The following is a 58,333-nucleotide window of genomic DNA, read 5'->3' as shown; positions in this document are numbered from 1 at the left end:
TCGGCTTGACATCTTTCATAATGTCTTATTTTCGGAGAACCGGTGGCTGCACGTCGGATCTAATTCAACACTTCTTCATCCTTTAACAGGTTGTGACAACCGTTCATTGTCCAATCTCCAAAAAATAAAGGAACGATGTAAATAAAAGTTTGATACAATCCTCCACAGTCAGCGTCATAGAAATCTACTCCTTAACACCTGCAGACGCATCTGCACGTTTAGATCATCACCACCGTTCAACTTCTGAAGTTAAAACGCTTTGCTTTGTACGTTGTTGCTCCTCTCCGCTAGATGGCGGCGTTGACACAGACATGGAGGCCAGAGCATCTGTGGGCGGCGAGAGAGGTCTGCGTCACTGCCTCGTGTTGTTCATCGAAGCCCACTGTGATTCTGTCAGGTATGAAAACCACACGAGGGTTCTGCACTAGAACTGTTGACCTGCTGCAGGTGGAGGTTTAACCCGATCAAGGGAATGAAAGGGACACGCGAGGGTCTGAGGAGCGAGAGCGTTGTCCCAAAAATCTCGTCTCCTCTTATATGATGATACAAAAAATACATTTTGTTTGAATTGATTTGCACTTATATGCCATTTGTACCTGCAGTAATGCTTAAACCTCACGGCTCATTCGTAGCTGAGAGATACATTATTCCCACACTCTTTGTCAGAAAACTTACCACAGAAAAACAGATTGAAGATAATTCAATACTCTCATATCATTGTAAATTCTAACTACTCACGACTGTGAACAATCAAAAACACTTCAGGTTGAATTAATTCAAGCAGTCATTTATAAGGCGAAGAACAAAATGAACAAGCACCTCTTTGTACAGCAAACAACTCACTGAACACTGTATGAGACGAATATCACTTTTTCCCAATGAGCTGTGCTTCCGCTGCAAATTCGACGGTGCCAGAAGCCACAATTCACTCGTCTAAAAAGAAATAAATCAAAGCATCCTGCCGCCCTTCTGGTTGTGAGATCCAAACGGGGATGGAGAGATACACAACGAGGGGTTAATACTCGGGAGTCAAAGCACCGAGTCCATTCGCCTCTGATCGTGGACGCCTCACAGGGGCATTAACCCGTTTACGCTGGAGTCACCGGCAGAAGGAAACCATTTATTCATATTTTCCGACCAATATGTTTCACACGAGCCATTCACTCTGTTTCCCTGGTAACCCTCAAGGTTTCAATAATACCCGGAACAATCATTACCATCCCATAAGCTCCTTGCTCAGGTGAAGAAAACGAAATTCTACATTGTCCCCACTCCCTTCATCCCTCCTAGTACCTCCGAGTGTCGCCCTGACCCTCTGACCACGAACCTCCACCCAAAACCAGTCCTCAGAGGTTGTAACTGACCTGCACATTGTTGCCATGCAGGGAGTTGCTTTCATTTATAAATCAAAATGAATAATGAGAGCAGTTAGGGACAGAAGTTGGTGCTGGTGCCAGTTAGATGGAGAGACACATGCGGCAGGTTATAAATGGGCTGTAAAAGCTCTTAATGGATGCGTCAAGTTGTTTTTCAGAAAACAGGTCGAGCAAAGAAAAAACATCCCGGAAAGCGAGAAAAAAATAGCTTGAGTTTGTATGTGTGAGGATTGTCTATTTTTCCACATGATCCAGACCTTTGCTCCCATTAGCCAAAAGATGCAAACGGAAACACGCAGTGCAGCTAAAATAAAAATGCCCACGGGCGCCACAGGCGGGTTGTTTTTTCGCTGCTCCCGCAGTAGAGCAGGGGATAATGCGAAGGATTAGTGCGAGCGGCCGATGCCGGTCGGGCCCTTTTTCTCTGAGAGAGACACAGGCGAGGATGCTGCCTCTCAGTGGCCCTCGCCAATTACGCCGTCCGCTCCGGCGGGGCCCGGGGGCTAATGAAGAGGCCGGAGCACGGTGGGGGGGGGGGGGGGGTGGAGGCGGGCGGCCCGGGATCGATCCCCAGCCGGGTGAGGCCCGCAGGTGGGGGCGCCGACACGGGGAAGCATCTCGAGGCCTCTCGAGCCCACACAGGTCGCCCTGGGGGAGAGATGCGGCTGCATCCTTTTTCACTCCGACAAACTTTGCGGAATACGCAGGATATCAGAATATGGAAATGACTGGCAACAACCAGTGTGTCCTTTTGTTTGTTCCATTTGGATTTGTTCATGACAAAAAGTGGACATACTCACATTATCCTGTATTTGACCCAAACCCCCCCCCCCCCCAGAAATACTGCATTTCTAAACACAATCGTTCTTTTTTTCTAAGCCCCACGCTCACATTATATTCTGATCAGGCCCACTGCCGCTCATTCTCTGATAAGGTCAGGACCCGTCGCCTCCCCCTCAATGTCTCCGCACCTCCCCGGTGATCAGCATGCTGATGGAGCTAATTGCCATTTCTTGTTTTGGATTAGCATTCAAAGGTAAGCGTTAGCCAGCAGGGGCTGACGGCTGTTACGCGTAATGCTAACTTCAGGTCAGACGTTCCAAGTGTGTCCGTTGCCGCTGACTCCGGCGGCCCGTTTCAACCGGCTGTTCTCATGATGCACAAATTACCTGTAGAAAACACCTGTCGCCATGGCGATTACAGGACTGTTGGGCCGCACCGGCCCGCGTTTAAATATCTCCTCGACCATCGGAGAGCGGTTGGAGTCTGGGTGCCGTTCGTGGTCCCCGGAGGACGAAGCCCGATGGCTTTGCTGAGGTCCAGATCGTGACTTTGGTCCCACAAGGTCAACATTTTAATTTTGTCCAACACCAGTCGCTCTCCGCTTTGCATTTGGTCTCTTCATACAATCATTCTTCATGTGTTTTAGCCCTGAAATAAAAGCAAAATATTAAACACACAGCTCAACATTTTATCGGCACCATCTTAAATAGAAAATGAATTACATCTGAGGAACCAGGAGTTTTTCAAAAGATATTCTCCAGGTAGTTGGAGAGTCATTGATAGTCACAGAGAGCCATGTGAGATATTTCCAGAAAGGCTGTGAAGATGAGGCCTAATTGCTTTTCTTTGAACCTGATTCACGGACGTGGGCTCTTACAGGTGTCCTCATCATCAGGGAATAGTGCCGCCTGTGATACAAATACTTCACGGTGCAGCGTGAGTCACGGTACGATATATATATTATACCTGCGGCGCGTCGAGAGGTTGTGCCGCGAGCTCCGCGTAGCCTCAGAGGGATCCCCGAGTTCATGAGATAAACAAGAACGATTAACCAAAGCAGCCACATCAATACGCGCGGAAGCTACTGAGCAACATGCCAAAGTTTCCCTTTAAAAGCTTTGGAAAGCAATTGTAGAATTAGTTCCTTTGTGCTTCACGCATGTTTGAATGATATTGTCAGTGTCACTGCTGGCCGACACGGTTTTAAATGGGCTTTTAACCCCTAAGTGCGAAGCAGGAACAAAAGATGCTGGTGTGGGTTGCAACCAGCAGCGGCATGCATTATTGATCCCAGATAATTCAATCAGAGAGATTGTGGAAGACCAGAACTGATCTACGTGGCATCGGACCAATATAATGAACTTGTGGGTCAATGCAATTAGTCGAGAGTCGAATCCTAATGGTCATCAAAGTGTGGTCCAATTCTCACTGTGCGGATTATTTCATGGATGGAGATTAGTAGAATAAAAGGGCATGAAAAAGACAGATCAATGAATATATACAGGAAGAGTACAAAATATGCCCTTAAAAAACTATTTTTTTTATTAGGATCAGAGATTAATTAGGGACGCAGAAACCTGCCATCTGGCAGCTCAGATTCACATTCTAGAGTTTAACGAAGGTTTGTTTTCCCACAACTAATCCGACAACAAGTCAGTGTGTTCTCCTCATTACGCGATATAAAACCACAGACCTCCATAGACTTTAAAATGTGCTCAATCACTCAATGACGTGGGTGTAATCTGCAAGCCCGGTCCACGGATTAAGTACAAATAAGGATTTCTAGAATGTAAATTGGCATAAATTTGCTGAAAAGTTGAGTTTAACACTCTCTATCACGCATCGGAAATACCTGTCAGAACAAGCTGATTTTATCTGCAAGCTCATTTTCAAATATCAAATGGGAGCCGAAGAAATTATAAATACATGGTGCACACATTACTCTGCCATCACGCAACACTGTGTGTGGGCGGGGGGGGGGGCGGGGGGGCATCTTCTCAAGGAGCATCTTTGGGCTCAATCAGAGCTCAGAAGACATAGAAGCTTATGTCTCAGGTGAACTATTACTTACAAAACAAGTCGCCGCTGAGTCATCGTCCTCTACCTCTTGTTCTTCATTTTCAATTAGCAATCAGCAATTAAACACGCGCAGCCGACGGGAGCAGAAGGCCTCTCTGAGGTCTCCAAGCTGCTTCATCTCCATCAAGCGCCAGGACTTCACTACTTCTACAACGCACGACAATGAGATGCAAGTGTGCCTTTATGGTTTTTGAAAATATGAAACCTTCATTACATTGATGTATAAACAGTATTACGCCATTATGTAACGGGGTGGAGCTGGCGCCCGGCCGCAGCTTCTGCACGTTCGCTCTCGGTCTCAATGAGGAAAAAGCGCGACAGGACGTGAATATCTTCCCCGGGAATCTCGTTTGTTCGGATGCGTCCGGGCTCTGAATAAGTATGAAGAGTAAAAAAAAAAGCCTGTGCACATCGGGACGGTGGAGCTTCCTGGCTTTTGTCCTCATTTTTAGAACTCAATTACTTCAGAGACCCCGAGTGAGCAGTTCACACACACACACACACACACACACACACACGATTCTCGATGACAGCAGTCTAGGCCTGCTGGAGGAGAGGAGGGTCACGCGTGTGTCTTGCATGTTCAAAGGCCTGCAGGTCTCCACCGCGTCCTGCAGACCCCGTATCTGCAGAGTCAGCAGTAATGGCAGAATTCCCAGAGGACAGTTATGAAAGTCTCCCAAACTCTGTGGCATCGGGACAAACGGTGACGTGCTTGTTTTACATAAACGGCAAAAAAAGAAAAGGAAAGATGGGTTCACGAGTAGAGGCATCAAAAAGGTCGCTCCTCTCACGCATGAGGGAGGGTGAGAGGAAAGACGAGAGGGCCCCAAATTAGATTCCTTAGGCCCTTAATGGTGTGTGTGTGTGTGTGTGTGTGTGTGTGTGTGTGTGTGTGTGTGTGTGTGTGTTCGCATTACTTTAAATCAGTCGCGGTGGCTTCACTGCTCCGTTTGTCCGTTTGGCTGACCTTTGAACCAGGCGTTAATAATAATGATATATTTTATATCTACAGCACTTTATATGGTTAAAAGATAAATAAAATCAGTAACGAGCAAAGTAAAACAGTTAATTAACACCAAAGTGAGGATGCGTGTTTATTCTCCTCTCCGGGATGTTTCAGTAAAAACTAAAGTTGTCATCGTTGCATTTAATGCTCCATCTTTCTTTGCTCTCCTTGACTCCGTTATAAATGCCAAAGGAAGTCGTCCCTACAGACCAGAGTCACTGGTACGTGGAAGAGGTGGACGGGGGGTGCGGCAGGACGTTTGACTTTCATAAAATAATGACATATAACAGGAAGAAGAAGATCCGTGTTTGCGCTTATTTCGAAATCAGCACCTTTTTCAGGTGATTAAAGCGCACGCCTGACACGTTCTTTTCACACGAAATCCTGGGGACGTATTTGGTAGGTATAGTCTCACAGTACAGGTAATTGGGAGTATGATCCGTGACCTCCCTGTCACACACACACACACACACACACACACACACACACACACAGACGCACAAACAATGCTGTGCAACAAAATGAGCAATCTTGATTAATCCTTAAAAAGAGAAAACCCTGCAGAGAGCAGCAGCGAGTGGGGGGAGCCAGACGTGCACATCTGGACAGGCGGTCATTTGTAACTTGCATTTAACAAGGTTTTATGTCTTTTGCGAGGTGATTCCTTCTTTTCACTGCACATTCCTGCTTGTCATCGATGCATCTGCTGCTTATCCTTCTGCACACTTTCCAGTGCTTTTAATGAACAGCCGCTACGTTGCAAAGAGGAGGGAAGAGGAAATCGGCAGTTGGTGCATGTGAGAGTGGAGGAGGGTTGTTTGTGTGGAGGAGAAAGAAGGTGTGACTCCCCTCTCACTCGGCTCATTACAGATGGAGAGGACTCTGTGGAGTTCTGCTGCAAGTTCCTGCCGCCTCAGTGTTGAGTGTGCCTGATGCCCTCTCCTGTCTATTACAGCCCGCAGACACACACACACACACACACACGCCGACGGAACAACAAGCCCTTGCTATCTTTGTTCTCCTAAACGCTCTCCTGCACAACTGGAGATGCAGCTCGGGCCTCTTCTCTTTCCCGCTGCAGTCAATGGAAAGCGAAGCGTGGGTGGCAACAGCAGTCGGCGCACGCTGTTAATTAATAGCTGCGCTATCGATGGAGACCCCCCCAATCACTGCTCGCGTATCGGGAAAGGGAGACGTTCTTCCAACTCCGCTGGAGGCTAACGAGATGTTGAAGAAGAAGATTCATAAGAGTGGGTTTGGAACAGTCCAATCTGATGTGAGGCCGTGCACGTGCACGAGTGCCCGTATAAAAACCCGCATCCAGCCTCCCTCCTTCCTACGCAGCGCGAGCCGCTTCTTAAACACCAATACAATCCGTAAGTGTAGCTACAAACAAAAACAAAACAAACCCTGAATCACATCGAGGTTTGTGTCCTGAGTCTTAAGTGTGTCAAGGGGCGTCGACTTCACCCAGAGGTCAAAGGTGTCTTTAGAGAACCCATCCGGGGGCCGGTGAGTCAGCACCACTGTCAGCCGCGTGGTTCCTCAGCTCCGTCAGCGTGGCAGGGCGGAGGAGCGGTGACAGGGCGTCTGACAGGAGGCACGGACGCAAGGAGGAGGAGGGGGAGGAGGAGGAGGGGGGGGGGGGGGCACACAACAGGACGCAGACTTTTCCTCTCTGATAGACCGGTAAACAACGGGGGGGCGCTGCAGGTCAGGGCGGGTCAGTTCCCCCCGCGGCGCTGCGGACCAGTCGAGATAGTTTGCACAGGTTTGGACCACGTGCACCAAAACAAATAGATTAACTGAGAACAGGAAAGAAGGGTCGTTTGTATATTTACATCGGGGTGAAAAAGTGACTAAAAGCTGGCAGAAAAGTTCTAACTTCTGTTTTAGTGATTTCTCTCTTGAGAAAAAAAATGACGGAGGCGGCAAAACACAGACGGAATATTAAACAGTCCTTTTGACGGATTCAGGATTTATCATTAATGTGACATTTGAACTTTTTCCCTCGCCGGTTATAACTGCATCATGCACGGACGGGGGAATAGGTCAGACGCACGTAAACAAGACACCACAGACACATCCGATTCAATCTGAGCCGAGACATTGATCAGGTATCTGTTTTGTGTGCGCGTGTGTGCGTGTGTGTGTCCTGTGGAGAACTGTTTGTTGCTGCTGGACGATCAGAAAGACGCCCACACTACAATCACCTCGCCATTTGGTTTTTCTTTGGTGGAATCAGCTCGCTTCATGTGCAGCGACAAAGGGCCTGAGTAGAAGCGATTTTGTCATTCAGTTGACTGACACGTGATGTCAGTCAACATCTGTCCCATCTGTCCTGCTTTTGTCAGACTTCCTCCCCTTTAACGTCCGTAGCGTAACGTAAACAGGCCCGTCTCGTTCAGTCCTGTGTGCCGCACAAAGACTTTTAATCAAGAGGAGCCATCTTTGAGGAATGCAGGTGCTTTATGTGCAGGTGATTGATTTGATATTGTTCAAATGCAGAAAGCAGCGAACCGTCCTCGTAGAGAAAAGGGTTACGGTCGTGTTCATATTTTTTCAAAATCAAGCTGAGCCGAAACAACGTCGTGGAACAACATCGTCCACTTCTGAGATACAGACCTGTTAGAACATCTCGGCTGATCTGACGTCAGGTCCTCGGTCTAAGTGCAGCTCATCGAGCTCACAAATAGCACCAACTCCCCCATCGATCCCCGCGGCGGACACAAATAGCTGCTTTCACGCTGCGCTTTCACGAACACACAATCAAGCAGTCCGGAGGGACTCACCCCCCCACCATCTTCTGACGAGACCCCAAGGTGGGACATGTAAACCTGTGTTCCATACGGGACAGAAAACACGTCTGCACGAGACCCTCCGGAGTCACCAAGGTCACCGCGGTGCACCCTGAAGGGAAACATGCGCGACCAAGGCCAAACTGATGGCAATTTAATCCAACGCTTGTTGGTAAATTTAACCACAAAACCACAAATTTAAACCTCCTCGATGTGCTGGAGGAAAGCAGGCGATAGTATCACAGCAGGAACCAATGGGGTCGGTGCTTATTGAGACGGGGCAGAAGCTGGAAGCTAAAATATGGACACCACTTATCCTTGGGCGTTGAAAGACGGGGAGTGGTGGCCCTTACTGCAAACCACACATCCTTCCATGGAAGACCATTAAATTATCCCATTTGTCTAATATCACATTTCAGGACAAATGCAACTAGCTCTAGCTCGCTAATGACAATAAAAAGCTAAAGGCTTTTTCAGTAAGTACATTTTTTTTTCTCTATCGCACATTGAAGCCACTCGGCAGGAAAACAACACTTGAAATGACTTTAAACTTTAAAAAGGCGACTCCGTCTGCAAAAGTTCAAACGCCGTCCTCGGGCGCCTCGGATCAGCTCCCCGACCTTTGCGACCTCTCCCAAAACATCGTGTCCCCAGCGGACAATTAGGTTGGCGGAAGGGATGACCCTGTCGGTGCTGCTCTTTCCTGTGAAACAACGGCCCCGGCGTCGTCGTCCCGACGGGACGCGGCCCGGATTCCGGACGAAGCGACAAAGGCAAAGGAGACGACAGCGAAGGCCGAACCCCCCAACGCAACCTCGTAAAGCAAAGACAAAGCGGCAGGACAATGGTCCCGAGCTGAAGGCCGGGGCTTTTTGTTTGGCCCTAACGTAATGAAAACAATGCGATTAGTACCGATACGGGCGCGTCTCCCTCGGCAGCGACAGCTGAAATGAAGATGGAGGCCTGAACGGACGAAGCAGACAGCACCGTCACCTGGGCGGTCTCCTGGGAAAAGGTCAACGGTGGGAATCCACCACCTGCTGCTGCGGTTACACATCTGAAGAGAAAAGGAGGACAGTAGAAATATTCTTGTATCTGCGTAGATACGAGTGAATAGGGTGGAGGTTTTTTTTCTCCACGCGAGGTAAGATGTCACATGAGAGAGCAGAGGTTATTTCTCAGGTCGTCCGGGGGCCTATTTTCGCTTCTCGGATTGGTTTCACGGGGGGGAAATCTTTTCTTGGCCCCCACTGTGATGCTCTCTGTCATTCTGTCCGACCTGAGACGAGGAGGCACCGTCTTGAACTACAGTCAGACAGACTGAGAGGCAGAGCGGGATTACGGGCGGGACTACCTTGTGATTGACAGATCGGTACCACGGAGTTGTTTGTATTTTTGTGGTTTCATGGTTTCACAGCTGGACCTGAAGGATGTGGCTGCATGGGGGCGGGAGCGGTTCATATTGCCATGGCAACCGGAGCAAGCCGCTGGCATGAATGTGGACAGATGACTAGCTAAGATTGTGCCAATTCATTTTAAGTTTTCTGAGATAGTTTGAATATGCAATTGAAGTCTAAAACACAAAAAGTAAAACAAGCCCCTACGGGTGTTTTTTTATATTCTTCCCGTTATACTGCGGTCTGAGAGCATGTGATTCACCTGCAGCGCGCAGACAGTTGCACTCTCCCACGTTTCCATAAGAATACATATTTAAAAGCCTCATTGTGCTTCCCAAGAGGCTTTTCCAGAATGTGTTGCAATAAAAACGAGAGACCACCCCGTGCAGGAGGGAAAACAGCATTTGCATGTTGTGGCATTTACATTGGGTGATGTATATATTTTTGACATCTCAGCTGCCCACCATCCCCCCGAGGAGTCTGCCATCCATCCTGGTTACCTGCACCAGATGGATGGTTTGCATAGGGCGACTTTCCACAGCAGCGCATCTGTATCCTGTTACATCCTCTCACACTCACACACGGGCGCTGAGGACCCCTAAACCCCCCATTAATAAGTGCCTAAAATCGGAGTTTAAATGTGCCGTACAGGGAGTGACTGAAGGAAAGCAGAGACAAACATCTTCTCTGCAAAGATATAATTTAACATATTCCGCCGTGGGAGGCTCACGCTACATTAGTATTTAACGTATGTATGGGATGAAGTTGATGAGGCGCGCTGACCCTTGGCTCTTCAGCCGCTAAACACAGCAGTAGCTGTTGCAGAAACTCACGGAGCGCATCTGAACTCTGCATAATACACCCAGTGGATTCATCACTCCGAGCAGGGCAGGGTGAAATAAGTTTTTCCTCCATCTGTTTTAAGAAAAAAGGGCTTTTGGGGGCTCCATTATTGGACAAATGGATGGATGAGATGGAGAATATTCTTTGCAGAACTCCCCCCCCCCCCCCCCCCCCCTTCCCTTGTAATATTCTCCTTTCATCACTCCTGAAGGACCGAAATACCTAAAAAGCTCACATGTGTCATTTCGTCCAGTCGTCAGGATGAAAGATCATTGCAATGTAGCAGAACGGGGGGGGGGGGGGGGGGGTCTCAGACACCCACCCGGCGTGGTGATGAAGTGAGTGGAAACACAGTAGTGCACTAATCATGGTCTCCGGCTGAAGAAACACACGGGCGCCTCTCTGGTTATTGGGAGAAAATGGGATTCTCTGAGCAACGGAATTGTCGGAATTATGCAAAGCGCACTCGCTCTCTTTCTCTCTTTCTGTGCGTTTGCGTCTGCGTGAGTGTTTATTGTGACTTGAAATGACGTTCCGAGCGGTGAAAAATAAGGACAGAACGCGTTAGTCGATATGGGAAATGAAAGAAACGCAGCTTTCGGAGTCTGAGTGTTGATTTCAGGGGCACATGTGTGCAAATGTGTGCACATGGGGCAAATGTGTCAATCAAAATCACAAGAAAGGACTTTTCTGATTCCAAAATGATGATACATTTTGCCCTAAATAGGCAAAATGTGAACATCCTACTACAAGATGAGCTTAACTTAAAAGACAGACGGACACTCTGTTGGTGCAGGATTATTGTCCCCACCACGATGGAGTCAGGTGTTTTCACACTGTACAAAGCTGCAGGGGGCTTCTGTGAACCCCCCCCCCCTCCCCCCGCGTGAGCCCCCTGAAGGACCCGATACACATACTGACAGTGAATATTTCCTCGTCTCTCATCCACCCCCACTGAGCACCAACACCTCAAAGCCTTAACGGGGGGCCACGGGGGTGCCTAAAACCACCGCAGCTCACCTCACTCCCTTTTGTTTACAACAAAACAAAAAGATCTTTTGAAAGGAAATGAATCATGAAAATGAAGCGATGATGCACAATCAGAACAAACGTCTCATATTCACCCCTCACGAATCTTTCTGAAATGACCATGCAGGACAATGCCTCACACACACACACACACACACGCACACACACACTCACACGCACCCTTCCAGAGCCCCCCTGTACGCTGTCACTCGCGCCCCGCCCCGGTGACCCCTGTCAGGCCCGTGTCCCTCCTAGGGGACGGGGTTACGACGGCGCCCTACGACCCATTTGTTTATTTATTTGTTTCCCGGCGTCGGGCTTCGCCGCGTCCGTCTCCTGCTCCCGCACGCCCCTCCGAGTGTCTCGTCTCCCTCTGGCGCCCTTTGCCCCCCGAGTGACAGCGAACACAGAAGGTGTTTGGTTTCCTCTCTCGGTGGATCTCGCTGAACTTTGTGAGCGAGCGGCACACGCTTCATCCCGAGCACTGAGATGAATGCCGGGGAATTATTGGGCAGTAAGCGGTGGGGGGGACGTGTCCCCATCGAGTCGCCACCACTCAGCTCTACAGAGGTCGTTTGAGCATCTTTCAGCTCATTTATTCAGGTTGAAAATAAGTACTTTCATTTCTTTGCTTTTGCTTTAAGTCGACTTGGTTTTGTTTTTTAGACTGATGCTCTAATTACTGCACTTCTTTGTAACGTTGGGGAATAAATCAACCACACTACGGCCACCAGAGGGATTCTGCTCACTGACTTTATATGATGATATGTGCGTTTCAGCTTCTGCACAGTTAAAAAAACACATTGACTTTGGGACAAAGGAACCGGAAGTGTAAAAATACCGACTCATTTCCAGGTGTTATGAGTCACTTCTGCAGCACTCGTTGCTCCTAAATGAACAAGCAGCACGACTGTGTTGAGCTTAAATGCAGGTTTTAATACCTAAAAGCCACCGCGCGGCAGAGACGACCCGACTGACACGTGTCAGTCTCTCGTCTGCAGCAGCTGCGTGACGCCGGTTACCGTGGTTACAAGAAAACTTTCACCAAACACGAGGAAGCTTCGCAGCCCCTTGAAGCGCTGCGTTTGAGAAACTTCTCCTGTACACGCTGAAGAAGTTCAACAATACTTTGAAAAAGAAAAAGAGATATAATTTGAACACCAGCGAGAGCAGAACGAGGGCGAAGGCTGACGAGTCTTTGTTTCCTCCTCACTACACTTAACCCGTCCTCTTCCTCAGCGCACGAGGTGCAGCATCCACACAGGGATGCCAATCGTTGACAGTGTGGGATGAGTGAGAGGGTCAACAGAGAGACGCAGACTTAATGGTGGTAAACTGCAGCGATCATCCCATCTGCATGTTTACATCTTATTCTCCCTCTGACTCAAGATTTCACTCAGCTGCATTGCGCAACTTTTTTTCTTTGTCGTTACACAATTGGCCGAGACAAACGCGACGGACGAAAGCAGAAGGATTTCCCGCACGGATCAGATATGTCTCAATGGTCACTTCCTGTTGTTGACCGAAGCAAAAAGGCCCAGAAAGGAATCCCACAGACAGAGACGGTGTTTGGCTCACAGGGAATTAGTCTTCGTCCTTCACACTACGGCTGAGTGTAACCTTCGGCCTGTCAACACGAGGTCACGGGGGGTCGCAATGACACCTCCATGCGTGCACTCACCTTTAAAAACAGCGTTTACAAAGAGCGTCTGAGGAGAAGCCAAAAGAAAAACCAAGCAACAACAGAGCCACACAGCCACGTCCGACAAAAGCCATGCAAACATAAAAATGAAAATACAATAAATGAATACAAATATCATTTGAGCATTTTATTTTTTCAAACATTGTCAATCAATTTGTTCCTGATGACTTGGACTCATTGTTTTATGTTTTAATTGTGGCTTTTAAATAATGATTTTTTGTAACACAGTTTAGTCAAAATCACCTATATATATATATATATATATATATATATATATATATATATATATATATATATATATATATATATATATATACACAACAGCACAAACTGCTTACATAAACAAATAAAATAGAAAAGATATATTAAATGTTTGCCACTGGCCCTAAAAATAAGACTTCCATGTACACAAGAAAAGCGTTGCATAAATAACAAAAGTACAAGTTCCCCTAGAATGAACCATGGCAATGTGTGTCTGCAAGCCAGCTAACATTAGCTTAGCCTGAATCATGGATTCTCGCAACATGCAATGAAAACAGGGTTTTTTTTGGCCATTTATCATCTGCAACGACTGTTGCTCCTCAGCGCACCGCAGCCAGGGCCTCATATGATGGAGAAATTATTAAAAATAACATCCATCTGAGGGTGAAGGCCGGATGGTCACGGCTAAGGATCCGGCAACGAGTGAGTGAGTGAGACAGTGGGGTTTAAATAGTGAGGGGGTAATTGGGGAATGGGGGGGCATGAGCGACAGGACGTACGAGAGCAGAACTGAACTTTTCACAATCTTTATTCATGGTCATTTTGTTTGAGTTATTAATTCAAATATTCATCAGAGTTATGAGACCATTGAGGCATTAATTGCCAGTAACTTCCCCCTTTTTTTTAATCATTCCCTCAACAGACTGAATTTGGAAATCAAATTATGTTTTTTATTGTAATGAATGATTAATAACTTTTGAAAAGTAACTTAAGGTATTTTTGAGCAACTGCACCCAATGGTGGTGCCCCGTCATAAACACCTGATGATTTATATTAATCATCTTTAATAATTATATTGGATATGTTCTGAAAAATGTGGATATAGCAAACAGCTGTTTGGGTAATCCATCATCAATTCGGTGTGAGCTCAGAGAAGAATCAAATATCAACATTCTGAAAAGCTGAATCAGGACCGTGTATTGCCAAAGGCGGTCGGTGCATGACGTTGGACATAAGACAATGAGACAATGGACAAAAAAAAACGCAGTGCACGAAAAGTGACATTTTCAATCTACAATTGAAATCTACAGTATCAAATAGAAGGCCATAAACTAGAGGAATATAATCCATCAACCGTGCACCTAAATACAGAATGGATCAGTACACTCGGGCGTCCAATCATATCGCCTCCTGCAGGATCACCGTTCGCCACGTGCATGTTGCGCACGACTCGGTGACATCACGGGGGGTCGAGGGGTCCTGAGAAGTGAGTCCCAGCGTCGGTGTGACGACAGTGGCCGCTGAGTATAAATGCCGACACGGGAACTTATCTGCTCATTCCTCCAGACTTGGTGCACAGGGGTCACCAGCAGCTGCCTGAAGTGAAGACTTCCTTCACAGACTCTGAGGAAGAGGAGGCTTCGGAGGCTTCTCCAGGTGAGTCCGGCGCACCTCAGAAACAAGCCTTCAAACAACGAAAAGACGTCTGTAAAAGAGCCTTAACGTGTCCAAATGTGATGGCAGTGTCTGTAACATTGCCCTCAAGTTGAACTAAATTTCATCAAAACTAATTGCGCGTCTGTTGTCTGATATTTTTCCGTCGACCATCGGCAGTTTCTTCATCAGAGGACCAACTAAATTACCATGAGGTCGACATGCCTGCTCGCCTTGGCTCTTCTCGTGGTCTGCAACTTCACTGTGTCTGGAGGACAGAGCATCCCCGCCGAGGATGAGACTGGCGGGAGGACCATCGACGACATCATTCTACAGAGAGCGGAGAGTCTCCTCCTACGGTCCATCCTCAAGAAGATACAGGACGAAGACGGCGGAGACGGTGCGTAAAATGCGTGTGTTGGATTCCTCGTGCAGGCGACGGGAGGTTTGATGTAGTTGGGATTAGTTTTACTTTGAAAATCAGGCTATTTTACTTAATTTTTGTATAAGTATAAAATAAAAGTACAAATTATTTTACACAACATTTGTTTTAAAACACCAAAATGGAAAATAATGGACGGGAGATGGACCGCCAGCTGAACTCGTTCGTGCGTAATTTACGCACGGCCCGTATGAAAACTAGTAGACATGGGGATACATATAGGATACATGGGGCTTCTTAAAGTAACCTAAATAAAGTTTTCCTTTCTCCAGAGGGATTTCCCCCTCAGGCAGAATGGATGACCAAACGACAGCATCCCGGTAAGAGGTACGGCGAGGACTTGGAGAAGCGGCAGCATCCGGGGCGCAGAGAAGCGGACGTGGATGAACCATACTTGGACGTTCAAAGGAGACAGCACCCGGGTAAACGCGAAGATGAAATGCGCCCGTTCACGGAGCTCCAGAAGCGGCAGCATCCGGGAAAGCGCTTCGCTGCGGGACGCGTTTCTGAAAACCCCGCGGTGCTCCTGGGGGAACTTTCAAAACGACAGCACCCGGGCAAGCGGTACCTGGTGGTGCAGACCAAGCGCCAGCACCCAGGTAAGCGCGACGGGGACGACGACGTGGACTGGGACGCGGACGGAGAAGGAGGAGAAGAGGACCTCGTGGAGATGGAAAAGCGCCAGCACCCCGGGAAACGGTTTTGGGATACCTCCAGTCCGGATTTAGGCACAAACAGTCCGTGCGACGTATTGGACCCTACGAGCTGCCGCAAAACCAGTCTGCTGCTCAACTTTTTAGACAACATCAACGAGAGCCATCATGCCGAGCAGAAGCGGCAACACCCGGGGAAAAGGTTTGCGCCCGAGGAGGACTTAGTGGAAGCAGAGTAGCCGAAACAGAAGTCCGCCGCTGTATTGTAAACCAATAAATGTGTAAATGAAGTGATCAAGTCGTTATTAAAAACAAAAAAGAGTTTACACCATCGAATCTGTTGTTGCACCGACAGTTACTGTGTCATCGTTGCAGAAAACAAAACAAAAAAAACGTGTATGCGCTGTTTGTTAAGTTGGGAGAGCTTGTGCGTAATTGTCCTGCGGACTGAGTATATCGCTGTAAATATGGAGTTCATCTCGATTTAATTTGAATTGATTCGCTATTATTCCGTTGATTATAGACTACTCGTGCTGAAATCGAGTCCCGGAATGAACGCATCGGTCCACTGGCTCTTTGTGGTGCTGCCTCTGTGAGGCGGCGCGCGCGTCCTTCGGTCCAGCGGGCGTCATGATCGAAATGAAAGGTACCCAACGCTGTAACGGCTTTCGTTTCATTTGTGTCTCGTTATTTTCTACTTATGTAAACTATAACGAATACCACCGCAAAATAAAATATATCTGGTTATTTTTCTACATATTATTGCATGTTTAAACTCATGTTAAAGCCTTTGCCTTAAAGTCAACCACCAATGTTGGACAATAAAAAAACGCATTGGTTAAAGTGTATGGTTTGCATCCGTTGCAGTACTTTGTGCAATATTAAAGCCTATTAAACTGTTTATTCAACCCAACAGGTCTAATTGGCGTGTAGTCCAACAATGATGGATGGATGATTAACGGATCCGATATCCGACACAGTGGGTCGGGTACCTCTTCTCCTCACTTTAATTGGGCTCATTCCAACAGAGAGGCTGCAAACAGGCCTGATCAATATGCAGAGTATTCATTCGGATTGAGACTTCGTGGTGGAGAAGCTCCACTGAGACACACACACACACACACACACACACAGCTTTCAGCTCCAGCAGGAATATGCTGCAGTGCATTTGAAAAAACACATTGTCTGCACCGGATGAGGAATTTGTCTCTTACACAAAATGATTGGAGACAACTTGAATTGCCTCAAGGAGAGAAATCGGGCATGTAGGCATATTTTAATTTTAATGTCTGTTTGTTGTTTTAACAAGTGCACAAACCCATTGTAAATGTGACAGTGACACACGCGCGCACGCACACACACACACATTTTGGGTTTGTGTCCCAGCTGCCCCATAGTATAAGATAGATTCAAATATCCCAATAACCAGATGCATATTCATGATATTTAATATAGTTTCTCAAAGGTTGGGATTCTGTAACAAAAAGAAGTCTATCAATATATTTTAATATATTTAAAAGGACAAGGTAAACACTCTCCTGCATTCAGCTTGAAGCAGCAGACCATCTGATGAGGTCATCTCAACATGTTCTCTGTTGATTACACAGAACAGTCTTCTCAGGTTGTCCTCACCTTTAGCTTTTTTGATTTGAATGAGTTTCATGATTCAATGCAGAGGTTTTCAATACAATAGAGAATGTCACAGAAAACGATTTTACACGTTAAAAGAAAAACGTTTTTTCTCTCCCTCCTCACAGCTCCATTCAATCATTTTCAGATTCATCTTTCTGACCTTAGAAATAAGTGAGAACATATTTCATGAAGATCTGGCGGCCTGTGAGGATTTAGTTGACATCCGGCGCTGCAGCTCACCATCTTGGGCTTAGCGGGGAGACAATCAATAGACGGAGACACTCATGAAACATTATTTGCATTCTTGTGACACAGCGCTTTGCCTGCAAAGGGCAAGAAAGGGAAGAAGTGGAAGGAACTTGTTAAAGAAGACTCATAGAGCACTGGGTGAAGGTCAGGAATATGTTGTCATGTCAATTGTGAGATGGGGGGGGCACATTATCATAAAATAAGTTTAAATTGAGGCCACGTCGATTTAAATGGAGGAGTGGAACAGAGGAGGAGCCCTCAGACGCTGAAGCAGAAGCAGAAATCTGTTAGAGAGACATCCGAAATGATGGTGAGAGCATTTGGGAAGGAGCGGGACAGTTAACACAGAGAGACAGAACCCAGGGACATTGGACAGGAGTAGGCCGGGGCTCCTTCATCCAGGGTCACGCAATTCAGCACTGCAGGTGGGATGAGAGGCCGTGGACTCTGGTGTTTACATCAGTGATGCTCGGGGCTCACACACGCGTTTTCCTCGTGCTGGATTTTTGATGTGAGGATGTCGACCACAAAAACTGGCCAAAAAACATACTTTGTTGCTGCTGTTAACATTCATTCTGGTGCAAATAAAAAAAATACTACACTACGGGAGAAACTACTGTTTTGTTTTGATAGGCATGTGTTTGTTTTATAGCAAATACGCTAAAACTGAATTCCATTGTGCATCCGTATAAGAATGCAAAACAATGAACAAATACCTGAATCCTGGTTATTGTCCTTTTTCTATTTTGACCTTTCTTTCGTTTCAGCCAACAAAAGCATGGAAGGCAGCTTTAATAATCGAAAAAAGATTCATATGCAGAAATTAAATTCTGCTCCACATTAGAAAAACAATACAAATAAAACACCCATTAATATTAATTAGAATCTCCACACCGATAAAATCATATCGTTTAAAAAAAAAAGAGAAACAAAGACAACAAAGAGGTTGCCTGTCCAGTTGGTTTGTGCGTTTCGTGTCGTTTGTCCCTCCTCTCGTCCCTTACCGACCGAATGCTAATCACGTGACCGGGCAGGGCTGCTGCTGCTGCTGCCAGAGAACTAACTGTCAACCACACTGTTATTGTTGGATCCATCTGTAAGTACACCGCCACCGTGTCGACCTTCACGTGGAAATGTTTTTTTTGGAAAGTTTTAGGCTATTTTCCTTCGTGTTTTTAACAACGAGGTCGGAGGAACTGGCCAGAAGAAACGCGCGAGCGGCTGTTAGCATCCTGCAGCTAGCGTCCCGTTTAGCCGACCTTACTTTAATATTTAACGTTCAACTTCGGATGGCTGGTTCACAAATATCACATTATGACAGCAATGAATTGCTCGTTGAAGGTACAAACGGTAAACAGCCGGGTTTTGTCTCCCTGTCTCAGTGGGTTTAAATCTCTGCTAGCTAACATCATCGGTACCTGCTAGAAGTCTTTTTTTAAAGGTTCTTCGATCGATATGAAATGTGTAATTGATTTGTGGGACTGTTGGCTGTGGCGTGTTAGTATAATTGAATGCAATGTATAGCTAAGTGAGACATAATAATAATAATATAATAATATATTTTCCTCCCAATCCTGTTTAATCTAGCGTGTCTGTCACGTGACACGTTTTCCTTCATACTTTTTTATTGGGTTTGCATTAACGACCAAACATTTCGTGATGCTTATTTATACCCTCAATCTGCTTTGATCTCCAGGTGTCCCTGGAGTGTTGATGGAGACGTCATTGGGGGGGTCGCACACCCCGTGACATGTGGCCCGAGGCAGGAATCTCCCACTTTGCATCTCCTGTCCCTGAACGCAGCACGCCGCCATGGCCTCCAGTTACCCCACCCCCTTTGAGGGCACGGGGGAAGTGAAGGAGGGCTTCCTGTGCCCGCTGTGCCTGAAGGACCTGCAGTCCTTCTACCAGCTCCAGGACCACTATGAGGAGGAGCACTCCGGGGACGACGGCCACGTGCGGGGGCAGCTCAAGAGTGAGTGGCGTTGGCCGAGCTCCGCCCACAGCGCTGTGAGGCCTAGAACTGGCGAGAGGAAGACTCGTGGTTGTGTCCTTATTCTGTGTGTGTGTGTGCGCGCAGGTTTGGTTCAGAAGGCGATGAAAGCCAAAGACAAGCTGCTGAAGCGGGATGGAGACGAGCGACCGGACACCGGCAGCTACGAGTCCTTCTACTACGGCGGAGTGGACCCCTACATGTGGGAGCCTCAGGAACTGGGTGAAACGAATCTCCGCGCTTTGTATTCACCGTTTGTCGCACCATTCGGACGCAGAGTGTTGCTGCGAATCAGCGATGACCCGTTTGAGCAGCACGCCACGCGCTGACCGCCGCGCCGCTTTCCTTCCTCTTTTGCGTTTCGTAGGAGCGACCAGAAGTCACCTGGACTTGTTTAAAAAGCACCGGGCCGCTCGGATAGATCACTACGTCATTGAGGTCAACAAGCTCATCATCAGACTGGAAAAGGTTCGCTCCCGGCAGAAACAAATGAAAACCCCGCTCGCACCGCAGATTTCCGCCTGTGAGTAACTTTGCCGAGAATTTTGTCTTTTCAGCTGACGTCGTTCGACAGGATCAACTCCGACGTCGCCAAAATCCGAGGTTTGTGTTTTCGTTACAACTCTTGACTCCTCTCAGCGTGTGTCAATGATCTTTTATACGAACATGTCCTCTTCCTCCTCCTTACAGCCATTGAGAAGTCGGTGGTGTCCTGGGTGAGCGACTCGGACGTCCCGTTCTGTCCCGACTGCGGGAACAAGTTCAACATCCGGAACCGGCGGCACCACTGTCGCCTGTGTGGCTCCATCATGTGCAGGAGGTGCATGGAGTTCGTCCCCATTCCTCTGGCTCGTACGTATGAACCGGCCGCGTGGTCTGATGGTCGAGCTGCCGTGCAAAACCAAAAACACCCACCGGCCTCTTCTCCTGCTCCCAGACAAGCTGATCAACGGGACCCGAGAGGCGCTGTGTGTCCCCGGGAGCCCCGTCCAGTCCCAGTCCCCCCCGGCCGGGGTCGTGGGCGTGGGCGTGGGCGGGATGGGCTCCAGGAGAGGCAGCATCAGCAGCCTGAGCAGCGTGACGTCCATGCTGGAGGAGAAGGACGACGAGAAGATCCGCTGCTGCCGCCACTGCATGGACACGCTGCTGAAGAGGCAGCAGAAGCTGGAGGAGAAGGACCACATGCCGGACGTGGTGAAGCTCTACGAGGTTGGCACACGGAAGCGCGTCGGGGGGGGGGTAGAGACGTCCGACCTCTCCTCTGCTCCCGATGGTCGCGGCAGTCGATTCCGTTTTCTTCTCAAGCCGTCTTGCCGCGTCCGTCCCGTCGTTCAGGGTTTGTTCTTCTGGGGTTTCCTGTTTCTCACTTTGCTCTGAACTTGTCTTCCTGCCAGCGGCTGAGGATGTGCATGGAGAAGGTGGACGAGAAGGCTCCGGAGTACATTCGAATGGCTGAGTCGCTGAAGTAAGGGGAACAAAACAAACAAACAAGTGTTATTTAAGAAGCGTTTGTGGTGTGAGAGATGCTCATCGTCGCGTGCGCGGTCCCACAGCGCCGGAGAAACCACCTACAACCTCGACACCGCCGGCGGACTGAGACTGGAGGTGCAGAAATACTACGAACTAATCGACGCCCTGAGGTAGACTAACGCCTCCGGCCGGCGGAGAGGCTCTTCTCTTGTGTTCGTCAACCAGGAGCCTTTTTTTTGAAAAGGATCAAACAGGAGTTGTGTGATTCTCTCCTCAGTAAGAAGATTCTAACACTGGGAGCCAAAGACGAACCGCCCCCGCGGCCGAAGGCCCTCCAGCTGCAGAGGATGATCCGCTACACGGCCACGCTGTTCGTCCAGGTGAGGCGCCGATCCAGACACCTCGCCAACCCGGTCCGCTCTGCGCCCTGAATTCACGCCTTCTCCGTGTCCTGCTCTGTTCCAGGAGAAACTTTTGGGTCTCATGTCTTTACCCACCAAGCATAAATATGAGGAACTGAAAGAAAAGCGGAAACAGGAACAGGAGAAGAGACTCCAGCAGGAGAGACTGGTGAGATTGTGTGCAGGACCTTCAGCTTCTTCCACATCCAGAACTAGCTCCTGAATGTTCTACCTCATTTCTTTTCACCAGGCGACCCAGGAGACCCTGAAAAGGAGGCAGGAGTCGGAGAAGAACCGCCCGCCGGCGCCGCCCAGCACCAACGGAGAGCTGCCGCGGGCCCCGAGAGTGACCAAAGTGGGCGGATGGCTGCCCTCCGCGGACGGCGTCCACGCGCGCGCCGAGCACGAGGACCCCCTCCTGCAGCAGATCGAGAACATCCAGTCGTTCCTGCGGCAGGCGCGGGACGCGCGGCGGGCGGACGAGGTGGCCATGCTGGAGGAGAACCTGCGGCAGCTGCAGGACGAGTACGACCAGCAGCAGACCAGCCGGGCCATCGCGCTCTCCCAGAAGCTCGCCGCCGAGGAGAGCCTGCAGCAGGGCGAGCTCGAGCGCCTGGAGGCGTGGGAAAGGGAGGAGCGGGGGCACCGGGGCCCCGCCGCGGGCGGCGCGCGGCCCCCCGTGGCGTGGGAGGGGCCTCCGGACGGCGGCCGCCAAGACGACGGGGAGGAGGAAGCGGGGGAGCTGACGCCGACGGCCGAGGGGAGTCCGTCCCCCGCGAGGGCGGAGTCCCCCGCGCTCGCCGGCCAGGAGGAGTCGCCACCCAGGCTGAGGAGCTTAGGGGGCCACGTGACCCCCCCTGGTGGCGAAGGGCAGAACAGCGCCTCCCTCAACCCCTTCGATGACGAGGACGCCACTCCCGTCGAGGAGGATCCGTCCAATCCCTTCTTTGAGGACATGAAGCGGGAGCACCGGGAGGTCGGCGGCGGGAGGGAGTACAACCCGTTCAACGAGGACGACGAGGTCAAGCGCGGCGAGGCCGGGAACCCCTTCGAAGACAGCGACGCCGAGGCCGGGAACCCTTTCCTGGAGGGGAACTCTCCGGTAGTCTCCACGAACCCCTTCGACGGGGACGAGGTGGCGGGGGACCTGCCCGACGTGGACGTGATCGAGGAGGAGCTCCTGCTGCAGCAGATCGACAACATCCGGGCCTACATCTTCGACGCCAAGCTCAGCGGGCGCCTGGACGAGGTGGAGCTGCTGTCGGTGAACCTCAGAGAGCTGCAGCGCACCCTACAAGAGCAGAAGAAAAAGAAGCACTGAGCCCCCCGAATACCTGCTACTTACCAAGTCCTGCAAGGCTAGCCCACTTTACAAGACTCATGAGCCCTGTGGTTTTAGGTCGGGCGAGGTCTTGCTGCCCCACAGAGAGGTTTGGCGAGTTCTGAGATTCTTCTTTCTAAACCACTCCCCCCTGTACGGAGCGCTGGAGTCGTATTTCAGCATGCACATGTGTTCAAGCACCGCGAGGAAAAGTCCATTTGTACAGTTTGCATGTTTCTGTCTACGTGAGCCGGGGGGGGTGGGAGGGACAAGAGGGAACCAAGAAGCATTTAATGCACATTTGAAAATCTATAGTTAAATAACACCAGGGTGGTTTTTGCCAAATGATGTTCAGAGTGTAAAAATAACCTGAGTTCATGCAGCTCCTTGTGGATCCTCCCTGCAGATTCCTTATCGTACTTATAACTTTAGTTTATTTGAGGTAATTGAAGGAATAACAACAAAAAAACACTTTGAATTCACTAATTAAATCCGGCTGATCATTCAGTTGTTGTAGACCGAAATGTCATGTAGTGCTTAAATTATGAGCTCGGTCACATGACTCGCTGTCGTTCCGCGTCTTTTAATCGCGTCACAAATTATAAGGGAAATAAAAGCCGCCGTTGATGCTCCCGTCCTGTGACGTATTCTCATAAACTGAATTTCCTGTCTGAACGGTCGCGCTTTCAGTTCCGTGATCTTTTCTTTTCGTGTGTTTGGTCGGTGTCTCCCCGCCGGGGTCCCGTTATCTTTTAAAAGCACTGAACCAGGTTGAACCCCCCCGTCCCGAGGGACTCCTCTCGTTCTTCGATGCCGGCCTTTTTAAAATTGAACCAGAGGCCGCGTTTGACTTCCAGCTTTCATTTTTCATTCACAAATCTGGACTAATAAAATCGCAGGTTTAAGAATACAAAGCCTTGGATGCCAGCAGTAGTTTTTGTTCACGATCGCTTCAAACGGCATCTGCTGAGGCACATCTGCTTCCTTGAGCCATCGAATAAGACGCTAGAATGCTAGAATCAGTGTTACAGACGTAATCAACTTAACGGAAACATCGTGAACAGGTTTGTCAGATAAATTATCACTACATCGATGCCAACAAGTATTATCGCTCAGTTCTGCTCTGAGTTGTCATAGTGCTTCACACTGTGTGTGTATTCTGTTGATCTCACACTAATATCTGATGTCCACACAGAAGCAGAACATGTGACACTAAATGTTTTGTGAGCGCGAATAACCGGAGCTTCTTTGTGTGTAAGCAAGTGATTTTTATTTTTTTAGCTCATTTGCCGAAACTTTTTTTTTTAAGCACGAACTTCCATCACAGCACCAATAAAATAAAAAAAAAGAAAATTGTTAAAGTAAAAAGGCTTCTTTCTCCATTATTTGAATCTCAGCCATCCTCTACTTTAATATCGTGGTCATACTTAATGTTCAGATTTTGCCTAACGAAATCAGTTTGATTTCAATGTTTACATCGCAGTGTTGACACGTTTAGCCGGATGTGGATTCTTGCTAAAAAAAAAAAAAAAAAAAATCCAGACCGCGACCAAAGTGCCCGTACGAGATGGCTGCGGTTTCCTGCCGCATCCCGGGCCGGAGACGCTGGACCTCCTCGCACGGTCCATTCAGTCACTCGTATTTACAGCTGAATCCGCAGCGCCGTCGCAGCAAATCAAAACGTGACGCTGCGGCGTCTCACTCCTGCGCCGCTGCCGCCGCCATCCGGGCCCGATGTTTCCCCGTCATCTCCTTGGGCAGCGGCGTGGCGCCGGGACACGGCACCTGGCCCTCCACCTCGCAGATGCACTCTCGCAGGCAGTACTTCCGGGGCCCGAAGTTGGCGGGATTGGAGGCCTGCATCTTGGCCTGCGCCTCGGCTTGTAACACCTCTCTGTCAACAGGGAGCGGAGAGAAATCAGCACATTCAGCTGGGGAATCAGAAGGAACAGATTGTGACCATCCTGATTACATAAATGTATATTTTGAAAAAGAAAAACCGATTCTCTGCATCAAATGCATTAATTAGCATCAACATAAACAGTGAAGGGCATCTAAACCAGGAGGCACACATAAATCTTACCCACTCTGAATAAATATATATAAATATATATTTTTTATAGATCTTACTCTGATTTGCCCAGAATCTTTTTGACATGTTGGGAAATTTGTTTGTAGTCCTTCCCTTCCATATCAACCAGCACTTGCTCCCCGTCGTCTGCAGAGGAGAGCACATCAGCCACAGTTTGATCAAATACATAATGACTTATGATATGGCAGGAAATATATATTTGAGGTTTAAATGTATATTGTTCCGTGTGTTCTAGCGACAGAGCGAGAATACACACCCAGGTAGAACTTCAGGAACGGGGATGGCGTCATATTCTTGAACATCATTATTTGGAGCCACTGGTTTTTGTACTGAATCTGAGGGATATTGAAGAACACAAACTTCCTGCAAAAAAAAGAAAACATTTACGAATGGCCTGAATAATCCTTAGATATATTTAAGTACATTTTAGGGAAGCCAACTTCAACACAGAGCGTGAATCTTTTTGAAGATCTGAATTTTTTTTCTGATGGACTGAACCGTGAACCTCTTTAATCACGTTAAAACAAAGCGTTTAATCAAGCTAGTCGAAAGAATAACCAGTCAATGTCCCCTAATTAAGCAGGTTTGTCTATTTGAAACATTGTAAAGCCACACACTGCTCCCATTTTAATGACTTGGGAGTGAAGGGGGTGAACGCAGTGGCGGTGCTCGGCGTTAGTTTGAGGACATGTGTGAGGTGTTGTAGCCGTGAGCGCGTCTCCGCTAGCTTTAGCTGCCGTTAGCTCTGACCTTGCGCCGTCGCTGAGCTCTCCGCTCGTGTTGTAGTTGACAGTCATGATCTTCACTCGGTTTTTTAAGACGATGTCGCCCTTCTGGAGGTATTCGAGAGTCCTCCTGATCGGAAAGCGTCCCTTCATAGGCATTTTAAAGTCCCTTTTAGTTTGTATTTACAAACTAGCATTTCAAAGAGCGTCGGGCACAGGGAGAGGCGCCTTTTGATGACGTCGGCTGAGCAACCAGGAAGGAAAAAGGTTTGTTTTTTTCATTTACTTTAAAATGGAATTGTATAATTAAAAAATATATATGCACTTCTACGCATATTTTGCTCAAACCGGAAATTTAAAAACAGCAGGGTACAATAATAAAACCGTAAACTTCAGTACATAGACATAAATTTAGTAGTTCAGAGAGCAGTAAAATAAATGGTTGACATCCTTGCTATAAATACTGTGTCCGAATGAGGGGTTTCTAAATGACCAGAGCTCCATGTTTTATTGAGGTGTGGTAAAGCAGAATATTTCCACTTTAGCTAGAATATACAGGTCGCTGAGAAGTTGCGAGCATGAAGAGACTCATATTTCATACTTAATTGTTTATTTCGTTAATAGCGTGCGGCCTCGGAGACTGGAATGCCGATACAGGAGCTCAGTCGTTATTACATCTGTTTTATATCTTTATCGGTGTGAGGTAGAAATGTGGGGTCGTGACAAACTTGAGCAAAACATGAACGTTGTTTCTCCACGTTTGAAGAAAAACATCGCACATGAGCAGAAAACCAGAGTACATTTACACAGTATAAAAATTAAACCATCGTTTACACGCCGTCCACAAAGCCCAGGTTTTATGATCCAATCTCCTCATGGTTAATATTTTAAAGTCACAACATTTAAATTAACATTTTTCATTCAGCATTTAATAAAATGCACTTAAGCAACTTCTTCATGCACTGCAATGCACTATAAAATTGATAACAATGCTCCTTATTAGGGCAGACAGATTATAAAACCCGGCCTAAAAACATCATGCACTCATTTTAATGAAACTACATGTACAAAGGTCATTTCACAACAGTCAGCGTGGGTTTTAAACCCCAGAATATTACAAGTGACATATATATATATATATTTTTTTTAATTGTTGACCTCTTGCGGATGCGCATTCTGAATCGTTAAACGAGAGGCGATCGAATCTTCTCAGAAAATCTGGTTAGTATGTTCTAAAACCGGTTAAAAACCTTCCCAAAAGTACTTTAAGTACACTTAGTATGCAACACGCAAATATGTTCACAACACATTTAAATATTTTAGAAAAAAAACATACAAAACAAAGTTTTAGTCCGTGTTAAGACAGAAGCTGATTGATGTGCAGTTAGCGGAGTACAGACACAAATACAAAAACACATACGCAATAATTCTGAACCCAAAAGCTGTAAGACAATCTCCTTCCTTCAAAGGAATAAATGATGAATACACATAAAATGCAGAAACTGCTGGGACAGACGTAATAACATAGAAGTGATTGTCGTAAAGGGGAAAGTGATGAGGCGATTGCACAGGTTACTATGGCAACATATCCACGATAATGTACCTGAACATGAAAACACCAGCCACAGCTAAAATCTCGTGGGTGATTCTGTATTAATGAATTTGGCTGAGGAGATTTTGTGAAAGCGAGTTAAGAGTGAGAACTCAGATGTTGTAATGCACCGTGTGGAAGAAGAATGCTATGAATGCCAGTAATGATGAATACAGATTAATGATGAAGTCATTGAGGTTTGACATTGTTTTCATACCTGATTGGAGTTCTCATTCCAACTATTGATCAAACGTATTTAAAGTAAAAGCTGTACATCGATGTCTCAAGGTGGAATAAAAGAGAAAAGAATGTTGGAAGCGTGTTTTGATGCCGTGTTCATTGATATTCAGAACTTCTTCTGGGCTTCTGTGAAAGCCCGGATCCTCAATTTAACGCCACAGCCACTAAAACAAAAACTGTTTTCAACGCGCCAATATTACCAAATACAAATAGCCGACAGCTTAGAAGTACACTTTAAAATGAAGTACTCAGATTCACTTAATATTTGGATTTTAAAAAAGTTTTCTAATTAGTCGTGTGATCAACACGATCGCCTGGGAAGGCCTAGAAAAGGCCGCAACAATTAAAAAGGCTTATTTCGTTTGATACGTAATTAGTTTGAAGTGCCCTCAAGACATTGTTGTCTTCTCCACTCTTCTCTCCTTCTCTCCAGTCTTCTCCACTCAGTCCGCGGACACGAATCCAAGAGGACCGCAGCGCCTCAGCTCCAGAGAACATTCCAACTGTCCTGCCGGCGTCTCAGTCCCAGATAATCTTAATCTGCAGAGGATTCCTGAATGGCTTTGCACCGTGCATCGTTAAAAGAAACCAAGGGGCCGCTGCGGGATTCCGCTCCGCTGTTCGCCAGTGAAACCCCCCTCCACGAGAGACGAGGAGACGGAGAAAGAGCACCTGAAGCCGGAGTGCCGTCACTCGGCGGGGTCGCAGTCCTGGCTGTTGTACTCGGCCGTCTCCATCTTGAGGATGTAAGGAATGATGCTGTCGATGGAGACGTTACCAATCAAGCCGGTGAAGAAGAGCTCCTCCGTGATGGCCGAGTTCATGAGGCGCAGGGCGGGGAGACGAGTCAGGATGCGGGTCAACCTGGGGACACAAGGGGAGCCAACTCTGCGTTTTGTCTTTATCTTGGTATGACTCTTGATACCAACGGAAGGGTTGGACTGGAGGTGTGATGTACCTGTAGGTGTCGTCTGGGTAGCTTTTCTGCACGTAGTCCTGCAGCTCCATCAAGGCTTTCTCCTGGAACTTCTCAATCTGCCCGCTGCTGTCCACACCTGGATGATCTGTCACACACGTTATTCACTGTAATCTATTTCCTCTTCCTTGTAACTGCTTCTTTCATTTGAAGTGTAATTAAGAACTCGTATTGTTAACGCGATGCGAGCAGACTCACCCGGGCTGAACAGCACTATTGCTTTCAGGTAGGCGTACTCGTAGCGGTCAGTTTCCAGCCTCGTCATGCTGTTGCAGAACTCCTGGAACTTCCATATGTGCTCCATCACCTGCTTCACCCTGTCCCTCGAAACCTTGTCTGAGGGACAATGTTCGAGGTAAAACAAATCATAATTTACTATTTGCCGCTGAATGGATCATAATTTACTAATTGAACATCATGCTGTATTGGAGGTCGAGATTGAGACCATGAACCGATGTTTCTGAGGGAATAAATGAAGAGAGAAGTAGAGTCATTTGCTCATAGACTTCAATAGGACCAGAGGAGTCGCCCCCTGGTGGCCAGTAGAGAGAACGTACGTTTACTGATGACAACTGAGGGTTTTCAGAAATACCTCAGGAAGTGTCGAGATACAGAAACCAAAATCTAATCATGGATTTTGCTGCTGCGATATTATAGTCACAAAAAAGGACGTCAGGTCACGGTGACCTTTGACCACCAAAATTGTATCAGTCTCGTTATTATAGTGGATGTTGCCGCCATCACTTTTATTAAATTGGTCACAATGCCTTCTAGATCTAAATTCAATCGCTCGTGTCTGAGCACGTTAAAGAAACGACAGCAGGCGGTTTCGATTGTGCGTGTGTGTCCTACTGAGAGATGACGCCCGTGGGCCGTACCTTCCTGGATGCTGCTCTGGAGGTGGTTGATGATGGCAGCGAGGATGGTGGACAGGTTCATCTCGTGAGCGCACTGAGCGAGGCCCAGAGTGAACAGCTCATTCCAGCAGGCTCGCACCAAACTGGTGTCCGCCTCCTGACTGACAGCGACGCGGGGCGGGACAAGTAAAAGTAGAGAAGTGTGAGCGCGGCGGCGGACAGCAGCGCGATGACCGGGTGTGTCCCCCTGGGTCAAAGGCGGTCTTACCCGAGAGCGGAGAAGGCCGGGATGGAGCGTGCCCAGTGCATGGAGAGGAAGAGGAGCCTGGAGGCCGACTCACAGATGTAGTGTACATTCAGATACTCGGGCATGGGGCTGGGCATGGTCAGCTGGACCGAGAGGACATATGAGACAAACATATTGTTGACATGAAACTACCTACATATAAATGCAGAAGGAGAAGAAACACTAACAAGTGTATTTGGTCAGAATACAGCTTCTGCTTGTACACAATGTGGGAGGCAGACGGGACCTCTACCAAACAAAAATAATGTAGATGACTTAATGAATCCTCCTCAAGGTGAACACCTCCCCTCTCCTGTAAACCACGACTGCACCCACCCTAAAGCCGACATGGCTGTCTGTGAGCAGCGGCCCCTCCACCTCAATGATGGGGGTCTCCTGGTCTCGACCAATCAGCTGGATGGTTGTTCCGCTGACACACTGCGGCTTCTCTGCCGGACTCTGTCCGACACCCACTTCCGGCGGGTTGAAGACTTTGGCCAGAGTGTCGAAGGCACTGTGACACACACACACACACACACACACACACACACACACACAGACATTTAGACAGAAACCCTCGGCAATACAAATACAAATGGGCCTTTAATAATGTTTTTCTCAATTTGAAACAATCAAATTGTTTACTAGTGACTGACACCAGGTGCAATGAGCGTGCTCGCTGACCGTGTTATCTCGCTGGCAGACTGCTCCTCGTGCTGGCTGTCCGAGGTGTCCCCGTTGATTAGATTCTCTCTTAGCGAGTCGCTCAGGTTGGCCAGTGACGTCACCACGTTGGCGAGTGTCCCCAAGTCCCCCTGGTTATGGTCCATCTGCAGACACACGCGGCGTAATTCCCATCAATTAAATCGAGAAACGCCGTGTTCACAGAATGGGCTGATGATCAAAGCGTGTGGCCTGCGACGGCTTGACAGACATTTCAAGACATAGGGAGCTTATTTTAGCATCATTGGAGAGAGGAAGTCGTGTCCCGGACCGCTGCGATATAAAACTGGGCCTCGTACATTCTTTCCATTGTGGGCCAAGTGGAGGCCCCGTGCTTACACAGAGTGTAAACATCATGTTCTGGCACACCGAGATTAGAACGTGCACTGTGTTGATGTTGTATTAATCGTAACAGCTGTACCTTCGAGTCGGTGGCCAGCAGCAACGTCCCATCGCTCTGGATGACCGGCTGCTGGATGTTAACCAGCATTCCCTGGTCCAGCAGGCTGGACCTGCACACGACAACACAGAGCTCCATTGAAAAACCGCCTCGCACGCCAACCGCTGAGCCCGCGGGTCCGAGCCCCACTCACCTGGAGCCGTCCGTCTCCGTGTCCGAGACGAAGGTCGGCGTGGCGATGAGCGGGCTGTTCAGGTCCTTGCGGATGTAGATCTTTTGGGTGGAGGCGGCGCAGTTGGTGTGCCTCTCTCTGGGCGCCACGTCGATGGGCTTTCTCTCACTCTGGACAGCTGAGAGCAAAGGCAAAGGGGAACCGTTACCACGGTTACGGGCCAACGGCCAGCGGGGGAAAACGGCACTTTTCAGGCCTCGTTCTGGACGAGGAACTGAATGTTTTTTTTTCAGAAGCTGCAGATATCTCCACAACACCTGATTTGTTTGTGGCTGTTTGAGTCTACATATCGGACACGCAGGCAAACTCACAGTCGGTCTTCATCCCCATGTTAAGGCATTTCTTCAACCGACAGAACTGGCAGCGGTTGCGGTGGTGTTTGTTGATGACGCAGTCTTGTTTACTGCGGCAGCTGTACGTCAGGTGCTTCCTCACGCTCCGCTTGAAGAAGCCTTTACATCCCTCGCAGCTGACCGCTCCGTAGTGACGGCCTGAGCGCAGAACAGGAGAAGCGGTCAGGCGGCGCGAGTCGCCGTGCGGCTGAATCGGGCTTTCGGATGCATGAGCCAGGAGTTAAACCCACACAGATGCGTCACATCAACAGGTTAGTGTTACCTGAGGCCTTGTCCCCGCACACCACGCAGTACTCCACCGGCTGAGGCCGGTTCAGGTCCGCCGACTGCCCCAACAGCCGCTCCATCGACACCGGATCTGTGACGATCTTGGAGAGCGAAGCAAAGTACCGCGTGTGAATCCGCTGTTTCACCTCAAAGCAAAAATCTTTCCCACAACAATGTTTGAAGGGTTATAAGATATTGTCAAAGGTACCATCCATATGAAGCGGGGTGGTGGTGGGGGAGGGGGGCGGGTCTGTACCTGTATCCTTCCTGGCATCAGGCTGTCTGTCGCGGTGAAGAGGAGCTGCTTGGTGTGGTGGCTGTCCGGTGAGGCCAGGATGACCTTGCCTGCCCCCGAGCTGTCAGCCCTGGTCAGAATGAACTGCTGCTTGGGAGCGCTGGACGGCTTCATGGCCGTCACTACCTGGATCTCCTGACCCGTCTGCTGGTCAGTTACAATCTGAGGTCGGTAAGAGACGGAAGAGCGGGGACAGAGGTGGAAGTGACGAGGGACACGTCACACGCTGTAACCTCAACTGTGCTCGTCAGTGTCACATTCTCTGAAGACCACTGACGTGAGGGGGGGGGGCAGCGGTTACCTGTATGCGCTGGGGTGTTGCGGCGGGCTCGGCGGAGATGACCTGAAAGCGCCGTGGCGACTCGCTCATCGTGGAGTCTGATGGAGAGGATGATTGAACACATTCTCACCAGCTCGAACACAAACAACGTGTAAGCAAGAGAAGCAGCAGCCCGGCGCTCTGCGCTTCATGTGGGACAACTGGGACTGCAAGGAAAACAGTGTGTCATGAGAGCCCCCGTCTGCCCGCTCACCTCTGCCTCGTGCTCAGAGCCCACTTTCTGCTGAGGGAGCCGATTGAGGTTGGCGGTCATGATGATGTAAGGTCATTAGTGAGGTCTGTTTTGGAAAGATGCCGCAGATTATCAACAACAAAAGGTGCAAACTGTCACAGAGGAGCAGGCCGACGGCTACGGTGGCTTTAAGAACATTGTGCTGTGCTCACTGATCACTGAGGGCGAAGAGGATGTTGACGGAAAGACAAAGATGTATTTGTTTGAGAGGTGACATTCTTGTCTGATTTATGTGACTTGTCTGATTTTCTCCATAGTTTTGACACTGTTAATATCATTGGGTGTCACAAAAAAAGTTTGCAGATGACATCATTTAAAAAAGAAAAGAAAATCAAATCAGACATATCTACATTGCGCCATTAACGCGAGGTTTCCACATCTGGCCTAATATTCAACCTCTGTCTGACTTACATGACCACAGAGATGTTACCTGACCTCTGAAGGAGACATCGCGGCTGCTTTTCCTGACGCCTTCGCTTCCCTTTTATCATTTCAGACGTCCCTTTATTCATACCAATTAAAGTAAAATATTTCAACTATAAAATATTCCTAAAAAGCCAAGCGAAACAAATGTGACAAACCAAATGGCAAGTGCAGCCATTTAAAAAAAAAAAAACTTTAAATCTATAAATGAAATGTGAGTGTCTGCAATGCATTTGGCCATCGTCTATTAGTTTGTTGGTGTATCATTGCAATAAGAGCACACAACACGACAACACGACGGAGCTCCGTGATTAACTGAGCCCGCAGTGGCTCCATCTGCCCGCACCGAAGGGCGGAGCTCGCCGCCTCACGTCCCGCACCGGTTGGCCTAACGGAGCGCGCGTCACCGCCTCCCGGCGAGCGCGCATCACAACACCGGAGACAAAATGGACTAATCCTGGCAGGCCGCCAATCACACGGATGAGACACGGAGGGACGAATCTTGTGATCAATATCCTGCAAAGCAATTTTATTTCCAGTATGAAGTTGACACCCTGGTTGTAAATGTAACGGAAATAATGAAAATGTTAAAAAAACAACAACAACGCAGCGTTGTGAATAAAGTAACACACGTAACGAGGATGTAAGAGGGCCGCGTTCATCTGCAGCGGATGTAGCTTCCCTACGTTAGCCGCTTCTAGCTAGCTTCTTTAACACAAGCAAACGCCATCAACGGCTGCAGCCCCCCCCGTCCGCCCCAACCCCGCACCCCGGGGTTTGTCGTCCCCTCGGGCGTGGGGTGGTTTCAGGGTCGAGTCGGACACTAGTGTCACGGGTGGACAATTAGTATAACAGTTTATTAAGCACATCGGGGTAGTCGAGGCACCGCCCCGGCGTGTCGCGCTCCTTGCCCGGGACCCGAGCTGCCGGATCCGGGCAGGAAGCGGAGCTCCGCATCGGCTAGCTAACAAGCTAACAGGAGGAATTAGCTTCGCTCTTTTATCATCCGGTATCTCAACAGAGCTTTGAGCGGTTTTCGACCCGGGGCCGAGACTTACCTCCGGGGGACGACGGACACCGATTTCGTGCTCTATGCTATTTTATAAAATATTTGTTTTGGTTTTTCTTCTGTTAAAGGTCATAGTTCGTGACCCCGCACCGCCCGCGCGTTGATGATGGCTGAGTTTTTGTTTTTTTCTTACTCCCTCCTCTCGCGCCCCCCGCCCCCACACAGACGGGACTGACGTCATCGTGTCTGACTGTCTGAGGACGTTATGTTTTAAAATGATCCGTTATCAAATGAACATGTTAGTTGTGTAATTAACTTATTATTTACAATATTATTAATTATATTATTAAATCATTATATCTGGTCAGCTCTGAGTCAATGATATACAATGACATACAGATTGAAAATTTTTTGAGAACCACTATATTTTTACAAGTAAAGTATTACAGAATATTAAGGTTTAGAAAATGAAAGAACGTATCCTCATAACACGTTACTTGAAATTGCACTTATTTAGAAGTCTAATTTTCAGAGATTAATATTTTTAATCGTATAAAGATTTGAATTGGTAAAATGAATTTACAAAAAATTGCCGAGCTTTGCTACAACATAAAACAAACAACCTTTGTCTGTTGTGCCATGCAGGTTTTCAGAGACAGACTTATAAGCGAGTATAAGCGTACTAGTATTTTTTATATTGTCACAATGTTTGTTGCAGTACGAATATAAGCCATAATGTATATATTATTTGTACATTTAGGTAATAAGAAAACATAAATGTTTACAAAAATCAGTGTGTCAATCAGTCAATCAGTTTTAATGACGATAAAGGAGCAGACACATGTACTTTTCTCCCTTGTTCTGTGGGAAACACACCAGGCACAAATCGCAATGCTCAATGTATTTACATTATTATATATAAATATATACATATATAAATATAAATGTATGTATATATATGAATATAAATATATATTTTTATATATATAAATATATATTTCTCCAGAATTTCAAGACATGTTATTTAAAGAAATTGGGATTTATGTGGTTGTGTTAACAACTCTGTCTCAGGATAGATACAACACTGAATAAACAAATGACTACCTTTTATACGTCTACTTACACCAGTGGTGACCTCGGTTAGATCTCTGCAGTGGACAATAACTCTCATATTTTATGGAAATATAACGAGCCAAGCTCAGCAAAATAAATGAGTACCTCCAGATGACCACCAGGCGTCGCTGCGCACCGCTAGGTGTGATGCTACCTGATGTTTACGAGGACCGTGTAGTGACCGTGACTATTATTATTATGATGATGATTATATGTGCAATCATAAAGAAAGGAAGATATCCTCGTCGTTTTTCCCTGCGTGATTTTATGGTTGTAATGTGAATTATATAATTGGCCAAAGCTCATCGATCATTTCCGTTCGATCCCCTGTACAGAGAACAGATGCTCCGCCGCTGTTTGCCCCCCATTGCGGATCTATAATCGGAACCGGGATCTTGTAGCTAGAACGAATGAAGGTGTCACATTTGAACATGGACATCTCGGTGTTGAGTGCAGGGATCATATTGATGACAGGAACCCCCCCCCCCCCCCTCTTGAGCACGGCTCCAACGTCACATACGAAACATGGAGCTGCAGTCGGGCGGGCGGGGGGGGGAGCGACCGTTTCATTTGCGCAGCTGCTTATCTCCCTTTACACACCCACGCACACGCACACGCACACAAACCAGGACCGGGCTGCCGCATTCACACGAGGCGCTCTGGCGTCTTTCGCCACAACCTCCACCGAGCAACCCGCGAGCGAGCGCACAGGAACGCGCATAACGATGCTGCGCGCATTTTAACCAGGAGGACCGAGAGGGAGCAACGACGGCGGTCTTCGGAGGAGCGCTGCGCAGGTCGGTCATGGTCGGCCGGGGGCTCCGGGGGTGCAAGCCCCGGTTCGGGAAGCGAGGCGGCCGGCTCTGGGTGTGCGCGGCGGCGGCGGCGGGCGCGCTCCTGCCGGCCCTGCTCTTCGTGGACCTCATCGAGTCGTGGGTCACCTCCCTCGGCATGGACACGGCGGTGGAGCCGCACGCCGGCGCCATCATCCCCCCGCAGAGCGTGCCCCCCACCCGGGCGGAGGAGTTCCTGCTCATGCCCAGCCCGCTCATCTGCCAGCGCGCAAAGCCTTTCCTCGTCACCATGGTTACCTCGGCGCCCCCCAACCAGAGGGCGCGCCAGGCCATCAGGGACACGTGGGGCGGGGAGGTGAAAGTGAGGGGCCTGCGGGTCGTGACCCTCTTCATGGTGGGCGCCGCGTCCGACCCGCGGCTGGCCAAGCTGCTGATAGAGGAGGCCAGGGAGCGGGGGGATCTGGTGCAGGGCCGTTTCCTCGACACCTACTCCAACCTCACCCTGAAGACCCTGTCCATGCTGGGCTGGGCCCGCCGGTTCTGCCCCCAGGCTCACTTCATGGCCAAAGTGGACGACGACGTCCTGTTCAACCCCGGCGCCCTCCTGCACTTCCTGAACAGGAGCCAGAACCCCTACGAGCAGGGCGACCTGTACCTCGGCAGGGTGCATCTCCACGTGGCCCCGGACCGCGACCCGGGGAGCAAGCACTACCTCCCTTCGGGGGCCTACCCTCGCCTGGTCTTCCCGGACTACTGCAGCGGCACAGCCTACGTCCTGTCCCGCGCCGCATTGCTCAAGGTGTCCCTGGCGGCCTCCGCGTCGCCTTTATCCACGCCTCTGCCCCCCGAGGACGTGTTCGTGGGCCTGTGCGCCCGGGCGGCCGGAGTGCGGCCCTCGCACTGCCCGCTGTTCTCCGGGGGCCCCGGGGTGCCGTACGGCCGCTGCTGCTATCAGGCCATGGTGTCCGTCCACCACGTGCCCCCCAGGGAGATGCTGCACTACTGGGCCGACGCCCAGACGTCCAAGCCTTGCTCCTGGCTGAGTCAGCGCGCCTCGCTGGGCTTCTGCAAGGTCAGGGCGATGCTCGGCTACGCGCTGGGGCTGGAGCAGGGTTGGTGACGGAAGGGGTGGGGGGGGTTGTAAAAATGTCAGTTTTTGTGTTTTTAGAGCTTTATTTTTTTAAACACTTGCAGAGCAGAATGGAGAATTGTCCCGGTGGCTTTTGTTTAGACACTGACGCACTTATTTAAACACGAAGCCCTGGAGGGGGGGGGGGGGGGGGGGGGCCTTAAAGTGTAGATGTTAGTCTATTAAGACACCTCACTGCATGATGCTCCAACTGGAACCGTAGATACAAAGGCGTCACATACCCAGCAGGAAGGGGAGATGCATAAATAAATATCTGCCAAAACACTAATGCTCAAAAGAGGACGTGGAGGAGTTCTGAGTATTGTGTTTTCTTAAGTAAAAATAGTCGTGAGCTTGAGGGCGACCTTAATGGAGCAGTTTTCAAATTGGAGGGAGGAACTTGCTCTTTGTTATTCTAGGGTTGGTAACTCGCTGCCTCCCAATGTGCACTTAAGTATTAGAGTAGTGTGATTTCAGACAGTTCCCAGCATGTCAGGATGAAGCCCCGAGTCGTGAAAACATATTTGTATGTTGGACGCAAATGCCGTCACAAATAAACCGCTCTGCATCATTTGCCTAACGTCCTTTTCTTTGGTGCACAGTTCCGCTTCGTTGTCACGTCAGTCTCTCCACTTCACCAACTGCCAGAAAGTGAAAGCCAGCGTTTCACAACCCACTTGCAAAGCAGGAAGAGGACGCCTGATGACGTTGGTCCTCTTTTTACTTGCTTTCACCAATATGCATCTTCTCTATTTGCTGTTTTTGGTCAATCTAGGTGGTTTGTATTGACGGCACTTTGGGAGACCAGCTGACACTCGGCTCCACGCCAAAGAAGAAACCAGTCAGTCAAGATAATCGCAGAGAGCTTTGACCGCCACATGAAACTGCTCAAAGGTGAACTATGAGACGTTCACGCAAACAACGTGGCTCTAAACGGCGATACGAGCACCGGGCATTGTTGCTTCTTTGAAGAACAAGTGTTATCGGACTCCTCGGCCGCGTTAGTTACTAATTAAGCTCGGAGTCAAATTAAAACGGGGTCGACGGCGGCGCGTGGAGTAGAGAGGGCGCGCCGGGAGCCGCAGGGTTGGCGGCTCGAACCCTGGCTGCTCCGTGTCCCTGAGCAAGACACAGAACCCCTAATTGCTCCCCGGGCAAAATGTAAAAACCATGGGTTAGAAAAATGTAATGCAAGTCCATTTGGCTCAATGAGCCGTGACGAAATGTAAGAGGAAGCGTAACTGTCGCCGCTCTCACGTGTTCCATCTATCCGGTCGTTCCAGTTATTACCGGTGCAACTGCCAATCTCAGATGCATGCGCGGCGAACACATTGTTTCTGCTCTGCGTTACTTACACGTTTCAAAAATAGACTTTTGGGGGAACTACGAGTTCTTGTCTTGTCGTGGTTACGCAAGACTTGAGGTCGGACGCACCTTCCGCTGAACAGAGGAGAGACACCGTTTGTTCAACAACCCGTTCTGAGTCGCTGACGTACCAGCGAGCACATTTCACATTTCGGGCCGCGACATTAAAAAAAACAAAACAACAACTCTGAATTCGGAAGCTTTGTTTATTCTTTGAACGTCTTTATATAAAACATTTGGCCTTTGCGCAGTCAGTTCGTCCACCAACGCATTCCATTCGACAAGGTCAGAAATGTGTTGCATCAGCAAAGAGGAACGACACTTCGCTCCGGATGAGGTGTGCGCCACATCACGCAGCCGCGCAGACAGGAAGTGCCGCCGGCTTCAGGCACCAAACCCAGTTGCTCTTTTGATTCAACTCAACATTGATTTCGCAAAAGGTGACACCCATTAGAACGACTGCTCATTCTGACAGTCAGAGTTTCTTGTTTCCTTCCCCCCCCCCAGCGGAGAAATGGCTCCTTTATGCAAAGTTCAAGAGTCACGCCCACAGGATGTCACGGGTTTCCAGCCGGCACAAAGCGCCCCCCCCCCCTCTTTTCTATTTTTTGAATCTGTCCAGAGCAGATCTCTTGCCCGACAGAAGCACCTCCTTCTTCTCCTTTCTCTCTCTTTCAGTCGTCACGTTGGCCTCGGCGGTTTTCTGGATGTCCTCCTGGAGGGTTAATGTGAGTGAGAGATGAGCCAAACTAAGCAGACATGGCAAGAAAGATTCAGCTCATCACATTTTTTAAATCAAACATTCCAGATCACTTACCCTCAGATCCTCATGGGCGACTTTCCTCTTGCGCTTTTCATGATTCCCGGCCGAACTTCGACCTTTTTTCTTGTACCTGGGAACAAATTTCTGTTTGGCTAACGGGTCAAAGCCCTGTGAAGACAAACAAAAACCAAGCTTTTAGAAGGATGTGAATGATAATGCACCAAATGTTTAGATCCGCTGCCTAAAATAAGACTAGATGCTTCCGGACACTGACCAGGGCTTGGACCCGGTCTTGGTGCTTCATCTCAAAGGTGGCGTGGTCCACCCTCCCCAGCTCCGTGGGGTCGAGGGTGATGAGATCTGGCTGGATCTTCTCCAGCAGCGCCTTGACCTCCCACTCCTGCCTCTGCTTGGCGCTGCGGTACGGATTGGCACCCAGGCCGTCGAAGTTGGGCTCTCCCGCCCCTGAAGAAGGGGAATCATAAATGTGAGCGGAGCAAAGAGAAAGGCCTGTTAGAAAGTCCACTTCTACAAATGTGAAAGCGAGTCGGACCTGGTACGAGCAGGCTGGTGAAGCCGTCTCCGTGTCCCACACCGAGGACGTCCTCAAAGGGACAGAAGTGCATCCCCCACACAGCTTTTTGAACCCTGTGAGCCATGTAGGGTTTAGTCACTGGGGTGCTCCACACGTCTCTGTACACCTGCAGGGAGAGCGTTTTAACGGGACAGGAGGGTAAAAAGTTACGATTTAAAATCAAGGTGAAATGTGCAAAATCTTGCATTGTTTTTTTATTTGTATCTCCGGCCACAAGACACAAATATCTTCTTTTCCTTAAACATCTAAACTCATTTGTACCTGAACTCATCTGAGAAGGAAATGTTGAAAACAATTGACAAAAGCTCAGCCGCAGTTTGCAATAATTAAAAATGAATAACGCAACAACATCTTGTCTCAGATAAGAGTCTGTACTTTACACTCATATATAACACCAGGTTGCGTTGCGCCATGTGGGAAACATGTGAGGTCCTTTCCGACACGACGACTTCTGTTTTTAAATATTAACCGGTTCCCCAAACTGACCACTTCCTGTAAGTCAGATGTTTTTGTTTTTAATGACCACAAAGAGAAAAGTGACCTGCACAATGTCCCCCGTGGCCGCGGACAGAAGTCCCCTCTGGCTCAGCGACAGGCAGGAAGCTCCAGCGGGGAGGAAGTAGGACTTGAGGGGCTTGAAGGATCTAATGTCGTATACCTTCATCTTTTTATCCATACCGGAGGTCACCATGTACCTGCCAGGAGGAGAACACAACGACATTGCTCTCTGGTGGACAAAGAGGAAACCACAGTTCATGTTGACCAACGCAGAGAAATGGCCAAATAGAAAGGAGAGTGAACGCTTCAAGGCGACTCACATGCCCGTCTTGTCCACGGCGACGGAGCGCACGGCGCCCTGGTGACAGAGCATCTTGGCCAGGGCTTCTTTCTGATTGGGCGACCAGAGGGTGACCGTGCCGTTGGAGTGGCCGAGGTGGACGATGGCGTTGTGAGGGTTCTGGCACATCACGTCGAGCCGGCCCGTCTTGGTGCAGGTGGCCGACACCTCCTTCCCCACGGACACATCCAGGTACTGCAGGAAGCTGGTGGCGCTCTGAGGGAGGGACGGTTCGTCAGTGCTGAGAGGAGCCGGGATGCAACACTGTGTGTGTGTGTGTATGTTTGCACTGAGTAGGCCACATTCTGCGTGAGCCCTGAGCTTCTGCACCGTTTCAGATAAAGATCATTCAGACGCGCATTATTAGCGGTTCACTTTTTGAAGAAACCAATTCCAGTGTTGGCTCCAGTCAGTAAATCTCACTGTGACTCATTTTTATTTCTAATTTCCAGTCTTAATTACCTTGTAATAATTGCAGCATCGTTACTGCGGTAACAGATTCATAATTAACGCTGTGCACAAAACCTATGACTTTGGCTTCATTGAACCCACCGCGGTGACGAGCAGGAAGTGGAAAGGCAGAAACTGCATCCGGAGGACGTCGTTGAATTTGCGGATGCAGTGAAGCTCGATTCCTTTGGAGTCGTAGATATAGAGGCACTTCTTCTGAGCCACCGCATACATGGCCTCACTGTGGAGCCACCTTCGTGGAAACACAAGGAAAACATTTTGCGCTATTTAGTTACAGGACAGACTGCCAAGCGTGACTCGGAAGATGTGCGCGGGACGACTCACTTCACGTCGTTGACGGACTCCATCACGTTTATCTCACACATGAGGTGTTTGGTCTGCCAGTCGATGCAAGCAACGTGGCCTCTCCTCCCACCGAGCAGCAGCTGACTGAAGAGAAGGAAGAAAAAACACACACACACACACACAACGCATTTACCTCCATGTTTCCATCAGGGGAAGATCGAAGCAGCCGCTGAGAGACATTTTCAGGTGTGCGGTTTCCTTCGGCTGTGAGATACTCACCGTCCCGTGTTGCTGTAATCCACTCGGTACGGTCCGAACTGAGACAGTTTCAGGCTGAAATGCTGTGCAGGAGAGAAAAATAACACATTTTTAAAAAAGGCAAAACACAGGGAACACTAATCATTTTAACCAACTGTAGCTTCAGTACAATTAGGATATAAAAAACTGCATTTGTCAAGCTAGGAGCTCACATTTGATTACATTCAGTTAGGGGGAAAAGAAAAACGAGAGAAACGTTTATTAACGTGATATCCAGCATCTGTCTACATCTGACCTTCGTGGCTGATGTTATATCAACGGAGTCCGCGATGTCCTCCTGAGATATGGTACAGGTGTCCTCGTCTTCGTCGCCTTCTAGGAACCTGGGGAGAGAGAAAAACACATCACCCTCAGAACTCGCCGTAAACGTTGAATGTTTCCTCACAGTCACACCGTCCGCTGTGACGAGGGAGGAGAGCGCCAACATTTTTGGGAGAAATTACCCAGCATCCTCCGGGAGCACGAGGTCAAGGCGAGCGGCTTGTTTCTGGGCCATTTCCGAGGTTTCCTCGGAGCGCGTGATGATGTCCTTCAGCTTGTAATGCTGGCTGCGAGACTGCGACCAGAAGAAGAACGAGATGTTGGTTAACTCCCATTTATTTACCAAAAGTGTGTCAACGAGCGTCGTGGTGGTGCTCACCGTCTTAGTTTTATCTTTCCTCTTGAACTTCTGCAACCGGTCTTCTGGAATAGGAGCAGGGCCCGGGAAAGGGTCGGACTTCTGAGAGCAGAACACGCTGGGTTTAACGTGAAGATGTTTGTATCCATATGCTTGAATGCACTTATTGGAAGTCGCTTTGGATGAAAGCGTCAGCTAAATGACGTGTTTATAAAAGAGAGGTAGTTACTTCATGTAGTTCCGATGGATTAGATGTATGGCCTCAATTAAGAGCTGGGTGGACAGATTCTCGTACCTACTTCTTAGAATGAAAAAGAGCGCATAACTCACCCCGGATAGGACTTGTTCTTCATCTTCTGAATCTTCAACGAGTCTTCTTTTGTTCGCTTTCTGCGCCTGCTGCTGTCCCGTCTTCCCCACGTTGTTCCCATCCTTCCTCGCCACCTCCTGCGGGTCCTTCCAGTAGCGAGCCGCAGGCTGCGGAAGAGGAGCAAAACTCTTGAGAACAAGACCGGTTTGTTTGTGCGCAGTGTCGGCGACCTCGCCTCGCCTCGCCCCGCGCCCCGGACCCCCACAACCGCACGCGCGCTGCTGGCGTTAGCCGCGCGATGCTAACGGCGCTAACACCACGTTGTGCGCGTCGGGGTGAAAAGTCCCGCGTTAGCGCGCGTCGGCGGACGGTATGTCAAGTTAGACGCTGTTAATAATGATTAAATCGTCGTTACCGTCTTCTTTTTCTCCACGTGTGCGGCTTTCGCCGCTTGGTCGCCTGTGGACGCCATCTTTGTTGTGTATGTTTTTTACTTCCTGTGACGTCACGTCTGAATGGGTCACTTCCGGCAAATTTGTGTATTTTTCTGCTTATAGATAAATATACATATGGGTCAAAGACAAATACGCCGTATAAAGAGGTAGTTGAAAAAACAATGTCCTAGATGTAATGAATACATTGAGGGACAATGTGGATAAACAAGTCTATGTGGATGTATAACTTTTCAAAGTGTTTTAAATCAAGCCAAACAAATGTCAGCCACAACCACATATTTATGAAATGTATTCATTTTCATCATAAAATTCTGTAAATAATCCTTTGGAGAGTCAACAGTCGCTGATACTAGTATTTTGTGGTTGTAGTTTATATATGCAATAATGTTGCAATAAATGCGTTCTCTTCATCGGGTACTTATTTGGATTGTACTTTTATAACAGGGATACGTAAGAATACAAATTAATTCATTCTATTCAGAGCATAATAAGTTATCTTTTTTTATTTCAACCTAAATGTATAGCATTCACTTTTAATATTTTACCAGGTTGCCCCACTTAACATATTAATCGGTAGTATTTCCTGACAATATTCATATCAGAGGGGAAAAAAAGTCAAACTCTAGTTTGGCATAAACGAAAACACCATATTTTTAAAGAAAGAAAGAAAACAAAAGTTGAAATTGAATTTGATTAAAAAAAACGTTTTAAAATAACCTTAAACTTAAAAAGCCAAAACATTTCCTGATTGTATTTATACTCATTTGATAGTGAGGAGTTTATTTTTTCTTGAACACGACTTAACAATCTCTAATCAAGGTCCACCTTCTTGCCTTTTGAAGACCTTTCGGTTGCCTGCTCACAAAAAAGGTCACCAGACCAGATCAGGACTTATTATTTCAATACTGGTAAACACATTTTTAATTGTTAAGAAATATATATATATATATATATATATTTATATATAATTAACCATTACCTTCATAAATTACTTCAAACATATATTTGGTCTGTTTGTCCTGTAGTTTCTTGTTACTTATTAACTAAAGGTTAAACATGCCTATTGATTTATTGGCCAGTATATCACTCAATCTCCAGAGTAAGTCAACATATTCTCATAACATGGATTCTTTGATAGATTACGTTTCACCTTATTTTCAAATTTCGAAAAATCAAATAGGGTCCAGTGTGAGTGACAGAATGTCAGTGACCCCTTCAACCGAGACACGGTGTTCCTGTGATAAACTATACGTTTAAATAATACAATCAATTCAGGATAAGGTCAGTATCCCAGAAACGCTCTTTTTTTTTGTAAAGTGTATTTGTTTAGGTGTAAACAAAGTGTTCTCTCACATCTCCTCAATGGCAATGCTGTCATTTAATAAATGTCCTCTTCAATGGTTTCACACCGCTGTCGAGGAAACAGCCGCATAATACATTTTTTCACTAACAGCTTGCAATACATTCGCAGTTGTACATTGCCCCCCTCCACTCCTGTCAGGTTGTTTTTTTTACCTCCTCCAGTTCACTGAAAGTCCATCTCAAAAGCGCCAAGATTACTTATGTCGACAAGACTCACACTGAACTACGCGTTAGAGACAACAAGAATCTGAGCTTCTTGAGAGTCACAGTCAGGTGTGTAAGACATTCCCACCACAAGCAGGTTTTTGTTGAACTGCGGTTTCGTGTTCGGGCATCGTTCTGTGAGAACAGGGAATCCGGAACATGGAATGCAGGGGGGGGAGGGCAGGGCGGGCGTCCCGTATCGGCCCAAAGATCGAGCCTCCTATTAAATAGGTCCAAGTGTTACGCAACGAGAACAGAGAGGAAGGAAGGACGTGTGTTTGCTTCTCTGGTAAACAGCTGAAGCAGGAAAAGAGAAAAGTCTACAGCAGAGGAGCCAGCAGCCGCCAGCATGTCCTCTGGTCCGGACCAGGTCAGTGTCTCTGTTGATAAAAGAGTTAAACGGTCAAAGAGGCAAGAAAGAGAAAAGGGGATTGAGTTTTACATGACAGTGCGTCCTGTATTTACACTACGGAGTTCACAGGGCGACCGGTTTCCTTTTCTCTCGTTTCATGTGACGACTTGCGGTATTCTTAGAAGGCATAAAGAAAACACACGTAGGACCATGCAGACACAAAGCAGATCCCCACAAGCTTCCTCTGAAACCTGAATTCACTGTCTGCCTCCGCCCGGGGACCATGTTTCAATTCTTTTCCACGCGATCCTTTAGATGCAGTTGCATTACGCTCCGGGTGAATTCATGGTTTGTTTTTTTTCAGGTAGCGCCTCGACCAGAAATCTTTGATTTCCAGGGAGTCTCGATGATACACTTCTTCACAGACAACTGGGAGAACATTCAGAACTTCCAGGCCCGGCCGGATGATATTCTCGTTGCAACATACCCCAAAGCTGGTATACATTAAAAACCGGTTGAGACGCTTTGTAGATCATACAGTGTGTGCATAGAGGTGAGGGCTTGGGATCAATTGATTGTCCTCTCTGTCTTTTAGGAACCACATGGGTGTCCTACATCCTCGACCTCTTGTACTTCGGCCAGACAGAGCGCCAGACATCTGTCCCGATATTTAAAAGAGTGCCTTTCTTGGAGCTCACGATCCCAGATTTTGGTTCAGGTATTTCAGGCGCCTCGCTGCAAGCTGTGTCGAACTGTTGAAGAACCGTCCCGGTCCAATGCTTTGCTCTCTCCACCTTCCTCCACTCTTCCTGCAGGAAAAGACGACGCGGACAACCTCCCCACCTCTCCTCGAATCATTAAAACTCACCTTCCTGTGCAGTTTGTGCCAAAGTCCTTCTGGGAGCAAAACTGCAGGGTCAGTAGTTTCTGTTGTTGAAATGAAATGAAAGCTGCTGAAACAGACGAACAAAGTAGCACATGAGGATTGTTTCCTCACCGGACGCTCGCGGCCTGTTTGCCAAACAGGAAATGGGGAAACTCCAGGGAATGAAATAACCGTCCAAACAAAAGCGGCAGCGATTCATGTAATGACGACCAGCTGGAGACACCGAGCTGGGAAATCACTTAACTGTCTCCTTCTCTTGTAGATCATCTACGTGGCCCGCAATGCCAAAGACAACGCGGTGTCTTATTTCCACTTCGATCGCATGAACATGATGCAGCCGGAGCCCGGAGACTGGAGCGGCTACGTCCACCGGTTCATGGAGGGGAAATGTAAGTGTGAAGCACGACGAAACGGCCGGTGAGCTGCACAGATTTCCCCCTTGAGCGACTCCTGAGGTGCTTTGGTGTTTTGGTTCCGGGGGCCTCAGTGGTGTTCGGGTCCTGGTACGACCACGTGAACGGCTGGTGGAAGAAGAAGCAGACTTACCCGAAGCTCCATTACGTTTTCTACGAGGATCTGGTGGAGGTGATGTAGTTGTGACCGTGGGGCTCGTCTCCCCGAGCCGGTGATAACGCCAACAACAACAACATCCCACTGTGTTTCCAGGATACCGGACGGGAAATAGAGAAGCTCTGCTGCTTTCTGGGTTTGTCCCGTTCGGACGAGGAGAAGCAGAGAATTGCCGATGGAGCGCATTTTGATAACATGAAAAAGAACGACATGGTCAATTACTCCAACGTGGTTGTGATGGACTTTAAAATCTCTCCTTTCATGAGAAAAGGTAACTCGAATGAATAAATGTGTGTGACAACAACCCTCCACTTTGAGCTAAAACACCAGAGTATTTGCAGGGAAAGTCGGTGACTGGAAGAACCACTTCACCGAGGCCCAGAGTCTCCAGTTTGATGAAGACTACAAGAAGAAGATGACAGACGTCACTCTTCAGTTCCGCTGCGACATCTGATCCAGGACGCCGAGGGGAAGATGTGGAGATGTGGAGATGGGTCTGAAGTGTGTCTCTTCATGCTGTTTACATCGGAATGAAGAATGAGAACCACATATTGTGACCCTCATGTACTCGTATAGCCCCACATACATGTACTTATCCCACAGAAATGTGTTGCTCGATATTCACTTAATCATAAACATGGAAGTATAAAGACTGCAAAGGTGACGTCTTTTTTTCTCCATAAGAAACAAAAAAGCCTCTTTCTTCAGTTCTAGTTTTATTGTCCAACTCCAACTAGGAATTTCATGATCTCAACTAAGTCGTTGTGTTGCCTAAACCTGAATAAAGTTGTATCCTGCAAAGACGTTTAAGAACAAAAGACTGAATGCATGTAACTTTCATATGAAAATGCGCTTCAAATTAAGGAGAAGCTGCATTACGTCACTATTTACATTTATAGCCTCTATTTAAATTAGAGATAAAAATTACGAAGGTTTTATCTTTATTTTTGCAATAAAACAATTTCATTGTGTAGTTTCTCATTATTCACACATGTGTTGACATTCAGTGTTTTGACTTTGATTTGATTTATCTGCACTGTTGCTGCTAATGAAGCAGGAATTCTTTCAGGTCCATTTCAAGTTGAATTCACTGCGAGGTGGAGTCAGAAGTAAGCGGTGGAATTCTCTCTAATCCAAAACGAAGGAGCCTGCACAGATAATGCTGTTTAAATTTCAGCATTTGATTCAACCAGAACCAGAAAGAGATCATTTGTAGCAGGAAAAAGTTTCTTTTTCTCAAGGTCTCAAGTCTGACTTTGTGTCGTACAACTCGACCATGATGGCGATGATGAACAAATCTCTGTGTCTTGAACCCAATGAGGGGGTTGAGCTTATGAACCTGGTCCTGATCTCAGGTTATTCTGCATTTCATGTGTGACGCATCAAACTGACTTCTGAGTGTGCAGCTTTAATTAAACAAAATAATCTCTTCCCTCAAATGCAAGAATATCAAATGAATACTACACAGACCACTAACCATTACTGGCTTTGCCAGTCCAAATGTTGGATTTTCTCTTACAGATTGGGTGAATTTGCTTGAGTACATTTGGCAGCCCTGACAGAATGGATCTGAACTGAGGATTCAGAACGATTTGTTCGATTCTGGATTAATACGATACAATGTTGCAGTTTGTTCTGTTTGTGTTCACACTGCTACATTTGACACTGAAGTATTGTAAACATACACCACGCATCAGCAAACTGTTCTCTCATTGGTTTCTTTTTCTATTTGTTACTGTGAGGGACTGAGGGTGCCTGAACACAGTCAGCATGTAGAAGGGTGGAGAAGGATGTAGAAGGGGGCGTGTCCCAAGACATTTGGGAACCGCTGCTCTGGTGGAGTTGCCCGACTCTCTGTGACTTTCCTTCCTTCAAACTCCCCCAGCAGAGGGCGCCCGTGTCAAAGGTATCGTGGCTTAATGGCGTCTTAAGGGCGACTGTAGCTGTGTCTCAAAGTCCGTCTAGGCTGCATCCTTGTAGCCTCCAGCAGCGGCTGGTCCTCCAACAACCGCATAGGCTGTAATAAACAATGATGAAAATCCTGAACATTGAATACTTGTTGCACACAACGTTTCAGAATTAGAGCGTCTGGGAAATGACAACGTGAGGAAGAGAAGAAACATTTGTCTCCACACAAACCAAAGCAGACGGTGTTTCGCAACCAATCAGCATTTCGCTTTCTATTGTCCAGTTTCACATTTATATGTAAAGTAGCTTAATATTCCAGCACATCAACACATGGAGTGAAATATATGCTAGAGGACACTTAAGAAACGTCTTCCTCATTACAAAGCAAAAATGTTTTTAATTTAAAAAAAAAAATAGAGACTGGAGACATTAAGAGATATTGTGTGACTTCATCTTGTGATGGTAGCAAAGCTGTGAAATCTCTACTGAGAAAAGAGGCCTTTTCTTTTTTGTTTTTTTATGGCCATTCTTACATGAATTCCATACCTCAAACGGACAGTTTTACCTTTTCGAATTAAAAGTAGTAAAACAACCCAGTGAACATGACAGGGAAACAGCAGACGGCGTTGAGTGACGGACGTGCAGAGGAGGAGTCAGTGAGCACGTAGTTCTGAGTTGTTGTGAGTATGAGATGCAGAGAGAGAGGATGAGGAATCAGGCTGCATGAATGCACATCACAGGGAGCACTGAACAGGGGAGAGAATCACTGATGCAGCTTTAAGACATTTAACTGTGATACTTTACCTATTTCACAGAGACATTTTAATTTCTTTAGATGAATCTTACTAATATGATGCAGGAGGAGCATGTGGACATACGTTCCCTGTAATCTCTAATATTTATTTATCTAAAGAAATGACTGTAGGAAACACTGCTTAGAGCTGCAAGTTTATTGATGCATAAAAAGATAAAACATTACAAAATGTATTAAACACAAACAGGTGAAGATGAAATACAAACAGCACCTGTTAAAACTCTTAAAAAGACAAAGATAAACTTAAGTGTTGGAGAAATATGTTGTTCAATAACTAATAAATGTGTAATAAATGCTAAAAGCTTTTTTAAAATCAGAAATAAAAGAAACGATTACTTTATATTGATTAATATCACAAACGTACTGAAGCTCAAAGACGTCAAACTGCTTTTTTCTGCTTTTCAAACAAGCCTCCATTCAAAAAAGCTTCAATAAACAAAGTGACTGAGGAGATTAAATTGTATGTACAGTAAACACTAAAAACCAACATTTGAATAAGTATATATGTAATAATCTACTATTTTAAAGACATATGATGTATTTCCGTTAAATGATCATTCCGTGGGTTAACTGCAAAATACTGTCTCATATCAGGAAAGAAGAAGTTGACACAATAATTACTCAGAAAGACAAAGATGTGGTTTTTCATGTCGTCATCCGTTCGCCTGGTTCTGTCCATGCAGATGTTTTTATCCATCTGATAAAAGAGATTAAAGGTTATTGAAGAGTAACAGGTGTAAGTGTTGTGTTTGACCTTTGCTGACTGCTGGTAGTAATACACAAGTACACTCAGATTGTACTACATGGTGTGTTGTACTTGAAGTACCTGCAGCTGTTTCCATCCTCACATTTTCATAAACGCTCTCCTCTGGTTCATCATTCGTCCCTGTTAGAAGGATCAGATGAATGCATGAAGAGACACTTTATTCTCCTTTATTAAAGCTCTGCTGGCCTACAAAAGCATCTCAACTGCTGCAGCTTGTTCCCTTATAGAAGTATTCACATTAACCATCAATGTCTTTAAGCTCAAACACAGAATCTGTGACATCATCGATACACTTTGTCTTTAATTTAAAGGACGGTCAACCAGTCACTTGATCATCTGATTCTAGTATTTTAACAGCTGTGTGATGAACACACAGGATTTACTGCACCATGTTCAGGTTCTTCAGAGCCTCCGATTGCTTCATAGAGACAAGAATCACCTGCAGAGCAGTGAGGATAAAGACGAGGTCGTATCAATCATTTGAACCACTTTGTATCAATTATAGAATCTTCTCAAACAGATAACCAGAGATGGAAATGTTAGCATTAAAGTTAAGAAGACATTATTAAATAAATCAGGATTAAAGCTGACCAGGAAGAAGAGAAGCGTAATGTCCGTCTTTAGTTTCACCCTGGTTGATCATGTGGTCTGTAGCTGGACTCTGATTGGTCCTCTGAGACCTCGTGGGTCCAAAACATGAAGTAAATACAGAGGATTTAATGAGGAACATGTAAAGTCCTGCTGCCATGTTCAGAGTGAGAGAAGAGAGGCTTGTACCAACCTGCTGAGGCTGGAAGCTGCAAGAAAAAGGTTTCACATTGATCATTAATTAGTGTGTGTAATACTATCTGTGACTTTGACTTATTTCAGTGAAATCAGTCTGATATCAGAAGGAAAAGATCTCACCTTCTGACTTTCTGTAGCGACGCAGAAACAGCAGCAGGAGAATAATCAGTAAAACTCCAGAAACCAGACCAACAACCAACGGCACGAGAAACACAGAGCTTGATGCTGCTTCTTCAGGATCTACACACAAGTACACACCAACCATGAAGAGATACACAAGTAACAATAATAATACAGTTTATTTATAACACACTCTTCATCAACAGATCTCAGAGTGTCACAGAGCCAGAAAAACATACTTAAAACAAAGTAAAACTAGTAAAAACACAGGTACTAATGTGTCGTAGTGCTAAACAAGTACTACAACACACACACACTCAAATACACAAACATGAAGCCTTGATCACACAACATTCACCTTTCACTGCTGGTCATGTTACATCTCTAATATTATGTGTTTTTACTGAACATGAACATCTTTAAAACTATATTGTCTCACACAAACAAATAGTTTATCTTAAGATAACTTCTAATTCAGTGACACCTTTTCTCACTCAGACTGTAACACATGTTACAAAACTCGTACTCACATTTCACTGACAACCAGCTCTCTGCTGAGGTCAAAGTCTCCAAACCTTGAGGTGATTTCCTTCCTGTACATTTATAAAAGCCTTCATCTGACTTAGTAACTGCAGAGATAAGCAGCTCCCCTCTGACAGGATTTGGGATGAGTTTGTCATTTTTATAGAAATCCACATTATAAAGAAGGTTTTCTGTCCTCAACTTGCAGCCAAGAGTGACGGAATGTCCCTCAGTCACAGGATGGACAGAACTCACCAAGATGACATCACCACCTGTAAAGAGACCAGAGGACAGGAAGTCAAACAAGCTGATGAACAATGAGGAGAAGACATTTACAGTTTACATTTGTTATTCACATTCACACAGTAGCTGAGCGAATAGCTGCATTTCATGGATGGAAGAGACGGCCCTTTGGTGACGTACATGATCACAGTTACATCTTTAATTAATGCTCTATATGTCGGGAGACAAATGTCCACTTAGTGGCAGTGAGCTACAGAATGGTCTAAAAGGTACAAAGTGAGCAGATAACTCTACAGCTCCTCCTGGTTTAAAGTCAATGGTGGATGTCAATGGTCATAAAGAGGAAAGTAAACCAGAAAGGTGTGTTGGATAATACAGAGAAATAATACTGCAACAAACTTAGATTGTTGAATTGTTGGTTAAAATAAATGTTGAGTTAAACTCATCATGAAGTCACCTTAAAAATGTCAGCACTCTGTAATTAGATGTGTAAATACTTTAGATATAAAAACCTTTAAATGAATATAAACTCACTGTGTATAGTGATGTTGGCTGCATTGCTGAACTGTGTTTCAGACTCACACCAGTACACTCCACTACTCGCTCTAGCGTCGGTGTTGCATGTGGATCCAGTCATTTCTCCCCAGTAAGAACATGATGACACGTCACCATCTTCATCAGCCCTCATCACTCTCCACTCAGTAGAGTTTCCCTCACAGATCAGTGACAGTGACTCTGTGCTGAAGTGCTGCAGTCTGTGAGGACTCACTGTGAGAGACGCTGCTGGATTCACACCTGAAGACACATCATTAGGAGACACACACAGGACAAACAATGTCAACGCAAAAAGGACATTTATTCCCTTGTGCAAGAATATAAAAGTCTGAACAAACTCACCTCCAGACCAGACAAACTTCACATCACTATACTGAGTGTAAGACACAGGATCTCCTCTTCCAGCTCTGCACATATATCCTGCTGTGTGTGTCTGTCCATGAAGAATGAAGGAATCCTGTTCAGTCCCAGTGGTGCCACCAGCTAGAAGCTCATAGGTGTAGTAGGTGTAGTAGGATGACATGTCTGGAACAGCCTTATACCAGAAGAACCTCCATCCTGCAGACGGAGGTCCAACACTGCAGGTCAGAGTCACTGAGTCTCCAGGACTCGTCCATGATGGAGACACTGTGAGGACAGGAAGAGGGACATCTGTTGGAAAGAGGTTTGACAGAATAAAGACGTGTTATGATGAGTCCTTGGTGGATTACTGTCACTGCTGATGTCCTCCATCTTTTTATCTGTCTTCATGTGTTAAACCGGTGTTTGGGTACAATGTCTTTAAACACAGTAACTAATCTCACATTTCAAATATTCTATTTCAGATTCTTTGTCCTTCAATCTGCACTTGTAAGAGCTCCCATCAGACATCAGAGAAATGGTGATTTCATGTGTGTGTTGATGGTTTGTGTCCATCTCAATAAGTGTTTTGTCTTTGTAGAAGTCGGCATTCTTCTCCTTTCTCTGGTCTCCATGTCGACAGTGAAGAGTCACTGATTCTCCTTCATACAAGGAGGACGCAGGAGTTAAAGGATCACGTCTCTGTCTGTGTAACAGTTACTTCTTTACTTTACTAAATCAGTTTTATTAAATGAACAATGATACAAGATATCAGGGATTTATGTTTCCTACATAATTATAATTTAACATAAAGTTGCAGACAGAAGAAGATGTCAAAGTCAGTCTCCCTGTAATAAATAATAAAAGGTTCACTGAGTAATGAGAACATTTCACCTGAAGGAGGCGCCACACTCTGCTGATGTGTTTGATCCATTTGTGTTATCAATAATTAATCAACTAATTGACTCATAATTTGTCAATAGGGATAAAATATGGGATGGTTTGTCTTAACTTTCTTTTGTTTTATATGAATGAATCAATATTATCTAATAATTTATCCTTTTAAACAAAGATCAGCTAATTAAACAGCATCAGTGTAACTTTCTCTCACACTAGTTAACATTTATTAATTATCACTACATTATATTAGATCAGCACTTCATTAAACATGTATATTAAATCAACACGTCAGTGAGTGAGTTTTATGTTTCATTAAATGAAGCCAAGTTTCCAAACATGCAGCAGACGGCACAGAAGATGCTGCTGTTGTTTGTCTCTACGTGTGTGAACAGACTTTTAGTGATGAACACCAACAAAGCACCTCACAGGTCACAGTGAGTGATGAACACCTCACATCTGTTCTGAGAATTGACAACAAAACTAACAGCTGACTTTGATGCAGCGGCAAAGAAGGATGATCGACTGCACTGTTCCCATTAAAAGTCAATGTGAGTATCAACACTGTAAAGCCTTTTATGTTTATGGTTGATATGTTTGCATCTGGTGCTGCCCGACCCGTCTGTCAAACTATAACGTCAATGTGGCCCCTGAGCCTAAACGTTTGCCCACATCTGGTCTAAAAGGTACAAAGTGAGCAGATAACTCTACAGCTCCTCCTGGTTTAAAGTCAATGGTGAACGTCAATGGTCATGAAGAGGAAAGTAAACCACAAAGACGTGTTGGATAATACAGAGAAAATATACTGCAAAAAACTTAGATTGTTGAATTGTTGGTTAAAATAAATATTGAGTTAAACTCATCATGAAGTCTCCTTAAAAATGTCAGCACTCTGTAATTAGATGTGTAAATACTTTAGATATAAAACCTTTAAATGAATATAAACTCACTGTGTATAGTGATGTTGGCTGCATTGCTGGACTGTGTTACAGACTCACACCAGTACACTCCACTACTCGCTGTAGTGTCCGTGTTGCATGTGGATCCAGTCATTTCTCCCCAGTCAGAACATGTTGACACGTCACCATATTCATCAACCTTCATCACTCTCCACTCAGTAGAGTTTCCCTCACAGATCAGTGACAGTGACTCTGTGCTGAAGTGCTGCAGTCTGTGAGGACTCACTGTGAGAGACGCTGCTGGATTCACACCTGAAGACACATCATTAGGAGACACACACAGGACAAACAATGTCAACACACAAAAGACATTTATTCCCTTGTGCAAGAATATAAAAGTCTGAACAAACTCACCTCCAGACCAGACAAACTTCTCATCACTATACTGAGTGTAAGACACAGGATCTCCTCTTCCAGCTCTGCACACATATCCTGCTGTGTGTGTCTGTCCATGAAGAATGTAGGAATCCTGTTTAGTCCCAGTGGTGCCACCAGCTAGAAGCTCATAGGTGTAGTAGGTGTAGTAGTCTGACATGTCTGGAACAGCCTTATACCAGAAGAACCTCCATCCTGCAGACGGAGGTTCAACACTGCAGGTCAGAGTCACTGAGTCTCCAGGACTCGTCCATGATGGAGACACTGTGAGGACAGGCTGAGGGACATCTGTTGGAAAGAGGTTTGACAGAATAAAGACGTGTTATGATGAGTCCTTGGTGGATTACTGTCACTGCTGATGTCCTCCATCTTTTTATCTGTCTTCATGTGTTAAACAGGTGTTTGGGTACAATGTCTTTAAACACAGTAACTAATCTCACATTTCAAATATTCTATTTCAGATTCTTTGTCCTTAAATCTGCACTTGTAAGAGCTCCCATCAGACATCAGATAAATGGTGATTTCATGTGTGTGTTGATGGTTTGTGTCCATCTCAACAAGTGTTTTGTCTTTGTAGAAGTCAGCATTCTTCTCCTTTCTCTGGTCTCCATGTCGACAGTGAAGAGTCACTGATTCTCCTTCATACAAGGAGGACGTAGGAGTTAAAGGATCACATCTCTGTCTGTGGAACAGTTACTTCTTTACTTTACTAAATCAGTTTCTTTAAATGAACAATGATACAAGATATCAGTGATTTATGATTCCTACATAATTATAATTTAACATAAAGTTGCAGACAGAAGAAGATGTCAAAGTCAGTCTCCCTGTAATAAATAATAAAAGGTTCACTGAGTAATGAGAACATTTCACCTGAAGGAGGCGCCACACTCTGCTGATGTGTTTGATCCATTTCAGTTATAAATAATTAATCAACTAATTGACTCATAATTTGTCAATAGGGATAAAATATGGGATGGTTTGTCTTAACTTTCTTTTGTATTATATGAATTAATCAATATTATCTAATAATTTATCCTTTTAAACAAAGATCAGCTAATTAAACAGCATCAGTGTAACTTTCTCTCACACTAGTTGACATTTATTAATTATCACCACATTATATTTTATCAGCACTTCATTAAACATGTTTTTTAAATCAACATGTCACTGAGTGAGTTTTATGTTTCATTAAATGAAGCTTAGGCGAAAATTCAGTCAGGAAGACTGGACAGGCTGTGCCATTCCCTGGTGGCCTCCTATCTCCCTGGGGGCGCACGGCCAAATGAATAGGGGCGGGGTCTAGTAGTGTCAGACGTGGGTGTCGTTACCGTAAACCAATCGCATTGGGGCAGTTAAACGTTAACTGTTCTCCTCTCTTGTGCTGTCAGTTGTCATTTCAGCTGCTCCAAAGGTGACCCGCCACCACCCCGGACACCTCCAATCTACAGCAGAACCTGGCATAGCAGGAGAGTTATGCAACTCGGGCTCTACCACCACCACCACCACCAGTGTCTGGACTCCCAAGGGGGGGGATATGCCTCGTCTCGGCTCGAGATCCCGGCCCCGGGTCTATTCTGCGGCAGGATGGAGTCCAAGCCCCAAACAACTTGCAATATCATATTATACCTGTTATAATAAAGCATTGTTCAAATTTCAACAAGTCTCTCCGGATTGAAATGAAGCCCAGTTTCCAAACATGCAGCAGACGGCACAGAAGATGCTGCTGTTGTTTGTCTCTACGTGTGTGAACAGACTTTTAGTGATGAACACCAACAAAGCACCTCACAGGTCACAGTGAGTGATGAACACCTCACATCTGTTCTGAGAATTGACAAAAAAACTAACAGCAGACTTTGATGCAGCGGCAAAGAAGGATGATCGACTGCACTGTTCCCATTAAAAGTCAATGTGAGTATCAACACTGTAAAGCCTTTTATGTTTATGGTTGATATGTTTGCATCTGGTGCTGCCCGACCCGTCTGTCAAACTATAACGTCAATGTGGCCCCTGAGCCTAAACGTTTGCCCACATCTGGTCTAAAAGGTACAAAGTGAGCAGATAACTCTACAGCTCCTCCTGGTTTAAAGTCAATGGTGGATGTCAATGGTCATGAAGAGGAAAGTAAACCAGTATCATTTCTCTGTATTATCCAACACGTCTAAGATTGTTGAATTGTTGGTTAAAATAAATATTGAGTTAAACTCATCAAGAAGTCACTGTAAAAATGTCTTCACTCTGTAATAAGATGTGTAAATACTTTAGATATAAAAACCTTTAAATGAATATAAACTCACTGTGTATAGTGATGTTGGCTGCATTGCTGAACTGTGTTGCAGACTCACACCAGTACACTCCACTACTCGCTCTAGTGTTGGTGTTGCATGTGGATCCAGTCATTTCTCCCCAGTCAGAACAGGGTGACACGTCACCATATTCATCAGCCCTCTTCACTCTCCACTCAGTAGAGTTTCCCTCACAGATCAGTGACAGTGACTCTGTGCTGAAGTGCTGCAGTCTGTGAGGACTCACTGTGAGAGACGCTGCTGGATTCACACCTGAAGACACATCATTAGGAGACACACACAGGACAAACAATGTCAACACAAAAAGGACATTTATTCCCTTGTGCAAGAATATAAAAGTCTGAACAAACTCACCTCCAGACCAGACAAACTTCACATCACTATACTGAGTGTAAGACACAGGATCTCCTCTTCCAGCTCTGCACACATATCCTGCTGTGTGTGTCTGTCCATGAAGAATGAAGGAATCCTGTTCAGTCCCAGTGGTGCCACCAGCTAGAAGCTCATAGGTGTAGTAGGTGTAGTAGGATGACATGTCTGGAACAGCCTTATACCAGAAGAACCTCCATCCTGCAGACGGAGGTCCAACACTGCAGGTCAGAGTCACTGAGTCTCCAGGACTCGTCCATGATGGAGACACTGTGAGGACAGGAAGAGGGACACCTGTTGGAAAGAGGTTTGACAGAATAAAGACGTGTTATGATGAGTCCTTGGTGGATTACTGTCACTGCTGATGTCCTCCATCTTTTTATCTGTCTTCATGTGTTAAACAGGTGTTTGGGTACAATGTCTTTAAACACAGTAACTAATCTCACATTTCAAATATTATATTTCAGATTCTTTGTCCTTCAATCTGCACTTGTAAGAGCTTCCATCAGACATCAGAGAAATGGTGATTTCATGTGTGTGTTGATGGTTTGTGTCCATCTCAATAAGTGTTTTGTCTTTGTAGAAGTCAGCATTCTTCTCCTTTCTCTGGTCTCCATGTCGACAGTGAAGAGTCACTGATTCTCCTTCATACAAGGAGGACGCAGGAGTTAAAGGATCACATCTCTGTCTGTGTAACAGTTACTTCCTTGCTTTACTAAATCAGTTTTATTAAATGAACAATGATACAAGATATCAGGGATTTATGTTTCCTACATAATTATGTAATTTAACATAAAGTTGCAGACAGAAGAAGATGTCAAAGTCAGTCTCCCTGTAATAAATAATAAAAGGTTCACTGAGTAATGAGAACATTTCACCTGAAGGAGGCGCCACACTCTGCTGATGAGTTTGATCCATTTGTGTTATCAATAATTAATCAATTAATTGACTCAGAATTTGTCAATAGGGATAAAATATGGGATGGTTTGTCTTAACTTTCTTTTGTTTTATATGAATGAATCAATATTATCTAATAATTTATCCTTTTAAACAAAGATCAGCTAATTAAACAGCATCAGTGTAACTTTCTCTCAC

General features: G+C 46.6%; 7 protein-coding genes and 1 long non-coding RNA gene across 11 annotated transcripts; 4 read left to right on the top strand and 4 right to left on the bottom strand.

The window, feature by feature from the left end:
• The first annotated feature begins 14,181 nt into the window (after window positions 1-14,181).
• On the top strand, window positions 14,182-16,502 carry trh (thyrotropin-releasing hormone). The gene is made up of 3 exons (XM_040194163.2): window positions 14,182-14,654; window positions 14,832-15,051; window positions 15,366-16,502. Exons 2-3 carry the CDS (start codon window positions 14,862-14,864, stop codon window positions 15,983-15,985), a joined length of 810 nt encoding a protein of 269 aa, XP_040050097.2. The 5' UTR covers window positions 14,182-14,654; window positions 14,832-14,861; the 3' UTR covers window positions 15,986-16,502.
• Window positions 16,503-18,605: 2,103 nt separating this feature from the next.
• Window positions 18,606-24,180, top strand: rbsn (rabenosyn, RAB effector). Its single transcript, XM_040194151.2, has 12 exons — window positions 18,606-18,723; window positions 19,324-19,602; window positions 19,708-19,842; window positions 19,988-20,088; window positions 20,178-20,223; window positions 20,311-20,472; window positions 20,558-20,829; window positions 21,015-21,085; window positions 21,174-21,260; window positions 21,368-21,470; window positions 21,556-21,660; window positions 21,742-24,180. Exons 2-12 carry the CDS (start codon window positions 19,440-19,442, stop codon window positions 22,810-22,812), a joined length of 2,316 nt encoding a protein of 771 aa, XP_040050085.2. The 5' UTR covers window positions 18,606-18,723; window positions 19,324-19,439; the 3' UTR covers window positions 22,813-24,180.
• On the bottom strand, window positions 24,060-25,971 carry mrps25 (mitochondrial ribosomal protein S25). Its single transcript, XM_040194164.2, has 4 exons — window positions 25,655-25,971; window positions 25,161-25,267; window positions 24,943-25,030; window positions 24,060-24,706 (listed from the first exon to the last, which is right to left on the bottom strand). Exons 1-4 carry the CDS (start codon window positions 25,786-25,788, stop codon window positions 24,511-24,513), a joined length of 525 nt encoding a protein of 174 aa, XP_040050098.1. The 5' UTR covers window positions 25,789-25,971; the 3' UTR covers window positions 24,060-24,510.
• A 251-nt stretch (window positions 25,972-26,222) lies between these two features.
• nr2c2 (nuclear receptor subfamily 2, group C, member 2) lies at window positions 26,223-34,149 on the bottom strand. Of its 2 annotated transcripts, none has more exons than XM_040194160.2 (15): window positions 33,903-34,149; window positions 32,383-32,467; window positions 32,151-32,227; window positions 31,811-32,011; window positions 31,550-31,655; window positions 31,246-31,425; window positions 30,896-31,052; window positions 30,724-30,814; window positions 30,264-30,409; window positions 29,916-30,093; window positions 29,562-29,683; window positions 29,315-29,454; window positions 28,635-28,772; window positions 28,419-28,524; window positions 26,223-28,324 (listed from the first exon to the last, which is right to left on the bottom strand). In XM_040194160.2, exons 3-15 carry the CDS (start codon window positions 32,217-32,219, stop codon window positions 28,150-28,152), a joined length of 1,809 nt encoding a protein of 602 aa, XP_040050094.2. In that variant the 5' UTR covers window positions 32,220-32,227; window positions 32,383-32,467; window positions 33,903-34,149; the 3' UTR covers window positions 26,223-28,149. The 2 variants fall into 2 exon arrangements, with proteins under 2 accessions (XP_040050094.2, XP_077939090.1); XM_078082964.1 differs by having other exon boundaries at window positions 31,811-31,993; window positions 33,903-34,054.
• A 1,381-nt stretch (window positions 34,150-35,530) lies between these two features.
• On the top strand, window positions 35,531-39,962 carry b3galt4 (UDP-Gal:betaGlcNAc beta 1,3-galactosyltransferase, polypeptide 4). 2 transcript variants are annotated; one of them, XM_078082851.1, is made up of 2 exons: window positions 35,541-36,832; window positions 37,492-39,962. In XM_078082851.1, exons 1-2 carry the CDS (start codon window positions 35,771-35,773, stop codon window positions 37,699-37,701), a joined length of 1,272 nt encoding a protein of 423 aa, XP_077938977.1. In that variant the 5' UTR covers window positions 35,541-35,770; the 3' UTR covers window positions 37,702-39,962. The 2 variants fall into 2 exon arrangements, with proteins under 2 accessions (XP_040049350.2, XP_077938977.1); XM_040193416.2 differs by lacking the exon at window positions 37,492-39,962 and having other exon boundaries at window positions 35,531-37,462.
• Window positions 38,443-43,309, bottom strand: wdr46 (WD repeat domain 46). Its single transcript, XM_040193414.2, has 14 exons — window positions 42,869-43,309; window positions 42,474-42,620; window positions 42,165-42,245; window positions 41,968-42,080; window positions 41,760-41,847; window positions 41,486-41,547; window positions 41,246-41,350; window positions 41,003-41,153; window positions 40,431-40,666; window positions 40,154-40,307; window positions 39,571-39,718; window positions 39,292-39,482; window positions 39,072-39,185; window positions 38,443-38,969 (listed from the first exon to the last, which is right to left on the bottom strand). Exons 1-14 carry the CDS (start codon window positions 42,923-42,925, stop codon window positions 38,856-38,858), a joined length of 1,761 nt encoding a protein of 586 aa, XP_040049348.1. The 5' UTR covers window positions 42,926-43,309; the 3' UTR covers window positions 38,443-38,855.
• A 1,210-nt stretch (window positions 43,310-44,519) lies between these two features.
• On the top strand, window positions 44,520-47,253 carry LOC120829381 (cytosolic sulfotransferase 3). The gene is made up of 8 exons (XM_040193419.2): window positions 44,520-44,844; window positions 45,191-45,323; window positions 45,422-45,544; window positions 45,642-45,742; window positions 45,975-46,101; window positions 46,200-46,297; window positions 46,379-46,553; window positions 46,624-47,253. Exons 1-8 carry the CDS (start codon window positions 44,824-44,826, stop codon window positions 46,734-46,736), a joined length of 891 nt encoding a protein of 296 aa, XP_040049353.2. The 5' UTR covers window positions 44,520-44,823; the 3' UTR covers window positions 46,737-47,253.
• A 1,872-nt stretch (window positions 47,254-49,125) lies between these two features.
• LOC120829628 (uncharacterized) lies at window positions 49,126-51,470 on the bottom strand. 2 transcript variants are annotated; one of them, XR_013451168.1, is made up of 7 exons: window positions 51,207-51,470; window positions 50,677-50,796; window positions 50,552-50,567; window positions 50,362-50,450; window positions 50,159-50,209; window positions 49,822-49,890; window positions 49,126-49,701 (listed from the first exon to the last, which is right to left on the bottom strand). It is a non-coding gene; the product is annotated as an uncharacterized LOC120829628 (long non-coding RNA). The 2 variants fall into 2 exon arrangements; XR_005713692.2 differs by having other exon boundaries at window positions 49,831-49,890.
• Between the last annotated feature and the right edge of the window lie 6,863 nt (window positions 51,471-58,333).

This window comes from Gasterosteus aculeatus, chromosome 2 (genome assembly GCF_964276395.1).
Source record: "Gasterosteus aculeatus chromosome 2, fGasAcu3.hap1.1, whole genome shotgun sequence".
Lineage (NCBI taxonomy): Eukaryota > Metazoa > Chordata > Actinopteri > Perciformes > Gasterosteidae > Gasterosteus > Gasterosteus aculeatus.
The sequence above is the reverse complement of the archived record's forward strand: the minus strand, read 5'-3'. Positions and strand labels throughout refer to the sequence as shown.

What these genes read in the sequence shown, in the direction of transcription:
- trh (XM_040194163.2), top strand. Translation starts at nt 14,862, where the DNA reads ATGAGGTCGACATGCCTGCTCGCCTTGGCTCTTCTCGTGGTCTGCAAC. An exon ending in GGACGAAGACGGCGGAGACG is followed by an intron (nt 15,052 to 15,365) that starts GTGCGTAAAATG and finishes TCCTTTCTCCAG; the next exon opens with AGGGATTTCCCCCTCAGGCA.
- rbsn (XM_040194151.2), top strand. Translation starts at nt 19,440, where the DNA reads ATGGCCTCCAGTTACCCCACCCCCTTTGAGGGCACGGGGGAAGTGAAG. An exon ending in TCATCATCAGACTGGAAAAG is followed by an intron (nt 20,089 to 20,177) that starts GTTCGCTCCCGG and finishes TTGTCTTTTCAG; the next exon opens with CTGACGTCGTTCGACAGGAT. An exon ending in CGGCCACGCTGTTCGTCCAG is followed by an intron (nt 21,471 to 21,555) that starts GTGAGGCGCCGA and finishes GCTCTGTTCCAG; the next exon opens with GAGAAACTTTTGGGTCTCAT.
- mrps25 (XM_040194164.2), bottom strand. Translation starts at nt 25,788, where the DNA reads ATGCCTATGAAGGGACGCTTTCCGATCAGGAGGACTCTCGAATACCTC. An exon ending in GAGCTCAGCGACGGCGCAAG is followed by an intron (nt 25,268 to 25,654) that starts GTCAGAGCTAAC and finishes TTTTTTTTGCAG; the next exon opens with GAAGTTTGTGTTCTTCAATA. An exon ending in AAGATTCTGGGCAAATCAGA is followed by an intron (nt 24,707 to 24,942) that starts GTAAGATCTATA and finishes CCCTGTTGACAG; the next exon opens with AGAGGTGTTACAAGCCGAGG.
- nr2c2 (XM_040194160.2), bottom strand. Translation starts at nt 32,219, where the DNA reads ATGAGCGAGTCGCCACGGCGCTTTCAGGTCATCTCCGCCGAGCCCGCC. An exon ending in ACGGAGACGGACGGCTCCAG is followed by an intron (nt 30,815 to 30,895) that starts GTGAGTGGGGCT and finishes TGTCGTGTGCAG; the next exon opens with GTCCAGCCTGCTGGACCAGG. An exon ending in CCAGAGCAGCATCCAGGAAG is followed by an intron (nt 28,773 to 29,314) that starts GTACGGCCCACG and finishes ATTGTCCCTCAG; the next exon opens with ACAAGGTTTCGAGGGACAGG.
- b3galt4 (XM_078082851.1), top strand. Translation starts at nt 35,771, where the DNA reads ATGGTCGGCCGGGGGCTCCGGGGGTGCAAGCCCCGGTTCGGGAAGCGA. An exon ending in CCTCGCTGGGCTTCTGCAAG is followed by an intron (nt 36,833 to 37,491) that starts GTCAGGGCGATG and finishes TTTGGTGCACAG; the next exon opens with TTCCGCTTCGTTGTCACGTC.
- wdr46 (XM_040193414.2), bottom strand. Translation starts at nt 42,925, where the DNA reads ATGGCGTCCACAGGCGACCAAGCGGCGAAAGCCGCACACGTGGAGAAA. An exon ending in AAGAACAAGTCCTATCCGGG is followed by an intron (nt 42,246 to 42,473) that starts GTGAGTTATGCG and finishes TTCTGCTCTCAG; the next exon opens with AAGTCCGACCCTTTCCCGGG. An exon ending in ATATAACATCAGCCACGAAG is followed by an intron (nt 41,548 to 41,759) that starts GTCAGATGTAGA and finishes TCTCCTGCACAG; the next exon opens with CATTTCAGCCTGAAACTGTC.
- LOC120829381 (XM_040193419.2), top strand. Translation starts at nt 44,824, where the DNA reads ATGTCCTCTGGTCCGGACCAG. An exon ending in GATCCCAGATTTTGGTTCAG is followed by an intron (nt 45,545 to 45,641) that starts GTATTTCAGGCG and finishes CTCTTCCTGCAG; the next exon opens with GAAAAGACGACGCGGACAAC. An exon ending in TCTGGGAGCAAAACTGCAGG is followed by an intron (nt 45,743 to 45,974) that starts GTCAGTAGTTTC and finishes CTTCTCTTGTAG; the next exon opens with ATCATCTACGTGGCCCGCAA.